The sequence below is a fragment of the Lytechinus pictus genome, chromosome 13 (genome assembly GCF_037042905.1).
Source record: "Lytechinus pictus isolate F3 Inbred chromosome 13, Lp3.0, whole genome shotgun sequence".
NCBI lineage: Eukaryota > Metazoa > Echinodermata > Echinoidea > Temnopleuroida > Toxopneustidae > Lytechinus > Lytechinus pictus.
This window is the reverse complement of record NC_087257.1, coordinates 13,090,786-13,162,874: the sequence shown is the minus strand read 5'-3', so window position 1 is coordinate 13,162,874 and position 72,089 is coordinate 13,090,786. Positions and strand designations below refer to the sequence as shown.

Sequence of the window (72,089 nt, the reverse complement as noted above, 5' to 3'; positions counted from 1 at the left end):
GTATACAAAGTTGCCCATATGATGACGTCATTGTAAAATGGGTTGAATGATCAACATCAAACAACCAATCAAATGACAAGGATCTATCTAGATGTCATATAAAAGCATATAAGTGATGGAGTTTAAGCGATGTGTCTGATAAAATACTACCCCATAAATAAAGTCTCTTTCATTTTTTGAGAAAATTGCTGGGTCTCTTAATATGGCTAAGATGATTGATGGTATATTTGAGAGTGATTTGACTAATTTTCTACTCTTGTCGAATACTGTGTTATGCACGGCAGATACCACGAGATAATTTTCTTTAATTTAATATTTTCTCAAGTTGGTCTACTCAGGGCCCTGGGAACGTTTCTTTTACTGGGGTGCTAATACAAAGAAAGAAAAGGGGTTTCACTAAAAAAATCCTGTTATTTCAGTCCCGAACAATTTGAAAAGCAAACAAAAGGGGGTACTATAAAATGAAAGTTATTCTGGCTTATATTTCTCCAGTTTTAACACCTATCAGAATTCCTGGGGTGCGGCCTATGGAGAATAAAGGCCACCGCACACCTTACGACTGATCGCGATCCGATTTTGGAACGAATTGCACTTTGCTCGTTTTCTGAAAATGTGAATGGATCATATCATTTTATTTGAGGTTAATATTAATTGAAATAATACTAGTATAACCATTTTGAAAGATTGCAAACCTTTATTTTGGAGTAAAGGCCAAATTAGTTTCAAATCGTAGCCAATCGTACGACTGCTATGACGTCATTAAGACTAGATATTAAATTCGTTTTTATTCTAAGAAGGATGAAAGCATATTCACAGATTTGAACATAGGTATTTGTACGATGATTACGAACATTACACCGTAAGATATTCCAAGTCTTAATATTAGCATCAAATTCTACAACATTTATTCTGAAATCGGGTCGAAGACCAATCGTAAGGTGTGCGGTCGCCTTAATACACGCAGCACCCCCAAATAAAATCTTGGTGGTGCTTCTTTAGCACCCCCGCTTCCCAGGGACAGGGATGTATCATGATCAAGGAACTGTATACCGAACCTCTTGATTTAGCTTCTGCGGGAATTCTTACCTCCCTATCTGAAGTAATGCCTTATGACAATCTCCTTGACTAGGCCACAGTCAGCCCTTGTTCAAACCTATATGAGCCTTCCTCTCACCAAAGGAAATGGTATAGGTAAGGAGAAGGCTGATTGCTATCCCGATGTGGAGTAGAGTATCAGAGGCATATCAATGCATGGAAGGTCTGGAAAAGATTTGGGGTCCGTTGCAGAAAGAGTTGCGTTTGATTGCAACTCTTTCTGCAACGGGCCCCTGGCCGGCCCCCGGAGAAGACAATAACAGTCCAACCGGTGAGTTATCTGCTAATCTGAAGAAAGCCTGATGAGCGAAACTTAGGTAGGCAAGATCTGCCTGCTTGAATGGTCTCCTATCAAGAATTGAGTAAGCCCATGAGCAGAACGATCAGCTAGAACGGGATTCTAGCATTAGAGTGCACCTACTCATTTTTGGAGCTCTCTTCTTTTCTGGGTCCGATATCACCCATGACTGGACTAAATACTTCGAGGGATCTCGCCACACCCCTAATTATGGATCTGCGCAAGCTCTGAATCCAGCTCATCCTGAGAACCTGCTCCCCCATGAGAAATACTATCCACAAGGTCTTGAACATCTCTTTACCTCGAAGAATATTTCTTCAGCCATTTCTGCTTTGCAAAGCTAGTGGTACAGACAATATCTCTCCAGAACATCTTAAAATACACTTGGAATACTACCAGGATTCCCATCCTTATTGTGAAGAAGTGGCTGGTACATCTGAAGTACATTCCGCCCAGTCTCAAAGATGGTCTCATCATGCCTCTTTTCAAAGTTGGGAACATGGATCAAACAGACCAAGGAAATTATAGAGGCATCACTCTGACTCTGCCTTAGGGAAGATGTTAGAGTTACTGGTCAAGTCCAAACTTGTTCAACACCTGTAAGATCACCAAATTCCAGACCCTCTGCAATTCGGATTCCAACAAGGAAAATCCTGCACTCTTACAGGCAAATCACTAGACCTTTCCATCTAAGTGTACAAGCCAACCAGCCTCTTTACATAGCTCTGCTGGATGCCCGGAAAGCATTCGACAGGGTTTGGCAAGAGAGTCTCCTGTCCAAGATAGCATTTCCAGTGCTGTTACAGACCATTGCAGAGTTCTAAAAAACTTGCTCATGCATGGTGCTCTGGGAGCATGAAGTAGGTTCCTCCTTCCCCATTAATTATTTAACGAGTTCGGTAAGGAGGAGTACATATATACTTTCCCCATGCTGTATATCGAAAGTCTAAGGGAGCATCATCTTGGTTGTAAGGCAACCTGTATCTCGGGGTCCTAGCATTTGCCGATGATATTGCACTTCCTTGCAACAAGCCCATGGAGCTCGGTAGCTAAGATCACTCGCCTAATATTGACACAAAATACATGTTTTTAGCAGGGGGCAGGGGAGACGGGAAGATAATTCCCAGCTGCATGGTCAGTATAGTACCCCCCCTTGGTGCCTAAGATATAGGTCATTCCCATTGTATTGATATGACCAACGTAGAAAATTCTAAAGCCCCATGCAGAAGCCCCCACCCCCCCCCCCCCCCAACAACAAAAAATCTGATCTAAAACCACGCTTAGAGCTTTGCAGTTTTTAGGGAGTTAATTTCCTGATGGTGACGAAGATCATTTTTTTCTCTCTTTCTTTCGGTTTTGCTATTGCCATTTTGAAAGACCCTCTCCCTCCCAAAACTAGATATACAAATTCCCTTGTGCTCTTCCTCCCCCGACCCTTCCCCCTCAACCAACCCCTCAAAAAACCACACCCCATCCCACCAACCATTAGCCCCTTTCTGCATCTGCATGCAGAAGTTTTGGGTGCATCAGAGTTTCAGAAACAAACAATATATTAAGGGTCTGAAGTGTGAGAGTAAACATATGGAGATGATACATTTCTATTACTCAGTATATGTCAGACTCCTTAAGATTTATGAATTATTTTGTTGCGTCTGGCGGCTACTCCCCACCACCAAAAATGTCTGGCACTATTTTTTTAATGACCCTGATAATAAGCAAGAAAATATCCCACCGATTTCAAGAGATTTCTTTTTTAGCTAGGCTAGCCTAGTTTTGTGGGTCCTGTTCAAGGCCCTCCTGACCACACCCACGACCAGCCAGACGCCCATTTCCTTATTAGGGGGCATGAAGATGAACATTTGTAACCTTTTTAGCTTGGCAGATGCCGCTGGCTCCCGAACTAATTAAGACTCGAGTAAGTGATTTTTCAGAAGTAACAAAGGTCATCGTCTTTTCATGATGGTGACTTCAATGATTTTTCCGAAGGAACATGGGCGGAAATCCCAGGGGGGACGCGTCCCCCCCCCCTACCCAAAATAAAAGGGGGACAAGTAATATCAAATGTCCCCCTACTATTTTTGGTCTTTTATGATGGCGAAAAATACATCACTTAACAATCGAAATAATACATGTATTATGGCCTAACGTTTTGGGTGAAACCCTTTTTTGGGTTGAAATTACCTTAAAATTACCTTCATTTTCTCATGCGCAAATTTCAAATGAAATTTTTAAATGAACAGTGAAAGTTTTCCCACATTTGATTTTCTGATGCAGGAGATTGGAGTTATGCATTCTATGATATAACCAGCTGGTTAACCGATGTAGATTAGCGCATACGTTATCGGCGGTGTCGAGCACGGAGTCAAAGGGAAGTAGCTTGATCTCGCCCCTTCCTTACACATCCCTGTACTAACCAAGTTAAAATTTATGTCTCTATTTGCGACACAAGAAGAGCAGTAGACAATCATGATTGAAGAGCGCCATCATATTCAAGTTGGCCACAATACAGAGCGTTGAAATAAGAAACCCTAAAATGTGTGTTATTTCTCACTTATTAGCTGGTGCATAATGAGCTATTCAGTCAGTTGGTGCAATTTCGTAATACAAATCGGACAAAATAAGTATTCATTTGATCTTTGGATCGAAATTTAGAATCCTCTTTGTAAAGAGAAGGCATTTAAGGAAATATCCCATCTAAAGTTAACACGTTTCTGGTTACTAGTAGCATTTTGCGAATCGTCTTCGATTTCTCCAGAACACTTCCACGAAAACCCACGGGTGATTTAATATGTCTCGAAGATGCAAGCGGGTCCTCTTCTACACATTTGCTTTCTTGAGCGTTTTAATTGCAGTTAAACTTCATTCTGTTGTTTTTCCACATTGTTTGGCGAGATCGTAGGAATAAAAGAACAAAAAGGAGTAATTATTTCAAACATTTCTTCCGTTGGAATGAATGATCAGTTACCAGATTTATGGAGAAAACACAACGGAAATGAAACCGGTAATTTCAATAACGCGACAACTGGACACAACTACAGATACATCCACAACCCATCTTATACCTGCTACGAAAAAGATGGATCGAAAATGAAGGTCCACGTGCTTTTTTATTCTCCTACAGCAACATATCATTTTAAGAGACGGCAAGCGATTCGAGAGACTTATGGTAATTCAAGCCACTGGGAGTCTTTGGGTGAACATGGAACGATGCGCACCGTCTTCCTTCTTGGGTCCACGCCAAATGATACACTACAAAGTTATATTGATTACGAAGCCATTCGCCATGGGGACATTGTCCAGGAGAACTTTCTTGACAACTACCTTAACCTGACGTTAAAGACAACGATGGGTTTGAAATGGGTTACCAATTTCTGCAAACATGCTCAATATGCCATTAAAATAGATGATGATACCATGATGAACCAACTGCGTTTCCTTAGCAAAGTGTTGATCAAACCACCATTGACCAACTATGCAGCTGGGAAAACCTGGGTTGGGGCAGTGGTAAAACGGGACAGAAAAAATAAATTCTACTTATCGAAGGAGGAATATCCTTTTCCTCATTATCCCCCATATTTGGATGGACCGGTCTATATCTTGTCTACGGATGTGGTCCAGAGGGTCTTCAATGTTTCCTTAACCACGCCCACCTTCAAGTGGGAGGATGTCTACCTTGGGATGTGCCTCAAGAAAGTTGGAGTTCCACTTCGGGACATTTTCGGTTATTGCACTTTACCGGAGGGAGTATGAAACGTCGTGTGCAAGAAGTGAACTCCTATGCTTTTATATCAGGCTTGAACGTTACCGAAATGATATGGGTTTGGAACCAAGGTCGTTTAGGCAATTAACCACCGATTAAACTGCAGTCAAGGACTGCATATCTCTGCTAATGAGTACGAAATACTATAATTAAAAACTAGAAAATATCAAACCTCATTATTTTCTTCAAGCCATTTCGATAAGTTTTCGAATGCCAGTCTGTTGAAGTCCATTCTTGCGAAATTCAACTTATTATTTCAGGGTGGAGTACAGTAGGCATATCACTTTCAATGTTGCAATTGGTCTTGTAAGCGATTATTTAGAACTAACAAGGGTCATCGTCTTTTTATGAAGGTGACTTGGCCGTATTTTCCGAAAGGATCATTGTTATTTAAAGAGAGTGCTGCCAAATCGATTTTTATGAATCAATAAGCCATTATATATTATATATATATATATGTATGTATGTACATTATATAAAGTGTTATGTATGCTTGCCTGCATGGTATAGCATTTTTTGCGATATTCAACTCTTATAAATGTACCACTACATAGACCAGGTGACGCGACTTGTAGGTTACGTCCGTTAATTTTCAATTCAATTCAGTTTTATTCAATCATAAAAATATGTATATACAAATCATACAGTGTACATAATTATGTAATAAATGGTACAAAATATGGGTAGGACCTTAAAAAAGCAAACTGCTTGTAGAGAATGGCCCCCAAAACAATAACATTGACAAAATTTACAATTAGAAACATAAAACAAAACACAAACTTTATCAGCAGATATAAATGCAAATATATAAACATACACACACACACACCCCCACGTACACACACACACACAAACCCTGGTAATTTTAAAGGTTTTCCATTAAGTAGGCCCTACACATTTTGTTAAAACAGGATACAGTTGAGCAATCTTTTAGGGAAGTTGGGAGTTGATTCCATTTTTTTATACCGACTAAAGCTAGTGAATTTAAAGAAGTCTCACTTTCGGAACATGGAAATTATCTTTTTGTCGATTAGCGTATGAATGAACATTTGAATTGAGTGAAAACATATTGCAATATGTCAATGGAAAAATCTGATTTTTAACAAGGTACATAATGATAAGAGTATTTAAAGTAATTAGTTCATGTAGAGGTAAAATATTATTCTTTTTGAAAAGGGGTTTACTAGCACTTTGCATATGGGACTTTGTAATTAATCAGATTGATTTTTTCTGTAGGATACATAGTTTTAGAAGGCGTGATTTGTATGTATTACCCCATATAAAGTTACAATAATTCAGATGTGGCAAGATAAGGCTACTATAAAGGATATTTAAAACAGAAGGTAATATGAATTTCAATTTATATAAGATATAAACATATTTAGATAAAGATTTACAAATTTCTGATATGTGTGTGCTCCAATCCATGATCTCATTAAAAGTGACTCCAAGAAATTTTATATTCTTGAATTTAGAAATTAAAAGATTATCAATTATGATATGTGATAGGTCATGGGGCACCCTCTTGTTCCTTGATCTAAATATAATATAGTTTGTTTTGGCTATATTCAGAGATAATTTATTTGCTTTGAACCAGGTAGAGACTTTTGCTATTTCCCTGTTTACCGACAAGACAAGTGTTTTAATGTTACTGCTACTCATGAGTGCACAAGTATCGTCGGCAAACAGGGAAAACTTGAGAAGAGAAGAAGATTTGATAATATCATTGACATATATAAGGAACAAGAGAGGGCCCAAGACAGATCCTTGAGGGACACCACAGTTGAGATGCTGTATTGAGGATTTGACACCATTGACCATCACATATTGACTTCTGTGAGATAGATAATCTTCAAACCATTTGAGGGCAAGACCTCTGCGCCAGTTGATTTGTATCTTGGTATAGCGCCATCTGCGTCAGTTATGCGGCTACACGTTCGTCCGACTCTTGACTTGATTACGGTTAAATAAAGTATTGATCACAACTACAAAGTTGCTTCCGATTCCTCATTTATTGTCGTGGTGGCCGCTTATGGGATTCACTCACGCCTGAATTTTTTCTTATTCCACATTTGAAGGACTTTGCTGAGAAGGAAAACAGCCGGTTGCACCGTAAAAGTAAGTTTACCGTGAACGAGTAGTTGGTTAGATCTAGCCGAAATTAGAGTCGGTCCCACAGCCTTACAATGGCGTGCAGTATGCCTAAAGTACCAAAGCAATGGTGCTTGGGTAAAGTCGAATCAATTACATCCTTTGAAGGATGGAGACAGAATCTTTTGTACACCTTGAATCTTGATCCTAACTTCGCTTTCTTCCTTTCTGAGTCGGTAACATGGGGTAAGAAAACAAAAGCTAACCCCACAAGGGGTTTCATAGATGACAATCCCTCTGTTCCTTCAGAGTTGCGCAAAACTGCTCAACAGAAAGCGAACCTACTTGATCTTATGCTCGGTCAGATTGCTAATTTTTGTCCCGTCATCGCTAGAAATTCTATTGTTCGCAATTCCACTTCTTTGAATGACATTTGGGCCACTATTAGACTTCACTATGGCTTCCAGGCAACAGGTGCCCATTTTTTTGGATTTTTGCGAGATAAAGCTGGAATCTGATGAGCGACCAGAAGATTTATATCAGAGATTACTTGCCTTTGTCGAGGACAATTTGTTGACGGCTGGTGGTGGTATTACCCATCACGGTGATCCCATCCTGGATGATGAAGAACTTTCGCCTACAATTGAGAATTTCATTGTTCTGCAGTGGCTTCGCCTTTTGCACCCTGACCTTCCCCAGGTGGTGAAGCAGAGGTACGGCACAGAACTCCGTTCACGCACACTTGCATCCCTCAAACCTGAAATTTCTCAGGCCCTTACTAGTCTTTTGGAGTCAGTTGAATGTTCCAGGGCAATGCGTACAGCGGCTTTTCCGCCTCGTGGTCGTAGTCAGACTGCTCCCCGGCGTACTCAGTCTCGAACCCCAGCGAAGTTCCGTCCTAGGTCTTCCAAATCTTGTCCACTGTGCGTTCAGGCTGGCCGTCCTAGTGACCATTTTTTGAATGTCTGTCCTTACCTTCCAGACTCCGATCGGCAGTACATGGCAAAGGCCAGGCAGGTTGCCAAGATTTTTGATGATGGAGGTTCTGATGATTTTGACTTTGATGTTGACCCCCAGGAGTCATGTGACGAGGCTTGTTTGTCACCAGACCCTGGCCGTGGAGGTACCTCTTCCACACTGCGTGTCCAAGTTCGCCAGTCTCCTTATTTCGATGCATTTTATAATCATCATGCTGTTCGTATCACCCTCGACAGCGGTGCTACTGGGAACATGATGCGTGCTTCTACGGCCCGAGTATTAGGTTGTAACGTGTCCTCCACCACCCAGTCAGCTCATCAGGCTGATGGGTCCTCTCCGCTGCAGGTTTGTGGTGAAACTCGTTTCACCGTCTGTCGTGGCAGTCATGAGTTCCACTTTGAAGGATTGGTCATTGAGAACCTTGATGTTGACGTTTTGGCTGGTACTCCATTTATGGAAAGGAATGATGTGGCCATCAGGCCAGCAAGGAGGGAGATTTCCTTGGCTGATGGTACTGTGATTAGTTACGGTTCCTGTAATAAGCCTAAGGCTGGTCATGCAGTGCGTCGCGCATTTGTCCTTCGTGCCCCTTCTCAAACTACCACCATTTGGCCAGGTGAATTTCTTGAGTTTTCCCTACCTCCTGAGTTTTCTGCTGATGAGACACTTGTCTTGGAGCCTCGCTCGGATTCCCCTCCTACACCAATGATCACAGAATTCTTTCCGGCTCCAGGTGTTGTCTCGAGTGTTGCTGGTAGGATCCGCATCCCAAATCTCTCTCGCGGTCCTTGTGTTATCCGTCGCAATGAACATCTTTGTCAGGTTTGTCCAGTGGTTGTCTCAGATGGCAGTCAGGTTGCGCAAATTCCTCCTAGTCAGACTGCCCTTCCCTCAGTGGTGCAGGGAGGGCCGACCTTATCACAGCCTTCTCAGTCTGTTATTGTGGATCCTGATAGTATCCTCCCCCCAAAGGCAAGGGGAGATTTTCAGTCTCTTCATGCAGAACATGATTGTGTGTTTAGCCCTTCATTCAAGGGTTACAATGGTGCATCTGGTCCATTCAAGGCCGTTGTGAACATGGGTCCTGTGCAGCCCCCACAACGCAAGGGTCGCCTTCCCTTGTATTCCCAGGAGAAGCTTGTTGAATTGCAGGGAAAGTTTGATGACCTGGAGAAACTTGGCGTCTTTGCACGCCCTGAGGATATTGGTGTTACGGTTGAATATGTCAACCCGTCGTTTCTTGTGAAGAAGCCAAATGGCGGCTCTCGTCTTGTCACAGCCTTTGCTGATGTTGGGCGCTACTCTAAGCCACAGCCCTCAGTTTTGCCTGATGTTGATTCCACTCTGAGAAAGATAGGTCAGTGGAAGTACATTATTGCATCTGACCTTGCAAGTGCCTTTTATCAAATACCTCTCTCTCGGGATTCGATGAAGTATTGTGGTGTTGCTACCCCTTTCCGCGGCATTAGAGTTTACACCCGTTGTGCTATGGGTATGCCGGGATCAGAGACGGCATTGGAGGAGTTGATGTGTCGAGTGCTGGGAGATCTATTGTTTGAAGGTGTTGTTGTCAAACTTGCAGACGACTTGTACTGTGGTGCTGACACCTGGCAGGCCCTTTTGCATAACTGGTCCAGGGTGTTACATGCACTAGCCTCCAATGGTCTTCACCTTTCTCCATCTAAGACTACCGTCTGTCCAAAAACCACCACTATTTTAGGGTGGGTTTGGTCTGAAGGGAACCTCAAAGCAAGTCCTCATAGGATAACAACTTTGTCAACGTGCTCATGCCCTTCAACCGTGAAGGGAATGCGGTCTTTCATTGGAGCCTATAAGATGCTTGCTCGCGTTCTCCCGAATTGCGCATCCTATCTGGGCCCCCTGGATGAATCGATTGCAGGTATGAAATCTCAAGACCGCATCTGCTGGACAGATGAGCTTCATGATGCCTTCAACAAAGCCCAGTCCGGCATCAAGTCTACTCGTACGGTTACTTTACCCCGGCCATCTGATCAGCTATGGATTGTCACTGATGGATCCGTGAAGAACCATGGTCTCGGTGCTACCATGTACGTCACAAGAGACCGGACGCGTTTCGTCGCAGGTTTCTTCAGCGCGAAGCTCCGTGGTCGTCAAATCACATGGTTACCTTGTGAAGTAGAAGCACTGTCCATTGCTGCTGCCACCAAGCATTTCAGCCCGTACATCATCCAGTCTCACCACCCTGTCTGCATTCTTACTGACAGCAAACCTTGTGTTCAGGCTTATGAGAAATTGTGTCGTGGTGAGTTTTCTGCCAGTCCACGGGTTTCTACCTTTTTGGCAACCATTAGCAGATACCAGGTTTCCTTACGTCACCTGGCGGGCTCCGCTAATGTCCCATCTGACTTCGCGAGTAGGAATGCTCCCCCATGCCATGATGTTCGATGCCAGATCTGTACTTTCATTTCACGGATGGAAGACTCTGTTGTCCATCTTACGTCTGTTGCTGACATCCTCTCAGAGAAGATACGCCTCCCTTTCACATCTCGTCACGCGTGGGGTAAGAATCAGGCTGATTGTCCGGCCCTCCGCCGTGCCCATGCCCACCTTACTCAGGGTACTCGCCCATCGAAGAAGTTGACAGGTATCCGTGATGTGAAGCGATATCTCCAGGTTGCCACCATCGCCCGTGATGGCTTACTGGTCGTCCGCCGGGATCATGCATTCTTGCCACAGCAGGAGTGTATCGTCATTCCTCGCAATGTGCTACAGGGGATTCTCACTGCCCTACATCTTCAACTTGGTCACCCCACATCACACCAACTCAAGCAGGTTGTCTCACGGTATTTCTATGCCCTGGATCTTGATGCAGCAATTCAACAGGTGACTGTCGGTTGTCACAGCTGTCTTTCCCTCCAGAATGTTCCTCGTGTTGCTACTCCCCAGTCTACAGGTGACCCTCCATGTGTCATTGGGGTGTCTTTTGCTGCGGATGTCATCAAGCGTTCCCGCCAACTCGTTTTCATCCTCAGGGAGAGTGTCACTTCTTATACTGTAAGCGCTTTGATTCCAGATGAACGCAAGGAGACTCTCCGCACAGCCCTCCTTCAGCTATGCGCACCTCTCAGGCCACTTGATGGCCCTCCATCTGTCGTCCGCACTGACCCTGCGCCAGGATTTTCTGCTCTCCAACACGATGAGTCTTTACGCAGTCAGGGCATCACTTTGGAGATTGGCCGTGCCAAGAACATCAACAAGAATCCTGTCGCTGAGAAGGCTGTCCGTGAGCTGGAAGATGAGCTGCTTCGTGATGATCCCCGTGGTGGTCCTGTTACTCCACTTGCGCTTGCTCTGGCTACCGCACGTCTTAACAGCCGTATCCGTGGCGTTGGTCTTTCTGCTCGTGAGCTTTGGACCCAGCGTGACCAATTCACAAGTGAACAGATTCCGTTGCGTGACATGGACGTTATTACCAATCAACATGAGAAACGGCTCTCCAACCATGGCCCCAGTATGGAATCGAAGGCACCCAAACGCCTATCTTCGATGGGAGAGTCTCTTGTTCACGTTGGTGACCTTGTCTACCTGCGCTCGGACCGGACTAAGACCCAGGCCAGACCTCGCTACCTTGTCTGCAGTGTCGACAACGATTGGTGCAACATTCGCAAGTTTGTTGGGAGCCAACTACGTTCTACGTCATACCGTGTCCGGCGCTCGGATTGCTTGAAGGTCCCCCCAGGGATTCCTACCTCTCATCCTTCTCGACCGAGGGTTTCTGATGACGACGACGACCACCGTGATGAGGAGTTAGCCAGTCCCACTCCAGCGGATGACTCACAATGCTTGCCTAATGCCTCTGACGTTACTGATGTGCCGGGTGTCCCTTGCCCCCCTCCTGACCCCCCTGATATTCCTCACGAACTTTCTCACCCTGATGTTAGTCCTCCCCTTTCACTTTCTGGTCAGTCAGATCCCCCAGGGCCTTTTGACGTCACTGCCCCCAATAATGGCCGGCGGTATCCCTTACGCCGTCGTGTCCCCCCTTCGTATTTTAGCGACTACGTTTGTGATTGACTTTGGCCTGCATTTATGCCCCCCCCCCCAATTGCCTGTGCCTTGTCCAGCTTGCCCTTTACTGATGGACTCTCGCTGATGGACACTGTTTTTTCATGTATATCTTTTGTTTTTTTTATGCATTTTTGTACGCTTTACCTTTATGAGTGTATCTATGTGTGCTAATGGGTTCCTTAATGCGTCTAGTTTTTTTTTCGGCGAACAAACAGACAAAAACAACAAGCCAGCTCGATTTAAATGTTTTGATTCTAATTTGATAGTTTATTGCTTTCAGGATCCACACCTTACCAAACGAATACCTCTTCTTACTCCAGCTAGTTTGCCTTTTACCAATTGCTGCGCATTTTTGCCATATCGAAAACTTGCATACAGTGTACCGGACATGTAAAAACATAGCAGACGACGTTTGCAGACCTCGCGATCATCGTATGACCAGTGGTGTAGAATGTTCCATTGTGGCTTTATGGGGGAGATAGCATTACAGAGGGATAAAATGTATACACAAATAATGTTTCAGCGTTGATTCGCAATATTTTGTGTCCATTTCATAAATTATCGTTGTTTGAACGTTTAAAACATCACTATGAAGTGAAAGGATTAAGCAAAACTTTATTTTCAGACTCACCTATGCAGTGGTAAGCTAGGATGCACCCCTCGTATACATAATGGACCCGTCACGAGTGTAGGTTTGCTCTTCGGATATCACTATCACAACGAAAATCTCCTCTGATTTGATGATAAAAGTGCACTATTTCCTTATTAACCAATCTCCATGGTTCTTTCATTAGTATTTGCCTTACAATGTGCCCTTTATTATAATCTGGGCGGAAATTCTTGATACCATCACCTGCCGATGTGACGACGGATATAATCCAACCGGGTACTATAAAAATGCCCCCCAAACCCATTATCCCAATACATATTCCTGACTATAGATGGTTTTGAGTGATTTTAATGTAATAAAGTGCCATATTTCCCACCAGTTGAATTACAAAAAAATTATAATCATCTGATAGAAAAAGTTGTTAACATTCATTTCAGGGGGGCGGAAATTCTATATGAATCAACGCTTGTCCTTGATATACATTTGTTTGTGAAAAAAGGGTATGATACAAGGGAATTCTGCGTGTTATAAGGGTGCGCGCGTGCAGCGAGGACCTTCTGTCCGCTAGTTTTCCATATGCTTGTGATAAATTATGCTGCGCATTTAATTTTTTTTGTTATTATTTTGGGTTTTGTTTGAAGTCCCATTAGTGGGTATGTCTTCGCGTTAATGTTTGCGCATTTGCTTTGCAGTTGTTTGCGAGTTTACACCTTTATAATATGACAATACTTTTACAAAGCTTTTCGCTTTGGATCTTTGCAAAATTCTTTTCATTTACATAAGGAAAAAGTGATTACGCCAGTTGATTTGTATCTTGGTATAGCGCCATCTGCGTCAGTTATGCGGCTACACGTTCGTCCGACTCTTGACTTGATTACGGTTAAATAAAGTATTGATCACAACTACAAAGTTGCTTCCGATTCCTCATTTATTGTCGCTGACACCAAAGAGTCAAGTTTTTTTTTGCAGTATGTGATGGTCAATGGTGTCAAATGCCTTTGACAAGTCAATAAAAAGTCCAATGCAAAAATCATCCTTTTCAAGTTCATTTTGAATATAAGTACATAAATTAGAGACAGCTAATGAAGTCGAGAATTTTTTCCTGAAGCCAAATTTAGCATCAGTTAAAAATTATTCATCTGTAAAAATGTATATAAACGTTCATGAATTATTTTTTCAAGAATCTTTAAAAATAGAGGAAGGATAGCAACTGGTCTATAATTATTTAAATCGTTTGCATTTCCTTTTTTGAAAACTGGTACTACCTTGGCAAATTTCAGATGATTAGGCACAATTCCTGTAGAAATTGATGTATTAAATATAAAACATAGTGGTTCAATGAAATAATGAATAGATTTCTATATAACTTTAGGATCTATACCATCGGGGCCGCTTGATTTCGAAGAATTTAAGGAAAGGACAAGTTTTAATATTTCATTTGGAGAAGTAGGTCTAAAGAACAAAGAGTTCGGTGATTTGTTTCCGGTTAAGAATAAATCATATGACACACCCACAGGAGGAATTCTGTCAGCAATATTCTTACCGATATTCAAAAAATTAGAATTAAAATGCTCTACTATATCTTTTGATGAATTCAACTTTGAATCATTCAATACATAACTGAAGGTAACTTATTAAAGCGTTTATTACCCAGTATATTATTTATGTTATTCCAAATCTATTGTGTGTTTCCTCTAATTTGATTAAAGAGTTTAGAATGATATTCAGATTTAGCACTGCGTAATAAGTTTATCAATTTGTTTTTTTACTTAATGTAACTTTTCTTTTGCTTGTCAGAATAATTGTTTAGTAACTTTTTATACATTTTTTTCTTCTTATTTATGGATTTCATGAGGCTATTTGATAGCCAAGGTTTCCTAAAAGTAACTTTCGCTTTTGATTTTGACTTCATTTCTGGAAAAAATTTATTATAAATTGACTGGAAGATTGACATAAAAATATCGTAACAATTATTAGCATCATCAGTACTATATACATGACTCCAATCAACTTCACACAGTTTTCTATTGAATTAAATTACATTATCATCATTTATCTGTCTTTTTGGTAATTGTGACTGCCATTGATTAAAAATCCTTTTGTGTTTCTTTACACAAAATATAAGTAAGTGGTCTGATATGTCAGCTACATGAACAAACCAGAGTCAATATTATTATCTAGTGTATTACAAAAAATGTTATCTATTAACTTTACACATGTTTTTGATATCCTTGTTGGTTTCGTTATCAATGGGTACAGGTTGTGAGAAAACATATTTTCCAAAAAATACATTTGTTTTATCATGAGTACTTGCATTCAATAAATTAATGTTGTAATCACCCAAAATGTAGACCTCTGTATTATTCTTATTAACAATATCTAAACAATTACCTAATTGATCCTGAAAAATAACCATATTTGTGTTGGGGACTCTATAAACACATCCAATCATAGTTGGTTTATAATTCTTACATCTTAATTCTAAAAACAGCATATCACATTCAGGCATGTTACAATTCAGATCTGATCGTATTTTAAAATCGTACCTTTCATCTATATAAATGGCAACACCACCTCCTAATTTATGTTGTCTGTTTATGTATACAAGATTGTAACCATCTATATTATACATCTCAGTTTTTGTACTTGACTGAAACCAGGTCTCTGTCACACCAATGGCTGTAAATTTATGATTTATGCAAGCTTACATTGAACAAAATGCATCGAAATTCTGGCATAAACTCCTACAATTGACATGGAGTAGTGAAAAACTATTATAATTTTTTCTATAATTGGCACTGAATTCTTCGCAAAAAGTATATGAGCATTTCCTTGGGTCGATATCAAAAGGAGACTCAAAGTCAATATTCAAATGCAAATTTTCATTTATGCATGTAACATCATCATCAGTTTCACATAATAAAAATGGATTGATTTTCATATTTTAAAAGTGGTTAGAATCAATGTAAATATTCAAATTGAAAAAAGCATGCATATTCAATATGGAATCTTAATCACATTTGTATTGAAAGTAAAAATGTCTATACAAGTTCCGCATATCATATGTAACATATCTTGTGTAGGGTTTGCACATCTCATACATTCACCACAGATTGCACACACCTCATACATTCTGATTTATAGCATCAACAAAAAATTGTGACAAAAGAGAAAATACAGAGTAATAAGTCACGGTAATTACATAAATGTCTAGAGACTACATTGAGTAAATTAATTTAAAAAGTTTATACAAACATGATATATAAGTATAGGGAGCATTTGTGATTTCTTTATATGTCTTTTATCTATTTTAGTATTACTATCGGTTTTTTTTTTAGATGAAAGAATTCAGAGAGAAGAGGAAAAAAATCACGAATGCTCTACAATATTTTCAATACGTATTAAAAATCAAACAGGGGTCTCCTAAAGAGGAATATAATCTTTAAGATAAATCTCTTCATAAAATAATATTTAATCATCCCCTCTCATTTCATATTCAGGTAAATTAAATATAGAGTTGAGTACATGTAAATATAAAAAGTTTGTAGTATACAAATACTGTATGACATACAAGAGAGCATCCACGAAATAAGAATCAATCAACCCCTCTCATTTAACTTCCAGGTAGGTGAAGAAGAGTCAAGTATCCATCATAGTCCATCAAGTTCATTTTTGTTGTTTATTTGTTTCCTCACGGTCCTACCATCTGTTGCATTCAGGGAAATGAGAATGCGTCCGTCAGATGACCATGCTGCCAAAATCTTACTGTTTTTTTTTTGTTTACTGGCCATGTACGCACTGTTCAGAAGATTGCGATTTGTTCTTGTAAGATCCTCGCTTATACCGATTCCACTATTCTTCAGTTTCCTTCTATTTAGAATGAGTGACTGTCGATGTTGACAAACGGAAGCAGTACACGTCGCTGTAGTTTCATTTGGGGGTTCTTTAACACCGAAGATCCTGACACAGTTCCTTCTCGAGTACTGCTCCTGGTCATTTAGGGCCATTTGCAACTTTTTTATGCATTCATTTTGACATTCTGTCTGCGCTGTGAGATTTTTTATTTCATGCTCTACTCTACCACTTGATTTTCAAGTTAATGAATCTTTCCTTCTTGCTGTTCTACTCTGTCTATAAGCTTCTCAAAGTTCTTGAATTTATAATTCATTGTCTGTATGACTGCTTCTTTCACAGCAGCTAGAAAATCTGCATCTCTTATAATTTCCTTTACAGGAACCTGGGACTGGGTCTGAGGCTTTGTACTTCTAGTATCAGGCATTGTTAGTACTACACTTCAGTCTTTGTCAATAACAATAAGCAGATTAGTTGTAAGCTCGATGAATAGAGATTACTGGACAGGTAATGAGGGGGGGCACTCGACCAAAAAAGTGGTAGGGGTGTGCCGCGGGCGAGGCAAAAAACGGGGGCCTTGGAGCGGGCTTATTGTAAAAAGGAGGGTCCTCGGAACGGGCTTCGGAACTACAAATGTTTGTGAAAACGGGGGTCCTCGGAACGGATCTCCGTATCTCTGTGAGTGCGTATGCATCCCTATGGAACGGGCAATCGTGCATGACGCAGCTAGCGCGGCCTCTGCCGGGTGCGCTCGCGCTTAGGCGATGGTCGAAAAGCGCTCTACGGCCGCTTATCAATGCGACCGGAACGGCGTAACGAAAAATATGCGAAGCTTTGGAGCGGATTTCTTTCTTCTTTTTTCTCGATAAGAAGGAAATGCTATGCCTTGGAGCGGCTTTCTTTGTTCTTTTTCTCAAAAAGACAGAAATGCTATGCCTTGGAACGGAAATTTGAGTGTAAAAATGGGGGTCCCCTCCGCGGCACATACCCACTATGCATTATATACTGAGTGCCCCCCCCCCCGGGGTATAAGCTAAGTCAAATCAGCATACCACAACTGTGCAAAATCGGAGATGAACTTACGTAGGAAGCAAGGCTGTGGGACTGTAGACAGAAAAAGCTTCAAGTCTCATAGTGCAGCATGTCATAATATGTCATTAAATATACAGTTTTAAAAGCAGCATGGTGATCCAAATGTTCCTCTAGACACGTAGAAAGTACACGAAGAAAGTTATAGCATGTTCAGGTGATGTAAAACGGAGATAAAATCTCAAAATAACAAGAAGATTCAGAGCAAGTTCATGGGAACTGATACAGTATACTATGCACTATTTCAGGCCACAATAAGGCTTTGATTGATAGTAAAATATCCATGCTTTGTGATCAAATAATGCAAAAAGAAAATATTCCCAAGAAATCTAGGATCTACCAACATGATTACATCATGGACTTGCACGCTGTGACGATATCATTTCTAAATATTACCAATTACCAATTACCAATCGTGGAGGTGATCATTCCAATTTCTCCTTCGAATAAAGGAAACGTTCCGTTTATACTTAAAGAGTATATGTAAAAGTTTCACCGAAATACTATTATTCAAAAGTGGAAAATACCAAACCTCAATATTTCTTCAAGTCATTTCGATAAGTTTTCGAATGCCTGTTAAACTCCATTCTTGCGAAATTTAACTTATTATATCAGGATAGAGTAGCCTACAGTAGGCATATCTCATAATGTTGCAACTGACGGGAGAGATATAGTCTAGGAGATAAGGGGCTTTATTTAGACTTTTTGGTGGGGAAGGTTTGACAAGCTAATCCGGGGTAAAATTGTGCATTGATTCCAAAAATGTCACTCTTATTGACCGTACTCACGCCATTTCGTCCATTTTGGCAAATTTTTGACCAAAAATGACAATTTTGACCACTCGTTGGAAAATGGTCCCCTAACAGAGTGCTTTTGTGGCCACATGCAATTAAAAGGGTCTATCTTAAGTGAAAATGCACCCAGATTCCAGATAAAGTGGTTTCATTTGACAAATCACAATAGCAGTGGTCATTTTGGCCATGATTTGCCATGATTTGGCCAAAAATGAAAATTGTCATGATTTTTTTGTCCAAAATGTGTTACAAATATTGATCAGAGCTACGATTTGATGTTTTTAGAAATCCACATTTATTTTCAAAATATGCGCTGGATCATAACAATCAACCTTATGTAATTTATTCCGTCAGTTTTGACCTATGAGGGTCATTTTGGGTACTTTAGACATAACTGACCATTCGCGCAGTTTGCATTATTAACTGTTCAAATTAGGCAGGAAATTGAGGTCTTCATGTTTCATCTTCTTCCCTTATTCCCTGATTCTAAATATATCAGTCTTAATGACCCTATTTAACACCTTATGGTCATTTTGGCCACTTATGGCCTTAAAAATGACCAATAACATCAGTTCAATTTATCAAAAAATACTTCAATGTTACCAGAATCGTTACAAGGGTGTGCTGTGACATTTAACATTGATGTATTAATCCTTTAAAATGAATATTTCACAAGTATTTTGACCTCATGTAATTTATGTCATTAGTTTTGACTTTTGACCTATGAGGGTCATTTTGGGTATTGACCATTCGTGCAATTTGCATAATAACTGTGCAAACCGGCAGGAATTTGAGGTATTCAGTGTGCTTTATCTTCCTCCTTTATAAAATTGGAATGATGCATAGGTCGTTTTTGTGTAGAATTTCATGCTGATTTCCAATATGTCTTAATAACCCCATTTAACAGATTATGGTCATTTTGGCCACTTTTTTGCCCCCAAATGACCAATACCATCTGTTCAATACTTCAATTTATCCAAAAATACTTTGAATGTTACTATAATCGTTACAAGGGTGTGATGTGACACGTAACACTGGTGTATTAATCATTTAAATTGAGTGTCCTAAAAATATTTTGACCACCTTGGTCATTTTGGCCACATTGTCTCCTGCCCAATGTGTATATTAAATCAGCCTATAGCGAACATGGTGAGGAGACAATTCATGATTGTGTTAATATTAGCATCAATTATTGTTAATTGGGAAAAGTTTAAAAGCTTTTGGGTGAAAATCAATGCAATAATTCCATATAAACCAGTGTTATTTGCCGAATTATTGGACCTTGTGGTCATTTTGATCACTTTTCCTCAATAATGTTTAGTGACCACACATTGTTTGATTTAAAAAAGGGCTCAAACATGTCAAATGTTGCTTAATATTATTATCAGCGTGAGCTACCACACCAATAATCAAGAGTTTAATGAATGTGATAAAAACATTCACATCAAGTATACATAAGGTTGTTTGACCATGCACTTGGGTCATTTTTCATGATTTTAGGCACATTGACCATTTTGTAAATATTCATGAAAACGAATTCAGGAATGAGATATTATTAGCATCATTTAATGTTAGATAGGACATATTACAAAAACTTTCTGAATCAGATTAATACAATGATTTCAAATATATCAGTCTTAATGACTATTTAGTGGTCATTTTGGTCACTTTTGGTTCCTACAATTAGCAATGACAATTGCATGTATCAAAGTATTCCAATGTTGTTGCTTTGTATTTTTGTAAGATTTGTTGTATCAGTCATAATAAGTGACAAATCATTTAATTCAATATGATATTACTAATAGTACATAATCAAAATGTGACCATTTTGGCTACTTTGACCGTTTATCCAATGTGTGAATTTTGAAATAATCATGACTGAGCAGCAATTGTAGGTCTATGAACATGATGAAATGCGTTCAATCCCTTTTGATGGGAAATATTAAAGGCTCACCTTGGGTAAAATTGTGCCAAATATCTGACTGTCTACTGTGGCCCCTTTGGTCACTGTATGGTCCTAAATAGCCAGCATTATTTTCCTTCTTTAAAGTCAAATTATACTGAGAATCATTACAAAGCAAAATAGGTCACAATGAAGTTCACTAAGAGTTTTGACTATCATTCATTTTTACCATTTTTTTTTGTACAATGCTTCACAAACCTCATGACTGGTGAGCAGCAAATTTACCCTTAATTCTTTTGAAGACGTACTGGGTAATAAAACACATTCTCTATATGAAATTATTCTCTGTGCCGATTTTTGGTCACTCTTTAACAATTTAGGGCAAGTTTTCCACTTTCAACTTTACCAATCATGCCAATGTGAGGTTTTTGAAACATTATACAAAATGGCAAAGGTAATAAAAATGCATCATTGTCAAATCTATTCGTGAAATTCACTTTGACCAAGTGCTTTGTAATGACGCACCTTTGAATTGAGGATTAGCGCCTTCCTCTAGAACATAGTTCTCTGTATAATTTAAATAAAAAAAGGAGGGAATGATGTTATGGCTATTCAAGGACCATACAATGACCAATTGGGCCACATTAGACAGTGGTGAGGTATTTGGCACAATTTTTTTTACTCAAGGTGAGCTTGTAATATGTCCAATCGAAAGGGACTGAACGCATTTCCACGATTGCTCCTGTCATGTTTATTGACAAAAGTCATACATGCGATAAATGGTCAAAATGGCCAAAATGGTTACAACATTTTGATTATGTACTATTAGCCATATCATATTGAAATCAATAATTGATATATTTATATAATACATCTTATTAACAATACGGAGCGACAACATTTGAAACCTTTTTGATAAATGCAAATGTGATTGGTCATTGTCGGGACCAAAATGACCACTAGCTCATTAATGGTCATTAATCTACATTAATCTAGAAAAAATGTCCTAACATTACATGTAAATGATGCTAAAATGTCTCTTTCATGAATTTGCTGCCCCATATATGTGAGGTTTCGATAAACATTTACTGTGTGGTCAAGGTGGCTAAAATCATGTTATGACCACAGTGCATGATCAAACAACCTTATGTATGCTCGATGTAAAGGATTTTATCACAATTATCAACACTCTTCACCGATTATTCGTAGCTCGTGCTGATAATGATACTGACCAACATTTGAGCCCTTTTTTAATCATCAAAGCATGTGTGGTTTCTCTCTTAGCTGATCCCTCCACTATTTTAAGATTCCTAGGGTCCATGGTCACTGGTCAAAATTGAGGGAAACGTGGTCAAAATGACCACAGGGTCCAATAGTTAGGCAAATAACACTGGTCTGTGTGGAATCATTTCATTGATATCCACCAAGAAGCTTTCAAACTTTCCTTAGTTAACAATAATTGATGCTAATATTAACGCAATCCCAAATTTCTCCTCACCATGTTCGATATAGCCTGAATTAACATACACAATGAGCAGGGCTGGCCGGGGGATCAAGGTGGCCAAAATGACCAAGGTAGTCAACTTTGGGGATGCTCAATTTTAAGGATTCATTCACCAGTGTTGGGTCTCACAGCAAAACCTTGTTACGATTCTGGTAACATTCGAAGTATTTTTGGATAAATTGAACTGATGTTATTCGCCATTTTAAGGGCCATAAGTGGCCAAAATGACCTTAAGCTGTTGAATAGGGTCATTAAGACTGATATATTTGGAATCAGCATCAAATTTTACACAAGATGGACTTTAGAATGCATTTCCATTTTATATGGGAAGAAGATAAAACACACTGAAGACCTCAAATTCCTGCCTATGTGCAGTTTATTATGCAAAACTGGGTGAATGGTCAGTTATGTCTATATTACGCCAAATGACCCTCATAGGTCAAAACAGATGGAATAAATTGCATGATGTCAAAATACGTTTGAGATGTTCAATTTAAAGGATTAATTCACCAGTGTTGGGTCTCACAGCACAACCTTGTAACGATTCTGGTAACATTCGAAGTATTTTTGGATAAATTGAACTGATGTCATTGGTCATTTTTAGGGCCATAAGTGGCCGAAATGACCTTAAGCTGTTGAATAGGGTCATTAAGACTGATATATTTGGAATCAGCATCACATTTTACACAAGATGGACTTTTGAATGCATTTCCATTTTATATGGGAAGAAGATAAAACACGCTAAAGACTTCAAATTCCTGCCTATGTGCAGTTTCATTATGCAAAACTGCTTGAATGGTCAGTTATGTCTAAAGTACCCCAAATGACCCTCATAGGTAAAAACTGATGGAATTAATTACGTAAGGTCAAAATACTTTTGAAATGTTCAATTTAAAGGATTAATACACCAATCTTAGGTGTCACAGCATGCCCTTGTAACGATTCTGGTGACATTCAAAGTATTTTTGGATAAATTGAATTATGTCATTGGTCATTTTGAGGGCCATAAGTGGCCAAAATGACCATAATCTATTAAATAGGGTCATTAAGACTGGTATATTTGGAATCAGCATAAAATTCTGCACAAGAAGGACCTTGAAATGCATTCTCATTTTATAAGGGAAGAAGATAAAACATGCTGAAGACCTCAATTTCCTGCCTGTTTCATCAGTTAATAATGCAAAACTGCGCGAATGGTCAGTTATGTCTAAAGTACCCAAAATGACCTTCACAGGTCAAAACTTACGGAATAAATAACGTGAGGTTGATCGTTATGATCCATGATCCAGCGCACATTTTGAAAATAAATGTGGATTTTTAAAGACATCCAATAGTAGCTCTGATAAATATTTGTAACACATTTCGGACAAAAAAAATCATGACCACTTCTTTTATGATTTGTCAAATGAAACCACTTTATCTGGAATCTGGGTGTATTTTTACTTATTATAGACCCTTTTAATTGCATGTGGCTACAAAAGCATTCTGATAAGGGACAATTTTCCAAAGAGTGTTAAAAATTGTCATTTTTGGTCAAAAATTGGCCAAAATGGCGTGAGTATGGTCAATAAGAGTGACACTTTGGAATCAGCGCACAATTTTACCCCGGATAAGCTTTTCAAATCTTCCCCACCAAAAATTCTGAATAAAGCCCCCTTTCTCCTAGACTGAGCCAGCGGCATCTGCCAAGCTAAAAAAGTTATAAATTTTCACCTTCATAGCACTATAGTATGAATGTCCCTTAGTAAGGAATGTGCGTCTTGCTGGTCGTCAGTGGTGGGTGTGGTCATGAGGGCCTTGAACAGGACAAGCAAAATATTTTGTTTGTGCTGAAACCCTGATGCGCCCAAACTTCTGCATGCGATCAGAATAGGGCTAAAGTTTGGTGGTTGGGTCGGATTGAGAAGGGGTGGTTGAGGGGGAAGGGTCGGGGAGGAAGAAATATCTAGCTTGGGGGAGGGGCCCTTACAAATTACAAAGCAACCCCCCCCCCCAAAAAAAGGGGGGGAGAAACAAGTAGGCAATTAATCAACTTAAAAATGCAAAACCATAAGTGTGGTTCGAGACTCGAACTTTTTGTTGGGTGGGGGCTTCTGCCGGGGGCTTCAGTATTTTCTACATTGGTCATTATCAATACAATGACCTATATCTTAGGCAGAAAGGGGGGGGTACTATACTGACCATTCAGCTGGGAATTATCTTCCCGTCTCCCCTGCCCAATGCTAAAACATGTATTTTGTGTCAATATTATGCGAGTGATCGTAGCGACCGAGCGAAAAACACATGTGCAAACTACTTGGAAATCTTTTTCAGTACCTTTTTTCAGAATTTCGTGTGCTAATTAAGTCTCTAAATCCAAAACCCTTCTCAGCAGATATTTCTTTTGCGCTGAAACCTTAATCTCACTGCAGATCTCATAAACATTGATAAAGGGGGAAAGGGTGGTGGATTGAGGTGGATGTACTTTTGAAGAGGGGAAAGGGTGAGGTAAGGAGGTTTTTATTATATATATATATGACGCCGGATATGACGTCATTTGCGAGTAGCTCCCAAATATAAACATGTAATATAAATTCGAAAGATTTATTTTTGGAGCATGAATGTTAATCAAATAATGAATGTTTATGAATTCAATGGACAGAATAGCCGATTTGAATGGATCATTAATTTTATCTATCACCGAATGAAATATTCTGTCCATTTCGCGAATGAGAAACATTCATTATTTGGTTTATATTCCACCTAAAAATAGATCCTTTTCATTTGAAGCTGATAAATTTTAATGCAAAATAAATTATGCCCCTGCAGTGGAAGCTCGGTCTGCTAATTGTCGAGTACATACATGCAACATGTGCGCTGCAAAGACGAGTGGTTTTACTTGTGGTGCCTCGGGCATGGCCTGGGGTCTCGGTGCGCGCGTTTAATGGACAAGGATCTATCTAGATGTCATATGAAAGCATATAAGTAATGGAGTTTAAGCGATGTGTCTGATAACATAATATCCCATAAATAAAGTCTCTTTCATTTTTTGAAAAAATTGCTGGGTCCCTTAATATGGCTTAGATTATTGATGATATATTTGAGAGTGATTTGACTAATTTTCTACTTTTGTAGAATACTGTGTTATGCATGGCAGATACCACGAGATAATTTTCTTTAATTTAATATTTTCTTAAGTTGGTCTACTCAGGGCCCTGGGAACGTTTTCTTTTTACTGGGGTGCTAATACAAAGAAAGAAAAAGGGGTTTCCACTAAAAAATAATGTTATTTCAGTCCCGAACAATTTGAAAAAAAAAAAAGGGGGGGTACTATAAAATGAAAATTATTCTGGCTTACATTTCTCCAGTTTTAACACCTACCAGAATTCCTGGGGTGCGGCTTATGGAGAATAATACACGCAGCACCCCCAAATAAAATCTTGGTGGTGCTTCTTTAGCACCCCCGCTTCCCAGGGACAGGGATGTATCATGATCAAGAAACTGTATACCGAACCTCTTGATTGAGCTTCTGCGGGAATTCTTACCTCCCTATTTGAGGTAATGCCTGATGATAATCTCCTTGACTAGGCCACAGTCAGCCTTTGTTCAAACCTATATGAGCCTTCCTCACACCAAAGGAAATGGTATAGGTAAGGAGAAGGCTGATTGCGATCCCGATGTGGAGTAGAGTATCAGAGGCATATCAATGCATGGAAGGTCTGGAAAAGATCTGGAGAAGACAGGAACAGTTCAACCGGTGAGTTATCGGCTAATCTGAAGAAAGCCTGATGGGCCAAACTTAGGTAAGCAAGATCTGCCTGCATTAATGGTCTCCTATCGAGAATTGAGTAAGCCCATGAGCATGATGGTCAGCTGTTTTATTCACAAGTGAAAGAACGGGATTCTAGTACTAGAGTGCACTAACTCAATTTTGGAGATCTCTTCTATTCTGGGCCCGATGTCATCCAGGACTGGACTAAACACTTAGAGGATCTCGCCACACCTCTGATTGTGGATCTGCGCATGCTCTGAATCTAGCTCATCCTAAAACCTGCTCTCCCATGAGAAATGCCATCCACAAGGCCTTGAACATTTCTTTACCTCGAAGAATCTGTCTTCAGCCATTTCTATTTTGCAAAGCTAGTGGTACAGACAATATCTCTCCAGAACATCTAAAAATACACTTGGAGTACTACTAGGATTCCCATCCTTATTGTGAAGAAGTGGCTGGTACATCTGAAGTACATTCCGCCCAGTCTCAAAGATGGTCTCATCATGCCTCTTTTCAAAGTTGGGAACATGGATCAAACAGACCAAGGAAATTATAGAGGCATCACTCTGACTCTGCCTTGGGGAAGATGTTAGAGTTACTGGTCAAGTCCAAACTTGTTCAAGACCTGTAAGATCACCAAATTCCAGACCCTCTGCAATTCGGATTCCAACAAGGAAAATCCTGCACTCTTACAGGCAAATCACTAGACCTTTCCATCTAAGTGTACAAGCCAACCAGCCTCTTTACATAGCTCTGCTGGATGCCCGGAAAGCATTCGACAGGGTTTGGCAAGATAGTCTCCTGTCCAAGATAGCATTTCCAGTGCTGTTACAGACCATTGCAGAGTTCTAAAAAAACTTGCTCATGCATGGTGCTCCGGGAGCATGAAGTATGTTCCTCCTTCCCCATTAATTATTTAAGGAGTTCGGTAAGGAGGAGTACATATATACTTTCCCCATGCTGTATATCGAAAGTCGAAGGGAGCATCATCTTGGTTGTAAGGCAACCTGTATCTCGGGGTCCTAGCATTTGCCGATGATATTGCACTTAATTCCTTGCAACAAGCCCATGGAGCTCGGTAGCTAAGATCACTCGCATAATATTGACACAAAAAACATGTTTTTAGCAGTGGGCAAGGGAGACGGGAAGATAATTCCCAGCTGAATGGTCAGTTTAGTACCCCCCCCCCCTTGGTGCCTAAGATATAGGTAGTTTCCATTGTATTGATATGACCAACGTAGAAAATTCTAAAGCCCCCTGCAGAAGGCCCCCCCCCCCCAAAAAAAAATAATAATAATAATAAATAAAATAAAAATCTGATTTAAAACCACGCTAAGAGCTTTGCAGTTTTTAGGGAGTTAATTTCCTGATGGTGACGAGGATCAGCTTTTTCTCTCTTTCTTTCGGTTTTGCTATTGTCATTTTGAAAGACACTCTCCCTCCCAAAACTAGATATACAAATTCCCTTGTGCTCTTCCTCCCCCGACCCTTCCCCCTCAACCAACCCCTCAAAAATCCACACCCCATCCCACCAACCATAAGCCCCTTTCTGCATCTGCATGCAGAAGTTTTGGGTGCATCAGAGTTTCAGAAACAAACAATATATTAAGGGTCTGAAGTGTGAGAGTAAACATATGGAGATGATACATTTCTATTACTCAGTATATGTCAGACTCCTTAAGATTTATGAATTATTTTGTTGCGTCTGGCGGCTACTCCCCACCACCAAAAATGTCTGGCACTATTTTTTTAATGACCCTGATAATAAGCAAGAAAATATCCCACCGATTTCATGAGATTTCTTTTTTAGCTAGGCTAGCCTAGTTTTGTGGGTCCTGTTCAAGGCCCTCCTGACCACACCCACGACCAGCCAGACGCCCATTTCCTTATTAGGGGGCATGAAGATGAACATTTGTAACCTTTTTAGCTTGGCAGATGCCGCTGGCTCCCGAACTAATTAAGACTCGAGTAAGTGATTTTTCAGAAGTAACAAAGGTCATCGTCTTTTCATGATGGTGACTTCAATGAATTTTCCGAAGGAACATGGGCGGAAATCCCAGGGGGGACGCGTCCCCCCCCTACCCAAAATAATAGGGGGACACAATATCACATGTCCCCCTACTATTTTTGGTCTTTTATGATGGCGAAAAATACATCACTTAACAATCGAAATAATACATGTATTATGACCTAACGTTTTGGGTGAAACCCTTTTTTGGGTTGAAATTACCTTAAAATGACCTTCATTTTCTCATGCGCAAATTTCAAATGAAATTTTTAAATGAACAGCGAAAGTTTTCCCAGATTCGTTTTACTGATGCAGGAGATTGGAGTTATGCATTCTATGATATAACCAGCTGGTTAACCGATGTAGATTAGCGCATACGTTATCGGCGGTGTCGAGCACGGAGTCAAAGGGAAGTAGCTTGATCTCGCCCCTTCCTTACACATCCCTGTACTAACCAAGTTAAAATTTATGTCTCTATTTGCGACACAAGAAGAGCAGTAGACAATCATGACAAAAGAGCGCCATCTCATTCAAGTTGGCCACAATACAGAGCGTTGAAATAAGAAACCATAAAATGTGTGTTATTTCTCACTTATTAGCTGGTGCATAATGAGCTATTCAGTCAGTTGGTGCAATTTCGTAATACAAATCGGACAAAATAAGTATTCATTTGATCATTATTTTGATCCAGATTTTTAAGGATATATCCTATCTAAAGTTAACACGTTTCTGGTTACTAGTAGCATTTTGCGAATCATCTTCGATTTCTCCAAAACACTTCCACGAAAACCCACGGGTGATTTAATATGTCTCGAAGATGCAAGCGGGTCCTGTTCTACACATTTGCTTTCTTAAGCATTTTAATTGTAGTTAAACTTCATTCTGTTGTTTCTTCCACATTGTTTGGCGAGATCGTAGGAATAAAAGAACAAAAAAGAGTAATTATTTCGAACATTTCTTCCGTTGGAATGAATGATCAGTTACCAGATTTAAGGAGAAAACACAACGGAAGTGAAACCGGTAATTTCAAGAACGCGACAACTGGACACAACTACAAATACATCCACAACCCATCTTATACCTGCTACGAAGAAGATGGATCGAAAATGAAGGTCCATGTGCTTTTTTTATTCTCCTACAGCAACATATCATTTTAAGAGACGGCAAGCGATTCGAGAGACTTACGGTAATTCAAGCCACTGGGAGTCTTTGGGTGAACATGGAACGATGCGCACTGTCTTCCTTCTTGGGTCCACGCCAAATGATACGCTACAAAGTTATATTGATTACGAAGCCATTCGCCATGGGGACATTGTCCAGGAGAACTTTCTTGACAGCTACCTTAACCTGACGTTAAAGACAACGATGGGTTTGAAATGGGTTACCAATTTCTGCAAACATGCTCAATATGCCATTAAAATAGATGATGATACCATGATGAACCAACGGCGTTTCCTTAGCAAAGTGTCGACCAAACCACCATTGACCAACTATGCAGCTGGGAAAACCTGGGTTGGGGCAGTGGTAAAACGGGACAGAAAAAATAAATTCTACTTATCGAAGGAGGAATATCCTTTTCCTCATTATCCCCCATATTTGGATGGACCGGTCTATATCTTGTCTACGGATGTGGTCCAGAGAGCCTTCAATGTTTCCTTAACCACGCCCACCTTCAAGTGGGAGGATGTCTACCTTGGGATGTGCCTCAAGAAAGTTGGAGTTCCACTTCGGGACATTAAGAATTTTCGGTTATTGCACTTTACCGGAGGGAGTATGAAACATCGTGTGCAAGAAGTGAACTCCTATGATTTTATATCAGGCTTGAACGTTACCGAAATGATATGGGTTTGGAACCAAGGTCGTTTAGGCAATTAACCACCGATTAAACTGCAGTCAAGGACTGCATATCTCTGCTAATGAGTACGAAATACTATAATTAAAAACTAGAAAATATCAAACCTCATTATTTTCTTCAAGCCATTTCGATAAGTTTTCGAATGCCAGTCTGTTGAAGTCCATTCTTGCGAAATTCAACTTATTATTTCAGGGTGGAGTACAGTAGGCATATCACTTTCAATGTTGCATTTGGTCTTGTAAGCAATTATTCAGAACTAACAAGGGTCATCGTCTTTTTATGAAGGTGACTTGGCCGTATTTTCCGAAAGGATCATTGTTATTTAAAGAGAGTGCTGCCAAATCGATTTTTATAAATCAATAAGCCATTTCGTAATTATAAGGTTTAATTTATATATATATATATATATATATATAAACGGATTTTGAATTCTCTTTTTTGTCACATCATGGGCACTGACGAAGAGTGTGACTTTACCTTTCATTTTTGATAGCTATGCTCCTTTTAAAATCTACGAATTTATTTCTACGGCATTTACTAAACCTTTTGTGATTATATATATATATATATATATATTTATGTATATTATATAAAGTGTTATGTATGCTTGCCTGGTATAGCATTTTTTGCGATATTCAACTCTGATAAATGTACCACTACATAGACCAGGTGACGCGACTTGTAGGTTTCGTCCGTTAATTTTGTTGTATTTTTCTTTACATTGCCCGCCTTAAAGTAATTGGTTGATTTCAAATTTGTCAAATATCAAGGTTTTTTTTTCTCATTCTAATACAGTATACTATGCACTTTTTCAGGCCGCAATAAGGCTTTGATTGATAGTAAAATATCCGTGCTTTGTGATCAAATAAAATGCAAAAAGAAAATATTCCCAAGTAATCTAGGATCTACCAACATGATTACATCATGGACTTGCACGCTGTGACGATATCATTTCTAAATATTCTGGATTACCAATCGAGGAGGTGATCATTCCAATTTCTACTCACAACTTCTCCTTCGAATAGTGGAAACCTTCCCTTTATACTTAAAGATTATATTATATGTAAAAGTTTCACCGAAATACTATTATTCAAAACTGGAAAATACCAAACCTCAATATTTCTTCAAGTCATTTCGATAAGTTTTCGAATGCCTGTTAAACTCCATTCTTGCGAAATTCAACTTATTATATCAGGACGGAGTAGCCTACAGTAGGCATATCTCATAATGTTGCAACTGGTCTCGGACGGCAGAGATAGTCCGGGAGCCAGCGGCATCTGCCGAGCTAAAAAAGTTATACATTTTCACCTTCATAGCAATATAGTATGAATGTCCCTTAGTAAGGAAATGTGCTTCTTGCTGGTCGTCAGTGGTGGGTGTGGTCATGAGGGCCTTGAACAGGACATGCAAAATATTTTGTTTGAGCTGAAACCCTGATGCGCCCAAACTTCTGCATGCGATCAGAATAGGGCTAAAGTTTGGTGGTTGGGTGGGATTGAGGAAGGGGTGGTTGAGGGGGAAGGGTCGGGGACACTAGGGTACCTACGGGGGGGGGGGCAGGGGGGGGCAGTCTGCCCCCCCCCCTGACGAGCCACAACCCATGCAAAGGACGTATCCCTGCCCCCCTGACGAGCTTGAAAGACCTTTTTTGCCCCCCTGACGAGCTTGAGCTTTTTGTGATTGAAGACCTTTTTTTTTGCTTGTCAATTTTTTTCTGGTACGAAATCCTTTATTTGTGATTGTTTTTGGCGGACGGTTTTGCCCCCCCCCCCCCCGTGGAAAATCCTAGGTACGCCACTGGTCGGGGAGGAAGAACACAAGGAAAATTGTATATCTAGCTTGGGGGAGGAGCCCTTACAAATTACAAAGCACCCCCCCCCCCCAAAAAAAAAAAAAAAAAAAAAAGGGGAGAAATTAGGCAATTAATCAACTAAAAAATGCAAAACCATAAGTGTGGTTCGAGACTCGAACTTTTTGTGGGGTGGGGGCTTCTGCCGGGGGCTTCAGTATTTTCTACATTGGTCATTATCAATACAATGACCTATATCTTGGGCAGAAAGGGGGGGTACTATACTGACCATGCAGCTGGGAATTATCTTCCCGTCTCCCCTGCCCAATGCTAAAAACATGTATTTTGTGTCAATATTATGCGAGTGATCGTAGCGACCGAGCGAAAAACACATGTGCAAACTACTTGGAAATCTTTTTCAGTACCTTTTTTCAGAATTTCGTGTGCTAATTAAGTCCCTAAATCCAAAACCCTTCTCAGCAGATATTTATTTTGCGCTGAAACCTTAATCTCACTGCAGATCTCATAAACATTGATAAAGGGGGAAAGGGTGGTGGAGTGAGGTGGATGTACTTTTGAAGAGGGGAAAGGGTGAGGTAAGGAGTTTTTTATTATATATATATATATGACGCCGGATATGACGTCATTTGCGAGTAGCTCCCAAATATAAACATGTAATATAAATTCGAAAGATTTATTTTTGGAGCATGAATGTTAAACAAATAATGAATGTTTATGAATTCAATGGACAGAATAGCCGATTTGAATGGATCATTAATTTTATCTATCACCGAATGAAATATTCTGTCCATTTCGCGAATGAGAAACATTCATTATTTGGTTTATATTCCACCTAAAAATAGATCCTTTTCATTTGAAACTGATAAATTTTAATGCAAAATAAATTATGCCCCTGCAGTGGAAGCTCGGTCTATTAATTGTCGAGTACATACATGCAACATGTGCGCTGCAAAGACGAGTGGTTTTTACTTGTGGTGCCTCGGGCATGGCCTGGGGTCTCGGTGCGCGCGTTTAATGGACAAGGATCTATCTAGATGTCATATAAAAGCATATAAGTAATGGAGTTTAAGCGATGTGTCTGATAACATACTATCCCATAAATAAAGTCTCTTTCATTTTTTGAAAAAAATTGCTGGGTCCCTTAATATGGCTTAGAATATTGATGATATATTTGAGAGTGATTTAACAAATTTTCTACTTTTGTAGAATACTGTGTTATGTATGGCAGATACCACGAGATAATTTTCTTTAATTTAATATTTTCTTAAGTTGGTCTACTCAGGGCCCTGGGAACGTTTTTTTTTACTGGGGTGCTAATACAAAGAAAGAAAAAGGGGTTTCACTAAAAAATAATGTTATTTCAGTCCCGAACAATTTGAAAAGAAAAAAAAAAATGGGGTACTATAAAATGAAAATTATTCTGGCTTACATTTCTCCAGTTTTAACACCTACCAGAATTCCTGGGGTGCGGCTTATGGAGAATAATACACGCAGCACCCCCAAATAACATCTTGGTGGTGCTTCTTTAACACCCCCGCTTCCCAGGGACAGGGATGTATCATGATCAAGAAACTGTATACCGAACCTCTTGATTTAGCTTCTGCGGGAATTCTTACCTCCCTATTTGAGGTAATGCCTGATGATAATCTCCTTGACTAGGCCACAGTCAGCCTTTGTTCAAACCTATATGAGCCTTCCTCACACCAAAGGAAATGGTATAGGTAAGGAGAAGGCTGATTGCGATCCCGATGTGGAGTAGAGTATCAGAGGCATATCAATGCATGGAAGGTCTTGAAAAGATCTGGAGAAGACAGGAACAGTCCAACCGGTGAGTTATCGGCTAATCTGAAGAAAGCCTGATGGGCCAAACTTAGGTAAGCAAGATCTGCCTGCATTAATGGTCTCCTATCGAGAATTGAGTAAGCCCATGAGCATGATGGTCAGCTGTTTTATTCACAAGTGAAAGAACGGGATTCTAGTACTAGAGTGCACTAACTCAATTTTGGAGATCTCTTCTATTCTGGGCCCGATGTCATCCAGGACTGGACTAAACACTTAGAGGATCTCGCCACACCCCTGATAGTGGATCTGCGCATGCTCTGAATCCAGCTTATCCTGAAACCTGCTCTCCCATGAGAAATGCCATCCACAAGGCCTTGAACATTTCTTTACCTCGAAGAATCTGTCTTCAGCCATTTCTATTTTGCAAAGCTAGTGTTACAGACAATATCTCTCCAGAACATCTAAAAATACACTTGGAATACTACTAGGATTCCCATCCTTATTGTGAGGAAGTGGCTGGTACATCTGAAGTACATTCCGCCCAGTCTCAAAGTTGGTCTCATCATGCCTCTTTTCAAAGTTGGGAACAAGGATCAAACAGACCAAGGAAATTATAGAGGCATCACTCTGACTCTGCCTTGGGGAAGATGTTAGAGTTACTGGTCAAGTCCAAACTTGTTCAACACCTGTAAGATCACCAAATTCCAGACCCTCTGCAATTCGGATTCCAACAAGGAAAATCCTGCACTCTTACAGGCAAATCACTAGACCTTTCCATCTAAGTGTACAAGCCAACCAGCCTCTTTACATAGCTCTGCTGGATGCCCGGAAAGCATTCGACAGGGATTGGCAAGATAGTCTCCTGTCCAAGATAGCATTTCAGTGCTGTTACAGACCATTGCAGAGTTCTAAAAAAACTTGCTCATGCATGGTGCTCCGGGAGCATGAAGTAGGTTCCTCCTTCCCCATTAATTATTTAAGGAGTTCGGTAAGGAGGAGTACATATATACTTTCCCCATGCTGTATATCGAAAGTCTAAGGGAGCATCATCTTGGTTGTAAGGCAACCTGTATCTCGGGGTCCTAGCATTTGCCGATGATATTGCACTTAATTCCTTGCAACAAGCCCATGGAGCTCGGTAGCTAAGATCACTCGCATAATATTGACACAAAAAACATGTTTTTAGCAGTGGGCAAGGGAGACGGGAAGATAATTCCCAGCTGAATGGTCAGTTTAGTACCCCCCCCCCCCTTGGTGCCTAAGATATAGGTAATTTCCATTGTATTGATATGACCAACGTAGACAATTCTAAAGCCCCCTGCAGAAGGCCCCCCCAAAAAAAAATAAAAATAAAAAAAAATAAAATAAAAATCTGATTTAAAACCACGCTAAGAGCTTTGCAGTTTTTAGGGAGTTAATTTCCTGATGGTGACGAGGATCAGCTTTTTTCTCTCTTTCTTTCGGTTTTGCTATTGTCATTTTGAAAGACCCTCTCCCTCCCAAAACTAGATATACAAATTCCCGTGTGCTCTTCCTCCCCCGACCCTTCCCCCTCAACCAACCCCTCAAAAAACCACACCCCCATCCCACCAACCATTAGCCCCTTTCTGCATCTGCATACAGAAGTTTTGGGTGCATCAGAGTTTCAGAAACAAACAATATATTAAGGGTCTGAAGTGTGAGAGTAAACATATGGAGATGATACATTTCTATTACTCAGTATATGTCAGACTCCTTAAGATTTATGAATTATTTTGTTGCGTCTGGCGGCTACTCCCCACCACCAAAAATGTCTGGCACTATTTTTTTAATGACCCTGATAATAAGCAAGAAAATATCCCACCGATTTCATGAGATTTCTTTTTTAGCTAGGCTAGCCTAGTTTTGTGGGTCCTGTTCAAGGCCCTCCTGACCACACCCACGACAAGCCAAAAGCCCATTTCCTTATTAGGGGGCATGAAGATGAACATTTGTAACCTTTTTAGCTTGGCAGATGCCGCTGGCTCCCGAACTAATTAAGACTCGAGTAAGTGATTTTTCAGAAGTAACAAAGGTCATCGTCTTTTCATGATGGTGACTTCAATGAATTTTCCGAAGGAACATGGGCGGAAATCCCAGGGGGGACGCGTTCCCCCCCCCCCTACCCAAAATAATAGGGGGACAAGTAATATCAAATGTCCCCCTACTATTTTTGGTCTTTTATGATGGCGAAAAATACATCACTTAACAATCGAAATAATACATGTATTATGACCTAACGTTTTGGGTGAAACCCTTTTTTGGGTTGAGATTACCTTAAAATTACCTTCATTTTCTCATGCGCAAATTTCAAATGAAATTTTTAAATGAACAGCGAAAGTTTTCCCACATTTGATTTTCTGATGCAGGAGATTGGAGTTATGCATTCTATGATATAACCAGCTGGTTAACCGATGTAGATTAGCGCATACGTTATCGGCGGTGTCGAGCACGGAGTCAAAGGGAAGTAGCTTGATCTCGCCCCTTCCTTACACATCCCTGTACTAACCAAGTTAAAATTTATGTCTCTATTTGCGACACAAGAAGAGCAGTAGACAATCATGATTGAAGAGCGCCATCATATTCAAGTTGGCCACAATACAGAGCGTTGAAATAAGAAACCCTAAAATGTGTGTTATTTCTCACTTATTAGCTGGTGCATAATGAGCTATTCAGTCAGTTGGTGCAATTTCGTAATACAAATCGGACAAAATAAGTATTCATTTGATCTTTGGATCGAAATTTAGAATCCTCTTTGTAAAGAGAAGGCATTTAAGGAAATATCCCATCTAAAGTTAACACGTTTCTGGTTACTAGTAGCATTTTGCGAATCGTCTTCGATTTCTCCAGAACACTTCCACGAAAACCCACGGGTGATTTAATATGTCTCGAAGATGCAAGCGGGTCCTGTTCTACACATTTGCTTTCTTGAGCATTTTAATTGCAGTTAAACTTCATTCTGTTGTTTTTTCCACATTGTTTGGCGAGATCGTAGGAATAAAAGAACAAAAAGGAGTAATTATTTCAAACATTTCTTCCGTTGGAATGAATGATCAGTTACCAGATTTATGGAGAAAACACAACGGAAATGAAACCGGTAATTTCAATAACGCGACAACTGGACACAACTACAGATACATCCACAACCCATCTTATACCTGCTACGAAAAAGATGGATCGAAAATGAAGGTCCACGTGCTTTTTTATTCTCCTACAGCAACATATCATTTTAAGAGACGGCAAGCGATTCGAGAGACTTATGGTAATTCAAGCCACTGGGAGTCTTTGGGTGAACATGGAACGATGCGCACTGTCTTCCTTCTTGGGTCCACGCCAAATGATACACTACAAAGTTATATTGATTACGAAGCCATTCGCCATGGGGACATTGTCCAGGAGAACTTTCTTGACAGCTACCTTAACCTGACGTTAAAGACAACGATGGGTTTGAAATGGGTTACCAATTTCTGCAAACATGCTCAATATGCCATTAAAATAGATGATGATACCATGATGAACCAACTGCGTTTCCTTAGCAAAGTGTTGATCAAACCACCATTGACCAACTATGCAGCTGGGAAAACCTGGGTTGGGGCAGTGGTAAAACGGGACAGAAAAAATAAATTCTACTTATCGAAGGAGGAATATCCTTTTCCTCATTATATCCCATATTTGGATGGACCGGTCTATATCTTGTCTACGGATGTGGTCCAGAGGGTCTTCAATGTTTCCTTAACCACGCCCAGCTTCAAGTGGGAGGATGTCTACCTTGGGATGTGCCTCAAGAAAGTTGGAGTTCCACTTCGGGACATTAAGAATTTTCGGTTATTGCACTTTACCGGAGGGAGTATGAAACGTCGTGTGCAAGAAGTGAACTCCTATGCTTTTATATCAGGCCTGAACGTTACCGAAATGATATGGGTTTGGAACCAAGGTCGTTTAGGCAATTAACCACCGATTAAACTGCAGTCAAGGACTGCATATCTCTGCTAATGAGTACGAAATACTATAATTCAAAACTAGAAAATATCAAACCTCATTATTTTCTTCAAGCCATTTCGATAAGTTTTCGAATGCCAGTCTGTTGAAGTCCATTCTTGCGAAATTCAACTTATTATTTCAGGGTGGAGTACAGTAGGCATATCACTTTCAATGTTGCAATTGGACTGTAAGCGATTATTCAGAACTAACAAGGGTCATCGTCTTTTTATGAAGGCGACTTGGCGGTATTTTCCGAAAGGATCATTGTTATTTAAAGAGAGTGCTGCCAAATCGATTTTTATGAATAAATAAGCCATTTTGTAATTATAAGGTTAAGTTTATATATTATATATATATATATATATGTGTGTGTATGTATGTATATTATATAAAGTGTTATGTATGCTTGCCTGCATGGTATAGCATTTTTTGCGATATTCAACTCTTATAAATGTACCACTACATAGACCAGGTGACGCGACTTGTAGGTTACGTCCGTTAATTTTCAATTCAATTCAATTTTATTCAACCATAAAAATATGTATATTCAAATCATACAGTGTACATAATTATGTAATAAATGGTACAAATATGGCTAGGACCATAAAAAAAGCAAACTGCTTGCAGAGAATGGCCCCCAAAGCAATAACATTGACAAAATTTACAATTAGAAACATAAAACTAACAAAACACAAACTTTATCAGCAGATATAAATGCAAATATATAAACATACACACACACACGCACCCTCACGTACACACACACACACACACACACACAAACCCTGGTAATTTTAAAGTTTTTCCATTAAGTAGGCCCTACACATTTTTTTAAAACAGGATACAGTTGAGCAATCTTTTAGGGAAGTTGGGAGTTGATTCCATTTTTGATACCGACTAAAGCTAGTGAATTTAAAGAAGAAGAGGAAATTATCTTTTTGTCGAGTAGCGTGTGAATGAACATTTGAATTGAGTGAAAACATATTGCAATATTTCAATGGGAAAATCTGATTTTTAACAGAGTACATAATGATTAGAGTATTTAAAGTAATTAGTTCATGTAGAGGTAAAATATTATTCTTTTTGAAAAGGGGTTTACTAGCACTTTGCATATGGGACTTTGTAATTAATCGGATTGATTTTTTCTGTAGGATACATAGTTTTAGAAGGCGTGATTTGTATGTATTACCCCATATATAGTTACAATAATTCAGATGTGGCAAGATAAGGCTACTATAAAGGATATTTAAAACATTAGAAGATAATATGAATTTCAATTTATATAAGATACCAACATATTTAGATAAAGATTTACAAATTTCTGATATGTGTGTGCTCCAATCCATGATCTCATTAAAAGTGACTCCAATAAACTTTATATTCTTCAATTTAGAAATTAAAAGATTATCAATTATAATATGTGATAGGTCATGGGGCACCCTCTTGTTCCTTGATCTAAATATAATATAGTTTGTTTTGGCTATATTCAGAGATAATTTATTTGCTTTGAACCAGGTAGAGACTTTTGCTATTTCCCTGTTTACCGACAAGACAAGTGTTTTAATGTTACTGCTACTCATGAGTGCACAAGTATCGTCGGCAAACAGGGAAAACTTGAGAAGAGAAGAAGATTTGATAATATTATTGACATATATAAGGAACAAGAGAGGGCCCAAGACAGATCCTTGAGGGACACCACAGTTGAGATGCTGTATTGAGGATTTGACACCATGGACCATCACATATTGACTTCTGTGAGATAGATAATCTTCAAACCATTTGAGGGCAAGACCTCTGACACCAAAAGAGTCAAGTTTTTTTAGCAGTATGTGATGGTCAATGGTGTCAAATGCCTTTGACAAGTCCATAAAAAGTCCAATGCAAAAATCATCCTTTTCAAGTTCATTTTGAATATAAGTACATAAATTAGAGACAGCTAATGAAGTCGAGAATTTTTTCCTGAAGCCAAATTGAGAATCAGATAAAAAATTATTCATCTGTAAAAATGTATATAAACGTTCATGAATTATTTTTTCAAGAATCTTTAAAAATAGAGGAAGGATGGCAACTGGTCTATAATTATTTAAATCGTTTGCATTTCCTTTTTTGAAAACTGGTACTACCTTGGCAAATTTCAGATGATTAGGCACAATTCCTGTAGAAATTGATGTATTAAATATAAAACATAGTGGTTCAATAAAATAATGAATAGATTTATGTATAACTTTAGGATCTATACCATCGGGGCCGCTTGATTTCGAAGAATTTAAGGAAAGGACAATTTTTAATATTTCATTTGGAGAAGTAGGTCTGAATAACAAAGAGTTCGGTGATTTGTTTCCGGTTAAGAATGAATCATATGACACACCCACAGGAGGAATTCTGTCAGCAATATTCTTACCGATATTCAAAAAATAAGAATTAAAATGCTGTACTATATCATTTGATGAATTTAACTTTGAATCATTGCAATACATAACTGAAGGTAACTTATTAAAGCGTTTATTACCCAGTATATTATTTTTGTTATTCTAAATCTTTTGTGTGTTTCCTCTAATTTGATTAAAGAGTTTAGAATAATATTCAGATTTAGCACTGCGTAATAAGTTCATCAATTTGTTTTTGTACTTAATGTAACTTTTCTTTTGCTTGTCAGAATAATTGTTTAGTAACTTTTTATACATTTTATTCTTATTTATGGATTTCATGAGGCCATTTGATAGCCAAGGTTTCCTAAAAGTAAATTTCGCTTTTGATTTTGACTTCATTTCTGGAAAACATTTATTATAAATTTAGTGGAAGATTGACATAAAAATATCGTAACAATTATTAGCATCATCAGTACTATATACATGACTCCAATCAACTTCACACAGTTTTCTATTAAATTTAATTATATTATCATCATTTATCTGTCTTTTTGGTAATTGTGACTGCCATTGATTAAAAATCCTTTTGTGTTTCTTTACACAAAATATAGGTAAGTGGTCTGATATATCAGCTATGAACAAACCAGAGTCAATATTATTATCTAGTGTATTACAAAAAAAATGTTATCTATTAACGTTGCACATGTTTTTGATATCCTTGTTGGTTTCGTTATCAATGGCTACAGGTTGTGAGAAAACATATTTTCCAAAAATACATTTGTTTTATCATGTGTACTTGCATTCAATAAATTAATGTTGTAATCACCGAAAATGTAGACCTCTGTATTATTCTTATTAACAATATCTAAACAATTACCTAATTGATCCTGAAAAATATCCATATTTGTGTTGGGGACTCTATAAACACATCCAATCACAGTTGGTTTATAATTCTTACATCTTCATTCTAAAAACAGCATAAATCACATTCAGGCATGTTACAATTCAGATCTGATCGTATTATAAAATCGTACCTTTCATCTATGTAAATGGCAACACCACCTCCTAATTTATGTTGTCTGTTTATGTATACAAGATTATAACCATCTATATTATACATCTCAGTTTTTGTACTTGACTGAAACCAGGTCTCTGTCACACCAATGGCTGTAAATTTATGATTTATGCAAGCTAACATTGAACAAAATGCATCGAAATTCTGGCATAAACTCCTACAATTGACATGGAGTAGTGAAAAACTATTATCATATTTTCTATAATTAGCACTGAATTCTTCGCAAAAAGTATATGAGCATTTCCTTGGTTCGATATCAAAAGGAGACTCAAAGTCAATATTCAAATGCAAATTTTCATTTATACATGTAACATTATCATCAGATTCACATAATAAAAATGGATTGATTTTCATATTTTCAAAATGGTTAGAATCAATGTCAATATTTAAGTTGAAAAAAGCGCGGCCATGCATATTCAATATGTAATCATCATCACATTTGTAATGATTAAAAGGAAAAATGTCAATACAAGTTCCGAATATCATATGTAACATATCTTGTGTAGGGTTTGCACATCTCATACATTCACCATAGATTGCACACACCTCATACATTCTGATTTATAGCATCAACAAAAAATTGTGACAAAAGAGAAAATACAGAGTAATAAGTCACGGTAATTACATAAATGTCTAGAGACTACATTGAGTAAATTAATTTAAAAAGTTTATACGAACATGATATATAAGTATAGGGAGCATTCGTGATTTCTTTATATGTCTTTTATCTATTATTACTATCGGTTTTTTTTTTTAGATGAAAGAATTCAGAGAGAAGAGGGGAAAAAATCACGAATGCTCTACAATATTTTCAATACGTATTAAAAATCAAACAGGGGTCTCCTAAAGAGGAGTATAATCTTTAAGAGAAATCTCTTCATAAAATAATATTTAATCATCCTCTCTCATTTCATATTCAGGTAAATTAATATAGAGTTGAGTACATGTAGATATAAAAAGTTTGTAGTATACAAATATGACATACAAGAGAGCATCCACGAAATAAGAATCAATCAACCCCTCTCATTTAACTTCCAGGTAGGTGAAGAAGAGTCAAGTATCCATCATAGTCCATCAAGTTCATTTTGTTGTTTATTTGTTTCCTCACTGTCCTACCATCTGTTGCTTTCAGAGAAATGAGAATGCGTCCGTCAGATGACCATGCTGCCAAAATATTACTGTTTTTTGTTTACTGGCCATGTACGCACTGTTCAGAAGATTGCGATTTGTTCTTGTAAGATCCTCACTTATACCGATTCCACTATTCTTCAGTTTCCTTCCAAAAATCCAAGATGGTTTGCAAAAATGGTGTATGAAATGTCTGTCGTTAATTACAAACCGACACAGTTTGTTTAATAACCGCCCGGAGAATATGATTTATTAGTATAACCCATGGTTTAAAGGGTCAAGTATTACATTGGAACAAGTTACTAGGACATTTACAGGTTCCAGTAGGTCCAAAAATCCACAATGGCTTCCAAAAATGGAGTCTATATAATAGCCGTTCTTACCGAAAAACTGACACAGTTTGTCTAATATCAGCCTGAGGTAATGATTTTGATGTTTAACCCATGGTTTAAAGGGTCAAGTAATATAATAGGACTAGTTACAGGGACAGTCAGAGGTCCAGCATGTCCAAGAATAAAAAAGGCTTCCAAAATTAGAGTCTAAAACGGCCATTGCTACCTAAAAACTGACATACATGACATAGTTTGTTTAATATCTGCCTGGGGTATATGATTATGTTGTCTAACCCTTGGTTTAAATGGTCAAGTAATGCATTATGATAAGTTACAAGGGCAATCAATGGTCCTGTATGTCTAAAAACCCAAGATGGCTTCCAATAAAGGAGTCTAAAATGGCTGTTAATACTAAAAAATTGACATAATCCATTTAAAATCCATCTGGGAGATATAATAATAATAATATTCCGCATTTATATAGCGCTTAATACATCGGAACGACGTCTCTAAGCGCTTTACAGACATATTATTACCCCGGTCATCGGATCCTTGCATGCCCGCATACAATGTATGCACCTTCTCCACTCCCTGGGGAGCATTCCAACAAGAGTTCCAAGACTCAATTGCTAGGCATACTACATATAGGCTTTCACATCCTACCGGGTACCCATTTAACACCTGGGTGGAGAGTGGCAAAGTATGGATTAACGCCTTGCCAAAGGACGCTAGGCCATGGTGGGATTCGAACACACGACCCTCTGATTACAAGGCGAGAATCAGAACCGCTACACCACGACGCTTCCACGCTTCCGAGATATGGTTTTGGTGTCTACACTATGGGTTAAATAATACTTTTGGATTAGTTATACAATGGTATGAAGCTGTCTATTTTGCCTATTAATCAAATATGGCTTTCAAAATTAGTCTAAAAAGACTTCCATCACCTAAACATAGTCATAATTAGATTAACAAAATCTACACTATTGTGGTTTGAAGGATAAAATAATAAATCTGGACAAATAACAAGGATGGTCAGTTTTTCTTTTCGTCGTTAAAAAGTCCGAAGCGACTTTTAAAATTGCGTAAAAATGACTGCTGTCCCCTAATCATGAAACTATAGGATAGTCCTAAGCACTAAAATGACGTGTCTTGAAATACTTGAAATCAGTGAAATACTTGATATCAGTGAATTATGGAACTTTTTAGGTGAAAGTGTACCTTGTTTTTTAAAGTTTGTTTTTACTTATTGTTGCACCACCATCTAATTATGTCACGAACTCCTGCAAATCTGTACATCAATTTTTTTACATCTTTATCAACATGTACATCAATAACTACATCTATAAACATCAATTTTTATTGCATACTGTATGTTTGACCTTGATCCAATACACCTTTGCAGTGTTTGCTTGTACTCATCATTGACTGTATTGTATTTACATTAATCCACATCAACAGCTACATGTATATCAACATCAATAACCATGTACCTCAACATTCTACATCTATCAATATCAATAGTTTGCATGTAAAGGCTGTTTGGCCTTGATCAAGTACATCCTTGTATTGTTTGTTTGTTCTTGATTGCATTGTACCTACATTTATCTACATCAACACCAATATTTATGTACATCAATATCTATATCTTCATCAATATTTTCTTCATATGTTAAAAGGCTGTTTTACAGTGTACCTTGAACCAGTACATCCTTGTAATGTTTGATTGTACTCATATGCCTTTGAGGTATTATATTTTATTGATTGTATGGTATATTTACATTTATCTACATCAACATGTATTTCAATACCATCTGTACATCAATATCCACATCTATCTATATCAATATTTTTGCATCCAGCACATATTATATTGGTTATTTGTGCTTTATGCCTTTGGGATATGATATTTATTGATAGTAGTGTGTTTACATTTATCTACATCAATATTTACATGTATTTCAGCACTAATATCCATCCACATCAATATCCACATATAGATATCAATATTTTTTGCATTTAATGCATTTTTGACCTTGATGAGGTACAATGTATTATTTGTTTGTACTTACATGGATACATGCCTTTTGAGTTATGATATTTATTTATAGTATTGCATTTACATTTATCTACATTAATATCTCTGCATACTATGTGAGACCTGGCTACGTGATGATGATACAGTAGTGACTGGAGAACTGACACTTCCAGGTTACTCTTTCATTAGCATCCCGCGTGCTGATGGAAGGCAGGGTGGTGGACTTGGTGTACTCTTCAAGTCACATCTAAAACTACGTCACCTTTCTGAGCATACACTAAACATTCAGTCATTTGAGTATGCGCTTATATCAGATGTGTCACGGACTGTCAACTATGCTGTCGTTTACAGGCCTCCACCATCGAATGTGAATAATTTGACTACAGCAGGTTTCTTGTCTGATTTTGAAGATTTCGTAGACCATTTGAATTTGAATCCTGGTAAGCCTGTTTTACTGGGCGACTTTAACGTTCATTTTGACTGCCCAGACAAACAGGATGTAGCAAGTTTCATACGGATTCTCTCATCATCTGGACTATCCCAGCATGTATCTGGACCAACACACAGACGAGGTCACACATTGGATCTTGTTATCTCAAGATCATCTGAAGGAACTGTCCACGCAACACGGGTAATAGACAATCGTATGTCTGACCATGCAGTCATATCTGTAGATGTAAACCTCCCTAAACCTCCCCCACTTAGGACGTCATTGCAACGCAGGAAGTTTGGAACACTTGATCATGACATATTTGAAGCTGATCTACTCAACAGGCTATCCGATGTACATTTTGAAGGGAACATTGATCTATTGGTTCAACAAATCGATATGGTAACAACAGAGGTGCTTGATCGGCATGCACCATTATCTACATGCTCATCTCGTGTTCGTCATCGCCCAAAGTGGTACAATGCTGCTGTAGATGATGCTCGTCGTCAGCGAAGACGTTCAGAAAGGAAGTGGCGAAAGTCTAAAACCAATGATGACCTTGTTCAATATGAAATGGCTCAAGATATGGTCAGGTCCACTGTATGTGAAGCCAAAAAGGACTATCTCAAAGAGTCTCTGTCCTCGAACTCTCCACGTGAAGTCTTTTCATCCATTAATATGCTCCTAAACAGGAATGAACATGTCCTACCAGACACATCATCTTCTTGTAAATTGGCCAATGCATTTTGCAGATACTTCACTTCGAAGATCAAAAACATTCGTCGTCTTATTGATGATCAGAATGCGGCACCTTTGGACAATTTTGCATCAGGACCAGATCCCCCTTGTGAACTATCACAGTTTTGCACTTTAACTGATGAAGAAGTCTTAAAATTAATAAAGAGATTGTCATCCAAATCGAGCCCTGCAGATCCTCTACCGACATGGCTTTTGAAACGTCACATTTCATCATTCCTCCCCACTCTGACTGAACTCATTAATGCTTCGCTGTCAACAGGGACATTTCCAGCAGCTCTTGGCTCAGCTGTCATTACGCCAGTTTTAAAAAAACCATCACTTGACAAAGATAAATTACAAAACTACCGGCCAGTGTCAAACATTCGCTACTATGGGAAGCTGATCGAGTCTGCTGTTTCGGCCCAACTCACTAAGCACATTGAATCAAATGGACTATCTGATCCAATGCAGTCAGCGTATCGAGCTGGTTATAGTACAGAAACTGCTCTTCTTCGTCTCCAGAACTACATATGTACTTCACTTGATCATCAAAATTCAGTTGCTCTCATAAGTCTTGACCTATCAGCTGCATTCGATACGGTTGATAAGGGAATCCTCCTAAAGCGCTTAGAGGAGTCATTTGGCATCACAGGTTGTGCACTACACTGGTTCTCATCCTATCTCCAAAGTAGAAAGTACCATGTTAGAGTAAATGGTGCTCAGTCAAATGTTGAGGACTTGAAATTTGATTAGATTATTGTAATTCTCTTTATAATGGTGTCACCTCTCAGAACCTAGATCGTCTTCAGAAATTACAAAATAAAGCAGCTAGGGTCATTTACTGTCAACCATCATATACACAGACAACCCCCCTGATAAGAGAATTACACTGGTTGAAAGTAAAAAATCGAATTGAGCATAAGTCTCTGACTATCACATTCAAATGTCTTAATGATCAAGCTCCATCATACCTGTCAGACCTCCTAACAGTTCGCCAATCAATGTATAACACTCGGTCATCATCACAAATCCCTCTTCAAATCCCCCGAACATTAAAATCAGTAGGTGATAGGTCATTTTCTGTGTTTGCCCCCAAATATTGGAATAGATTACCCCATAAACTTAGACAATGTTCTTCTATTGATGTGTTTAAGAAGATGCTTAAATCTCATTTGTTTTAACATGTTTAATATATTGCAAGTAGTGTTTCATTTTGTGTAGTTTTGTTTTAAGTTTTCACCGATTGTATTTGTTTTGTCATTTGTACAGCGCTTTGTAACTTTTGAAAAAGCGCTTAATAAGAAGTAATTATTATTATTATTTATTATTACTATATCAACACCAATATCCATGTACATCAATATCTCTATCAATATTCTTGCACAATATATTAAAAGGCTGTTTGACCTTCATCCAGTACATTCTTGTATTTGATTGTACAATATATGCCTTATATATCAGTGTATCTCAAAACTGTATACATGCAAGAATATTATTGCGTTATTGCAAGCTGTGTATGTTATTTCCAGAAGAAAGGACAGTCTTACTGATAGTTCCTTTTTTTTATATATATTTTGCAGATTCTAGTCTTATATTTGAAAAGACACGTTGTTATAATTCCTATTTTCCATGTTCTGCATTTCTTTTTTTATATTTTTTTTATACAAGATTGTTATCCTCAACGGTTGTTGCCCCCTCTTAAGCCCCTTTCACAATTGACGTACGACCTGTTTACGACCACCTGCAACAGTTTTTTCTTGTTGTTGCACGATCGATCTCTTGGTGTCTTGCGAGCACTCGCAGTCGTTGTAGACGATCGCACAAACTCGAGGTGGTCGGAGGTGATCGTGACTGGTCGCATCTGAACTTTGAACATGTTCAAAATCCAAACGCGATCAAATACGATTGATTCACTCGCAACAGGTCGTACCATCGGTCGGGCGATCATCGTGTGAGTGTTGTTCAACGTTGTACGACTTGGTGCGACAGGTGGCACAACTAAGTATAGTCGCATTTAGTCGACTGGAGGTCGTACAACACTTGCACATGTGCTGGAGACCCACAGAGACCAGTCTTGCGACTAGGTGCGATAATATGAGACTGTTGCAAGACCGATCGAAATTACGGCTTACTACATTCCACTACCGTTGCATTCGCATGTATGCGACCGTTCAGCCCCTTTCACAATTGACGTCCGACCAGTTTACGACCGCCTGCAACAGTTTTTTCTTGTTGTTGCACGATCGATCTCTTGGTGTCTTGCGAGCACTCGCAGTCGTTGTAGACGGTCGCACGAACTCGAGGTGGTCGTGACTGGTCACATCTGAACTTTGAACATGTTCAAAATCCGAACGCGATCAAATACGATCGATTCACTCGCATCAGGCCGTACCCGGGGTCGTACCATCGGTCGGGCGATCATCGTGCGAGTGTTGTTCAACGTTGTACGACTTGGTGCGAGAGGTGGCACAACTAAGTAGTCGCATTTACTTGACTGGAGGTCGTGCAACACTTGCACATGTGCAAGCGACCTTCATGTACAGAGATCTGTCTTGCGACTGGTTGCGATAATAAAATGGGCCATAAGACTGTTGCAAGACCAATCGCAACGGCTTACAACATTGCACTACCGTTTCATTCGCATGTATGCGACCGATCCACTCGCAATCCCTCGTGCAACACTCGCATGTGATCGCACGAGCACAATAAGAGTATATGCGACTTACTCGTGCAACGGGGTTTACTGGTTGTTTTTGTTGTACGACAACTGTTGCAACTGTGAAAGCCTCTGTGCGATCTTATGAGATGACTAGCGATTGATGCCTGTTGCAGCCTGTCGCACGACCAAAAGGTCGCAAATGGTCGTACGTCAATTGTGAAAGGGGCTTTAGTTAGGTGTTATTTTTTTTTTCTTCTTCTTCCTTTCTTTGATTTCTGTTTATATACGTACCTACATTTACATGTCTAGCCGTACACCATGTTGTACTTGTGAAGTTATATGTGACCGAAACCATAGTCAAGCTGATTCATCTGATTTTATATGTTCCATTTGCAATGGAAAAATCTTTCCTTTTAACCATATTATTGAAGATGATGAGTTTTTATGGGCACTACGACAGTTCTTTCATACGAATAAGAGTATTACATATGCTAATGTTCAAAATCTTAAAATTAATCCTTTTGTAATGCATAACAACCTTGAAGACGTTCATTATTCCCTCAATCTACATGCACTATCTTCTGTGGAAGATATTTCAAAGGATGAGACATTTCATTTTCCTACAAATCCATGTTCATATTATCTTCCTGATGATTTTTGTACTAAATATTATAACTCTGATGATAGACTATCTCTATCACACTTAAATGCTAGGAGTCTCTGCTCAAATTTAGTAAACTTGGAGGAGTTACTGATTTCCCTTGATTTTTCTTTTTCTGTGATAGGGATATCAGAAACTTGGCTGAATTCTTTCATGTTAACGTCTATTTATAATATATCTAATTACTCATTTGTGCACACATGTCGTGATTCCAGGACTGGTGGGGGTGTTGCCTTGTATATTTCCGAAAACATTGAATTCCTTGAAAGACCAGACCTGACTGTACATAATTCATTCCTTCAAACTATTTTTATTGGAATTGTCAATGTTAACTCTAAGAATATAATTGTTGGGAATGTCTATAGACCTCCCAATACTGAAATTGACTTGTTTTTACATGATATGGATTCTCTGCTTTCTAAAATACACAATGAAAAAAAAATACTTTACTTAATGGGAGATTACAATATCAATTTGTTAAATACTGATAGCCACACTAAAAGCAAAGAGTTTGCTGATACTACGTATTCATACAATTATTCCCAGTAATCACCAAGCCTACACGCATATCATATAAATCTGCTACCGTAATAGATAATATTTTCACAAATGCAATCCAATTTGAATATGAAAGTGGGCTACTATATTCTGACATTTCAGATCATTTCCCAATATTTTATGTTGCAAAAAAGTTTAATAATAATTCAATTTCAAGGGAACCCCGCCTGAAGAGAATGATAAATGATGCTGGGATCGATTGCTTAAAAAAAAAATTGAGCTGTCTAGACTGGAAACCAATCTATGCATCCAACGATGTCAACCATGCCTATGATCTGTTTTACTCATTTTTTTATGATGCCTATAATGAATGTCTTCCTACTGTTAACAGTAAAAAAAAAAAAACATGATTCCACAAACCATGGATTTCTTCTGGCATCATTAAATCTATAAACAAAAAAAATATCCTTTATAGAATTTTTCATAGATACTCTGGACCAGAAAAGATTATAAAAAGGAAAGAAGAAAAATACAAAAGCTATAAAAACTGTTTGGTAAAACTAATTCGGTTTGCTAAAAGAGAATATTATAATAAAAAAATTAACACCTTAAGAGGTAACATGAAGAAAACATGGCAAGAAACTTATAACATATTGGGGGAAAAAGCTCAAATTTATCTGCCAACCAAAATGTTTTATGATAATGAATCTTTTGATACCAATCAAATGAAATCTAATTATTTCAACAGATATTTCGCAAATTTGGGCAAAAATCTTGCTCAAGTCATCCCCGACTCCGACACAGAGGTCAGCATGTCCTTTTTAGGAGACAACAATATTCATTCAATGTTTTTTTAACCAACCAATATAAATGAAATACTAAAGATCTGCTCCTCCTTGAAATCAACGTTTTCCTGTGGCTCTGATGATATTATCCCATCTATTGTGAAAAAAAAATTATTTATCAATGTGTCCATCCACTGTGTCATATATATATGTCTCTTGAATATGGTGAAGTTCCTAATGCATTTAAAATAGCAAAAATTGTTACAATTTTCAAAAAGGGTGATCGTAAAGACATTGTTAATTATATACCAATTTCTGTTTTACCCATCTTCTCAAAGATACTAGAAAAAAATTGTTTTTGAACGTTTGTACAGCTTCTTGAATCATAACAATATATTAATCTCACAACGATTTGGTTTTCGTAAAAGATATTCAACGTATATGCCAATATTTCACATGTATGATCGCATTTTTTTTTTTTTGGCAAATCGAGACTAGAATTTAATTCATCAGCAGCAGTAATGTAAGTACATCATTATGCTGTATCCTCCAATTCCAAAATGATAAATATATACAATCAGCATCATGTCAAAGGGTACACTTGCTTCTGAAACTCCTCAAATATTTTGACAAATAAATGTGTGTTAAAACACATAGGTTAACACTCTGAATGTTACATACACAAAATATTGATCAGGTATTTGAAAATGAAATTTCATTTAAGAGTTGAGCAATTTCGAAAGTAAAATATTATTGGTAACCAAAACATTCAACCAATTATTAATAAAAGTACTATGATTTATTAAGGGTATTTATAAGATGAACTATTAAGGGAATTGACTACCCACAAAAAATAACAATGAAATTGAAATGAACTTTTTAATTACATATATGTAAAAGTATTCAAACAAAAAAAATCAGACATATTTACTCACAGATAGTCCCATACCAAATGAAACCCCCCAAAATATTTGATCATACGATCCTTAAAATCCAAAAGAATATAATTAAGATGCAACCATTGTTGCTGACTCCACAATCCTCCTGTTGTAAAAAAAATATCACACCCCATACATTTACCAAAATAAATTACATTCTTGGACCAATGAATACCCCCAAACATTGGTGGTAACTTGAATTGGATTCTTTCAATTGGCCGTTGACTGTGCAGTGTTGCGTTATTTTATTGTGGTAGTAAAGACTGATTAAAATGTAAGCATCAATGTTTTCAATGCAAGCTTTTTTCAACGGTTGACAAGAGAACTTAAATTTGTGCAATTAAACAGCACCTCATAATTCAATACAAATGATTACAACATTACAAATTATCAACTACGATTTCATCGGAAGAAAAATATCAATAACTTACACTTTTGATACCCTACAGAAATGTGTTGGACTCTTTTAAATAATCTTACTTAAAGCAACATTAAATTCAAATTCTGTGGCACATTTGTGCTTAGCCAATCGGATCTCATTATTTCAGTAGTTTATGACAGCAGCTTGCACATGTCAGAAGGGGGAGGTGCTAGAGATAAATGGAAATGGAATGCATATTTTGACACAAGCAAAAATCTCAAAATAAATTAATAACTACAGTACCTCGAAAAATATAAAGCTAATTATTACTTGGAAAAATGATTGCATGATTCAAATCATTCTTTTTATCACAACAGAATTGCCCCAATACTATGATAGATCTTGCATTTTTGTTGAAAGGAAAGTCTTGTCATAAGGTAACAGATGGTTTTGTATCTTTTAATTGAAGTACAGAATGACATGACTGAATTCAAATAAAATAAAAGTTTGAGTACATGCTCTACTAGGCAATGAAATGGACAGAGGCATCACATATGTCTCTTTAAGTTGACCTGCCATATATTATAAGTCAAATGTTAGATGAAGTTGGGCAAGGTATTTGACCAGATATGGTAAGCATGTTTTATTGCTCACTTTGCTATGAAAGTAATGATATACACAAAGCAAAATCTCAAAGTATGGGTAATCTGGACTGACTTAAATTGACTGCACACTTTTTATCACCCATGTAAAGATACACATACAAATATAGGGCTCCTTGGAAAGAGGGGGGTGGGGTGCCTCACCCCAAAAAAAATTTGATCGTATAATGCAAGAAATAGATAAGGGTAATCTCACCATTATATATTTTTGGATCTCTCGAAAGCATTTGACACCGTTGACCATGACATACTTCTTTAAAATGAAACATTATGGGATAAGAGGTCTCGCTCTTGATTGGTTTGGTAATTATTTATCGAATCGCATGCAGTTTCAGTCATGTATCACACGGCGTTCCGCAAGGGTCCGTCCTCGGCCCCTTGCTTTTCGTTTTGTATATCAATGACCTTGTAAATTGTTCCTCAATTCTTAATTCTGTACTCTTTGCTGATGATACCAGTATTACTCTTTCTCAAAAAATATTATTCCTCTCATTAACACCATAAATATTTAACTTCGTAAAGTCGTTGTCTGGCTTTAATGCAATAAACTGTCACTGAACCTTGATAAAACTAAATTTGTACTATTTAAAACACAAACTAAAAAAAATGGTTCTGACATTCCTCCAGTTATTATGGATGGCAAGATTATTTCCCAGGTATCAAATATCTATAGTTTAGGTATCAAGATAAATGAATTTATATCCTGGAAACCTCATATTGATGATTTATGGACTCGTTTATCAAAAAGTACTGGTGTCATCCGCAAACTGAAGTTTATTTTACCCAGACATGTATTAATTTCACTTTATAATAATTTGGTTTTACCCCATCTCACGTATTGATGTATGCAATAGGGGAACGGATTCAAATCTCATTTACATAGATTATTTCTTATTCAAAAAAGGTTAATCAGAACAGTTTGTAATGCACATTTCAATAGTCACACAAACAAGTTATTTCTTGATTGTAAAATATTAAAAATTTGTGACTTGGCTCTTATGTATACTTATATATTTATGTACAATTACCATTCAAATCTCTTGCCAAATATTTTTAATAATCTCTTCAACACAAATGCCTCTTTCCATCCATACTTTACGCGTCATTCAGCAGATCTTCACCAATATCTTCCAAAAACTAAAATTACCAAAAATTCTCTACGTTGTAGAGGAATTAAGCTGTGGAATGATTTAAATAATGATATTAAACAAAGTAAAACCCCTCAATAAGTTTTAAAAACTTTTGAAAGTTGATTTTTTTTGCTCAGTATAAAAACTCCTGCCAATAGCACACTGTAGGTCACTATGATTTATAATTATTACTTTTAGTTTGTTTGTTTGTTTATTTCCCCTATATTAGCCCATTGTTCTTTTTTTCTCTCTTTTTTTAAAATTGTATTTCAATGTTATTTGTTGTTCACTCTTTATGTATGTGATATATTAATTTGTATTTAATTGTATCATGGTGGTGCCCCACCCACAAGTTTTTGTAAATGAAAACTTTTAGGGGCTCCCAATCCCATGTTTTTATCTAATTTGTATATACCTGTATTTTTATGATTGATTGATTGAAATAGTGGCGTTAGATGGGATATGAAGTATTGTCATTTTTGTATTAATGGTTATAAAAATGGGGTACTATAAAATGAAAGTTATTCTGGCTTACATTTCTCCAGTTTTAACACCTACCAGAATTCCTGGGGTGCGGCCTATGGAGATTAATACACGCAGCACCCCCAAATAAAATCTTGGTGGTGCTTCTTTAGCACCCCCGCTTCCCAGGGACAGGGATGTATCATGATCAAGGAACCTCTTGATTTAGCTTCTGCGGGAATTCTTACCTCCCTATCTGAAGTAATGCCTGATGACAATATCCTTGACTAGGCCACAGTCAGCCCTTGTTCAAACCTATATGAGCCTTCCCCACACCAAAGGAAATGGTAGAGGAAAGAAGAGGGCAGATTGCTTTCCTGATGTGAAGGAGAGTTATCAGATGCATATCAATGCATGGAATGTCTGGAAAAGATTTGCGGTCCGTTGCAGAAGGAGTTGCGTTTGATTGCAACTCTTTCTGCAACGGGTCCCTGGCCGGCCCCTGGAGAAGACAATAACAGTCCAACCGGTGAGTTATCTGCTAATCTGAAGAAAGCCTGGTGAGCGAAACATAGGTAGGCAAGGTCTGCCTGCTTGAATGGTCTCCTATCAAGAATTGAGTAAGCCTATGAGCAGAACGATCAGCTAGAACGGGATTCTAGCATTAGAGTGCACCTACTCAATTTTGGAGCTCTCTTCTTTTCTGGGTCCGATATCACCCATGACTGGACTAAATACTTCGAGGGATCTCGCCACACCCCTAATTATGGATCTGCGCAAGCTCTGAATCCAGCTCATCCCGAGAACATGCTCTCCCCATGAGAAATACCATCCACAAGGTCTTGAACATCTCTTTACCTCGAAAAATCTGTTTATATCCACTTCCTCTTTGCAAAGCTAGTGGTACAGACAATATCTCTGCAGAACATCCGAAAATACACTAGGAACACTACTAGCATTTCCATCCTTATCATGAAGAACTGGCTGATACATCTGAAGTACATTCCGCCCAGTCTCAAAGATGGTCTCATCATGCCTCTTGACCATTGCACAGTTCTAAAAAAAAACCTGCACAAGCATGGTGCTCTGGGAGCATGAAGTAGTAAAGTTCCTTCTTCCCCATTTTCAAGGAGTTCGGCAAGGATGGTGTACATATATACTTTACCCATGCTCTATACCTAAAGTCTAAAGAAGCATCATCTTGGCTGTAAGACCGACAGCCAGTATCTTGGGGTCCTAGCATATGCCAATGATATTGCACTCCCTTGCAACAAGCACATGGAGCTCGGTAGCTAAGATCACTCGCATAATATTGACACAAAACACATGTTTTTAGCAGGGGGCAGGGGAGACGGGAAGATAATTCCCAGCTGCATGGTCAGTATAGAACCTCCCCCTTGCTGCCCAAGATATAGGTCATTCCCATTGTATTGATATATAATAGTTGGTTTGAATAAAAAATGAATAAAACGGCTGGTTTCGACTCGCCGTACGTTCGCCGTAGAGCAAATGTGACCGAGGTATAAGAGGCATAGATACTATATTGCTATGAAGATGAAAATTGGTAACCTTTTTAGTTAGGCAGATGCCGCTTGCTCCCGAACTAAGACTCGACTGATTTTTCAGAAGTAACAAGGGTCATCGTCTTTCCATGATGGTGACTTGGCCGTATTTTCCGGAGGGATCATTGTTATTTAAATAGAATGCGGCTAAGTCGATTTTTTTAGTTTTTGTTTATGAATTAATAAGCCATTTCGTAATTATAAGCTTTATTTTTTTTTAAGTGTGTAGTGGTTTTCTTTTCATCAAACACTGATTTCAACATGATCAGAGCTTGATCACTACTTTGTTTACATTGATCATGCAAAGACAGCTGATTTACAACTTAATTAATTCTTTTGATGGAGCACTTCTCAGTTAGCCTATTCAACTCGATTCTTTTGTGCACCTACTGGCCCAGTCATCCTTTATTCAAGATGTTCACACAACAGCCAGGAATTCTTTCATGTTCATTTTCTAAGCCATGGAATGCTCCTGTCTATTTCTAAGTGGATGTTTTTCTCACTTAGCAACTACTAGCCAGTCAGATTTAAGCTGAGAGCAACCTCATGGTTAATTTTGACACTCCAACACACTCAGTAGAAAGTCTTCACCTAGATTTCAAGTTCTTCATTTTCATCCTTTTGATTTCGACATATGTAAATATATATCCATCGCTTGTGTTATCCAAGTGGGAGTGTGCAATATCTCTAGGAGAACATCTCGTGTCACCCTATTCGCGACGCGTTTCGCTGAGGCCTCACGGGCGCGGTCGTTCTTCATCGCGACATCGTTCTTCTCCATCTGTTGTATATGTATATATATTTCGCATTTATCTTGTTCATGGACATCGCATTAAAGGATCCAGATGAATTTATAGTCATTTGATTTTCTACATTTTCGCCTTGGCATAAAGGAACCCAGTGCTGGTGAGTCAATCAGATATATTTATTTTAAGTAAGACCTCATTTCTTACAAGTGTTATGTAAGCTTGCCTGGCATAGCATTTTGAGATATTCAACTCTAATATATTAATGTACCACTACCATGACTACATAGACCAGGTGATACAACTTGTACAGGTTACGTTCATTTTTTTTTTTTTTTTTTTTACATTGCCCGCCTTAAAGTAATTGGTTATCATTTGACCCGTTGCCAAATACCAAACATGACTGAATACTTCGGTATTATTATTAAGTGATATCAAGCATATCTCAAAAATAACATGCATGATCATGTTTATGTCAGTGTTTTAGGAAACACTTTTCCGATGTACGGTCAATGACCTTCATCTGCTCATGCGCAACTTTCCATTATGAAATTGCTTTAAACATTTGACATTTTGATGAGAAATTATTAAAATGAACAGCGAAAGTTTTCCAAGATTCGTTTTTCTGATGCAGGAGATTGGAGTTATGCATTCTATGATATAACCAGCTGGTTAACCGATGTAGATTAGCGCATACGTTATCGGCGGTGTCGAGCACGGAGTCAAAGGGAAGTAGCTTGATCTCGCCCCTTCCTTACACATTCCTGTACTAACCAAGTTAAAATTGCTGTCTCTATTTGCGACACAAGAAGAGCAGTAGACAATCATGATTGAAGAGCGCCATCACATTCAAGTTGGCCACAATACAGAGCGTTGAAATAAGAAACCCTAAAATGTGTGTTATTTCTCACTTATTAGCTGGTGCATAATGAGCTATTCAGTCAGTTGGTGCAATTTCGTAATACAAATCAGACGAAATAAGTATTTATTGGATCTTTGGATCCAAATTTAGAATCCTCTTTGTAAAGAGAAGGCATTTAAGGAAATATCCCATCTAAAGTTAACACGTTTCTGGTTACTAGTATTTTGCAAATCGTCTTCGATTTCTCCAGAACACTTCGACGAAAACCCACGGGTGATTTAATATGTCTCGAAGATGCAAGCGGATCCTGTTCTACACTTTTGTTTTCTTGGGCATTTTAATTGTAGTTCAGCTTCATTCTGTTGCTTTTTCCATATTGTTTGGCGAGATCGTGGGAATAAAAGAACAAAAAGGAGTAATTATTTCAAACATTTCTTCCGTTGGAATGAATGATCAGTTACCAGATTTAAGGAGAAAACACAACGGAAGTGAAACCGGTAATTTCAAGAACGCGACAACTGGACACAACTTCAGATACATCCACAACCCATCTTATACCTGCTATGAAAGAGATGGATCGAAAATGAAGGTCCATGTGCTTTTTTATTCTCCTACAGCAACATATCATTTTAAGAGACGGCAAGCGATTCGAGAGACTTACGGTAATTCAAGCCAATGGGAGTCTTTGGGTGAACATGGAACGATGCGCACTGTCTTCCTTCTTGGTTCCACGCCAAATGATACACTACAAAGTTATATTGATTACGAAGCCATTCGCCATGGGGACATTGTCCAGGAGAACTTTCTTGATAGCTACCTTAACCTGACGTTAAAGACAACGATGGGTTTGAAATGGGTTAACTATTTCTGCAAACATGCTCAATATGCGGTGAAGATTGATGATGACACAATGATGAACCAGCGACGTTTTCTCGACAAAGTGCTGGGAAATTCTTCATTGACCAACTATGCTGCTGGGAAAACTTGGATCGGGGCAGTTTCGTCGCGGAATAAAACACAAAAATTCTACGTTTCGAAGGAGGAATATCCTTTTCCTACTTATCCCCCATATTTGGATGGGCCGGTCTATATCTTGTCTACGGATGTGGTCCAGAAAGTTTACAAAGCTGCCTTAACCACGCCTACCTTCAAATGGGAGGACGTCTTCCTTGGGATGTGCCTGAAGAAGGTTGGAGTTCCACTTAGAAACATTGAAGGCTTTCAGCTCTTACAGCTCAGCGAAGACGATTTGAAACGTGTCGAAGAAGTGAATTCGTATGTTCTTATATCAAGCTTGAACGTAACTGAAATGATCTGGGTGTGGAAAACGGGCCGTATTTAGAACCACAGATGGCGTATACATGCAGTGATGCTAGAGGACCAATGCCCACAATCTATTCATCCCTTAAAAAGGGGAAAGGGATGGGGAAAAGGGGGAGGAGAAAAGGAAGGAAAATAGAATTTTAAAAATGGGAAGAAAACGAGGGGTGGGAATAATTGGAAAGTAAAAAAAAACTGTCTGGTCCTTACATTGTATGTATTATAGTTGTATAAATGATCGCAGGGATCTATTTCGGGTCCGCTTCTAATTCTAAAGATGTGTAGATGATATGTTAAATGCCCTGAATTTATAGGAAAATTATTTTAGACGAAACGACTTTATATGTATTTAGTTCCACGCTTTTTTATTCATTAAACAGAAATAAACCAAGATAATTTGATGCGTTATGTAAACATTGATAGAAATGAATTAATATATATTGACACTAAAAGAAGGTGTTGGTTTAGTGTGTTTTTGTATTGTTTTAATTATTGTCCTTAAACTAAGTATGTATTGATGTATATATCGAACAATGTATATCTATTGATGGAGAGTTAAACAGAAATGATCATATTGACTTTTTTTCGGCTTGCCTTGCTCAAAAAGGATCAAAGCAAAGTAGCAATTCTAATTTGGGATAACAAACTTATCGAACATATTAATTGTAGATAATAATAATATGCAACATTTATACAGTGCGTATCAAAAAAGTTTACACTTAGAAAAAATCCTGTAAGATTATACATTTGTGATATCCTGAAGATTTTTCCACATTTTAACATTGGTACAGATCCATTTAACCAATTGACGATATAAATGTCGAAAAATATTTCCGCTTGAGTAAGCACCACTTACTTTAGAAAAGTTAGTGAAAAATGATTTGCGCAGAACTTTGAAATAGTTATGCGAATAAAAGTAGACCTTAATCATGAAGAACATGTGGAATTTAGCTAGTAAAATTGATTTGAAGATATCTTTTACCTTTTTTAACTTGTTTCCCTGCCCAAAACACTTCGAAAAGTGCATTGCGCCCCACCCCACTCCCCCACACACCGCGGCCATTGTGACGATATTTGCTTTACACTGAGCTGTGATTTACATGAAATGGCTTAGGCTTGATTTTTATTTTGTTAATCATTGTCAAGCTTGGAAAAAGTGAGGAGAAACAAGTATTAAATGAAAAATGAATTGTAAACTCATTTTAAATGATAAAAACTTAGTGAAAAAAATGCTGGAGATGTCTGATATAAACTTTTGTTCAGATTCAGTTATGTCCTCAGATCCAGCTGGCTCAAAAAGGGTAAAGGTTGTGCTTACTAAGCGTTGAAATTTCAGTTTGGGTGGTAAGATTGTTACAAAATGCTTGAATGTATCCGTTTTAATTCAATTGACTAAAAGTGCAGGAAAAATGTATGAGAAACGTTTCGCAGGGTAAGTTTGATATCGCCCGTTTCCCCTTGACACAGCGTGAAAACGAGCATATCTGCGCAAACAGATTTCTGCGAGCTATACAAAAATGCACAGTGCTCACTCAAGTGTAACATTCTGTCGAAACTTTTACTTTCATTAGATAGATGAGACCCAAACCCAAGAATATATGTGAAAAAATTACCCACATGTTGTATATTTTTTAATTCCCAGGGCTTTTTCAAAGTGTAATTTTTTTTATACGTACTGTATAGCGATTAATACAATGTTTCTCAGCGCAACATACTTACATCAGCTTTAGCACGGCTACTCTTATCGGGCCGGGAACCCATTTACTACACCTGGGTGGAGAGTGTCATGTGTAGATAAATGCCTTGACAAAGGACGTGAGTGCTGCGAAGAGATTCGAACCCCGGACCTTGTGGTTCAAAGTCCGGAGACTTATCCACAGAGCTACAATACCCCTACATATTGAGATAAGATACTCAAAACTACGAAAGAAGGCTGCTTGATTGAATTTAGATTGTAATAAGAATTGAAATGATACTTTTTAATTAGAGCGTGCACTGTTTTAGATGCCTGTTGTTTTTATGTTCATAAAGTGCCTATTTTTAGATTATAACTTCTCTCCGTGGTTTCAAAATGCCCCAATGTGCTAATCACAATCTCATTGTGCGTACAGGAATAGTATATACTGTATGCAGGTGCAAATTATTTGAATAACTAATACCTTTATACTCGGAAAATATATATATTACCTTAACAAGTTGAACGCCTCTGGCAGTCTCGCCTGCATTACACGATTCGATATAGCAGCAGTGCTGACTTTGAAAACAGATATTGAATAATATTATTACTCACAAAAGAAAGCACTCATATGATAATGAAAATGTTCATTGACTAAAAATGACATTTGACCATGATCTTGTGACCTAAGATGTGTGCAAAATAATCATTCATACTTGATTGCCCTTATTTCTATGTTTCATGAACTACATGTGTAGATCCACAACCTTTCTAAGTTATGATGCCAATTCAACGAAAAACCCGAACATGGCCAAAGTTCATTGACCTTAAATGACCTTTGATCTTGGTCATGTGACCTGAAATGCGTACAGGATGTTCAGGGCAACATGGCTACTCTGTTTGTTGTAACTCCCGTAGGAACTCGGCAGGACAGCATTTTTTGCTGGTAAACGCCAAGCTGGTATATAACCAATTACCTTGGAATCATTTTACGTCTAGGTTAATCAGTCATAGTGGCTGACGTAATAGACGACAGATATCACTCTTGGGCCTTTTTATCAAAGTGGAGACAATGGCAGAGTTGGGATTCGAACTCACAACCTTGCGATTATGAGTCCAATGCTCTAACCACTGGACCACACGACTCTAATGTCCAAGTTTCATGAACTAGATCCATAAACCTTTAAAGTTATGCTGACAATTCCACACATACCCCAAACATTATCAAGTTCATTGACCCAAAATGACATTTGACCTTGGTAATGTGACCTGAAACTCAGGCAGGATCTTCAGTGATACACTATTACCCTTATGTCTAATTTTCATGACGACATTTCAAAAACTTGACCTTGGTTAAGGTTTAGATATTGATTCCCCCAATATGGTCTAAGTTCGTTGACCCTAAATGCCCTTTGACCTTGACATTCGGTTTAGTAGTTTCTTGAGGAAGTCTTGCGAGCTGTTCTTCCAGGCCTCTTGGAGGATTTCCCGAAGATGCTCAGCTGAAGTTGGCTGCTTTGCCTTTACGATTCTGTCAAGTTCATCCCAAATCATCTCGATAGGATTCAGATCGGGTGACCTCCAGACTTCCTCAAGAAACTCCTCAACAGAATACCACGTGTTTGCCATGCCATCCTAAAAGCCAGAGGTGGCTTCTTTGAGATATCAAATATTTAAGGAAGGTGTATCCTTGGAACTTGTCAAGAAAGTCAGATAGTGCAGATACAGAAATAGCATTTTCTGTTTACAAGGTACTGTGCTTGTACTCTATCACAATTGTTTTCTCGTTTATTATTTTGTATTCACCGAAAAGATATTCCTAACTTCAGGAACATTTTAAATGGTATAATTGAATTATTAAAGATAGAATGTAAGAAGAAAAACGTAAAAATTGACATTAAACCTTGGACCGGTCAGTTTTGAAAATATGAAATTGCTCAATTATTTCACAACTAGGGTATCTTACTTTGCTTTAGAAGTGATTTTTGAAAATATGATATTGCTCAATTATTTCACAACTAGGGTATCTTACTTTGCTTCAGAAGTGATGTTTGAAAATATGAAATTGCTCAATTATTTCACAACTAGGGTATCTTACTTTGCTTCAGAAGTGATGTTTGAAAATATGAAATTGCTCAATTATTTCACAACTAGGGTATCTTACTTTGCTTCAGAAGTGATGTTTGAAAATATGAAATTACTCAATTATTTCACAACTAGGGTATCTTACTTTGCTTCAGAAGTGATGTTTGAAAATATGAAATTACTCAATTATTTCACAACTAGGGTATCTTACTTTGCTTCAGATGTGATGTTTGAAAATATGAAATTGCTCTATTATTTCACAACTAGGGTATCTTACTTTGCTTCAGAAGTGATGTTTGAAAATATGAAATTGCTCAATTATTTCACAACTAAGGTATCCTAGTTTGCTTCAGAAGTGATGTTTGAAAATATGAAATTGCTCAATTATTTCACAACTAGGGTATCTTACTTTGCTCCAGAAGTGATGTTTGAAAATATGAAATTGCTCAATTATTTCACAACTAGGGTATCTTACTTTGCTCCAGAAGTGATGTTTGAAAATATGAAATTGCTCAATTATTTCACAACTAGGGTATTTTACTTTGCTTCAAAAGTGATGTTTGAAAATATGAAATGGCTCAATTATTTCACAACTATTTTAGGGTATCTTAGTTTGCTTCAGAAGTGATGTTTGAAAATACGAAATTGCTCAATTATTTCACAACTAGGGTATCTTAGTTTACTTCAGAAGTGATGTTTGTGGTTTACTGATCAATTAATATTGAAAGAGCATGAGTGAATAAATTGTAAATGATTGTAAAATATTAGTTCTGATTACAGGTGTACCCAAACTTTTGACTGGTAATGTATATATATTTATTTATTCGTATATATAATATAAATAAATATATATATATATATATATATATATATATATATATATATATATATATATATTTACATCATTGTCAAAATGACATAACATTAAATAACATTGGTATCTCCTTAAACCTTTCGACAATAATTAACGATGTCGTCATCTGGCAAATAGCCTGTTCGATAATGTGATGGATTACAGCAACATAATTTTTCAATATCATTCTTCGCAACCATAACCGTTGAATCATCCACAAGGATATTCTTAATATGAGAGGGAAACAAATTAACAATGAAACCATCTGGCAAAGATACTGTCATTCATTCATTCATTCATTCATTCATTCATTTATTTATTCATTTTTCCAACAAAATTTATAATGCAATAATTACAATAAATAAAACATAACAGCAGAAAATATAAATGACATAAATATTCAAATAAACCAAATATAAAGAATATACACCTGGTACAGAAGATAATTTTTCCAATTTGATAATAACAATATGCAAGATATGTTGGAAAAATGGAGTGGCCCACTGAAAAGCAAAGCTTGTAAAGTATGGATATATGTATATATATATATATGCAGCCAGTGGCGTAACTACGGGGGGGCATGGGGGGCACGTGCCCCCCCCCCCAATCGGCTGACCAAAAAAAAAAAAAAAAAAAAAAACGGGGAAAAGGAGAAAAAAGAGGGAGAAAGGAAGAAGAACGTAGTGGGAAAGAAGAAATTATTATTCGTTATAATGGTATATTATATTATAATCATATTATGTTATATTACATAGAAAACATTTTTTATCCTAACTTTATGAAACATTAATTGCTCAGGGCCTATGTTGTCATTGTTCCTGGTGCTCGCATTGTCTTTTAAAGAGATACATGTATATAAACCTGTTGTACGAAAAACTCCCGTTTCAAGTCAATATGCACCAAATATATTATTGTTTTATGCAGTGACATATGCTTCTTTTTCATGACTACTTAAAGTGATTGCCCCATGTTAAGGTCTTAATATAAAATATTTCCTGTCCGTGATTACGTTCGCATCAGTGGATTGGTGATATATGTCTGCTCTTCGTGAATTCCTAAAATCAGTCCTTAAAATGTCCCTTTTCTGATCTGAATATCAAAAATTTTCAGCTCGCGCTTCGCGCTCGCATCATTTGGTTAGTTAAATACGTATGGTCTTAGTGAATTCCTACAAACAAGCTATATAGAATGCCCCTCTTCAGGTCTGAATTTCCTAAATTTTCAGCTCGCGCTTCGCGCTCGCAATATTTGATTAGTGAGATGCGTATATTATTCATGATTACAATGAGTACAAGTGCTTCATAAGTGTTTAAATGTAATTCTATCAAAATCAGCAAGCGCTTGACATTGGCATTAGATGACAATGGTGAGATATGTATACTATTAAGGGATTATTCCTATAATATAGTCATTAAGATCTCCCTGTTTGGGGTCAATGTATAAAAAAAATTCGGCTCGCGCTTCGCGCTCGCATTGTTTAGCGAGACAGGTACGTATCATGATTACAAAGTCGATTATAATGTCCCTTTTTAGGTCTGAATATCAAAAATTTTAAGCTCGCGCTTCGCGCTCGCATTATTTGACCAGTAAGAGACATATCCGTTTAATGGCACTGTCCTTAAAATGTCTCTATTAGTTCAGTATACCTGGCATCTGAGCGCGCTTCGCGCGCTCACTAAGTGACTCAAAATTTTGCTGGTGCCCCCCCCAATGCCGTGACTCACGGTACGCCACTGTATGCAGCAATGGAGATACACACCTGAAAGTTGACCCTGAGTCAACCGACTTGAAGTCAATTTACTCAGGGTCATGTTCAGAACTTACGGGCGGCAATGGAGTGCTTTCACGATGGGAAACACAGTTGGGGGTGTGATCGCTTATTAGAACAGCCACTACGTACATTCATAGACCTGCTGTGTGTTCTGCGGAGCGAGAGCTGATTTTGTGAAATAGTGTAGTCTTATTCCAGGAACGAATAAATAACTATAAAAAAAAAAGAGTAAAATTTTGATTTTTTTTTTTTTGTAGTTGAATAATATGGTTCCAAGATTAATCACCAAAATATTTGTTCATTCAATTCAATTTGGATTACATCCAATTAAGTGTACTGAGGCCTAGATTAGTAGGGTTTCCAGGGCTGCAGTTGGGGGGGGGGCAGTTGATATTTGAATTAACAATAAAAATGAAAACAAAGGTAGATCGACTTGATTTCGATGTATACATAACATATCATAGATCCTGTCCATGTCTCAAATTTCTTTTTTGGGGGGGGTGCAGTTGATATATTAATATAGCATAATACTCAGTATTATGATTATATTTCTTGATATAATGGACTAAAAGTGATGGAATGTTTTTGTACGGTGACTGGAGGTCACTGTCTGTAGTATTCACTTAACTTGATGTTGTTATGCCTCACTTCATGGATTTTCATGTTGAGATAACATTACCTCATCCCATATCCCTGTCTGTGTCTAATTATATTTTTTTCAGGGGGGGGGGCAGTCAATGATTTTGCATAAAACTGAAAATAAAACAACCCCAGAAGTGTCCTTCATATAATCGACTGAAAGTGATGACATGGTTTTGTAAGATGACTTATTGACTTTACTTGATGTTATGGCTCGCTATAATGGGTTTCCATTTATACTAGATAGTTAAATTATCGGAGATCCGTGTATCATACGGCCTCAGGTCATTTGTTTTGTCTCCCTTTATCTATTCATTCATTTGGGGTGGGGGGGTGGGGCGGTTGATATTTAAATTCACCCTAAAAATGAAAACCAAAGTGGGTTGACTATCAGTCAGGACGTGCTATTGTTAATAACTTGAGGTTAGTATTACTGGTGTTTAGTTTACTTGAAGTTGTTCTGGTTCACTTGATGGTTTTCCATAGAAATAGATAACATAATCTTATCCCATATCCTGACCATGTCTTAATTTTTATTTCTGGGGGGGGGGGCAGTTGATATGTTAATTTAACATGAAACTAAAAATAAAACAGCAGTGATAATATTCATTCATATAATCGACTAAAAGTGATATGCTTGGTGACTTGAGGTCACTGTGAGATGTACTTATTGTCATGCTTTTAATGATAACTTGATGGATTTTCATGTTTAGATAACATTACCTCACCCCATACCCTGTCTATGACTTTTTTTTTCCAGCGGGGGGGGGGGGGGATTGATTTCATGATTTTGCATAAAACTGTTAATAAAACAACCTCAGTCGTGTGATTATATTCCTTCATGTAACTGACTAAAAGTGATGACATGTTTTTTTATTAGATGACTTGAGGGTTTTGTGGGTAGTATTAACTTTACTTGAAGATTTGGGTCACTTTATGGTTTTCATGTTTGTACATTGTCTAGAGACTTAATTTATCCCGGCATGTCCGACATCCACGTATCATACCTACTCATAATATTTTTTCCCATTTATTCATTTATTTATTTATTTATTTTTATTGGGGGGGGTTGATATTTAAAGACGCACATTCCTCGCCAGTAGTTCTGCATCATGGAGACTTAACGCAGCAATGCCCACGCGATTTCGTGCGAATGGGACTGTGTGTTGTTACGACTCTCTTTGTGGATTTTCAGGACTAGATAACATTACCTTATATCCCTTAATATAATCAACTCAAAGAGAATATATGTTTTAGTTTGCTGACTTGAGGTCAATAATGGTGGTATTCATCTTACCTGAAGTTGTTATTACTCTATTTGTGGATTTTCAGGAATAGATAACATTTCCTTATATCCCTTAATATAATCGACTCAAAGTGATGATATATTTTACTTAGCTGACTTGAGGTCAATAATGGTGGTATTCATCTTACCTGAAGTTGTTATGACTCTCTTTGTGGATTTTCAGGAATAGATGACATTACGTTATTCCCATATCCTGTCCATATCTTAATATAATAGTTTTTTTTTGGGGGGGGGGTGGAGCAGTTGGTATCTTACTTTAGCGTGAAACTGACCTAAAATATATGAAGTATATAAAGTAATATATCCCTCATTAAAATCGACTCAAAGTGATGATATGTTTTAGTTTGCTGACTTCAGGTCAATAATGGTGGTATTCATCTTACCTCAAGTTGTTATGACTCTATTTGTGGATTTTTTTAGCGTTGCGGGGTGATATGTATCTAAATCTGACATAGTTACCATATAGATCTAGATCTAGTATTTTAATTATGTTGAAAAAAGTACAATTCAATGTCAATAGATCTACCAAGAATTGCCTCATCCGGCCTAGATCTACATTTTCAACTTGACAAATCAAATCAAATCAAATTAATCGACATTTTCATACATGCGCGCGCACACACACACACATACACACACAAACCTTCTGAAGAAAATATGGGGGATGGGCGGGGGGGGGGATGGGGGAACAGCAGCGCGCCCCACAAAGACACAAACCCTACCAGAAGTAGGCCTACGCCACTGTCAGTACACTTTATTGGATGTCAAAATTGACGAATCTTGGAAAATAAGCGTCGAACCATAATATCACACCACAGTTTAAACAACAAAAACAAAACCAAACAATTTTAGAGCATTGTTATAATTATTATTTTACTTATTTATTTATTCCTGGAATAAGACTACACAATTACTCAAAATCGGCTCTCGCTCCGCAGAGTACGCAGTAGGTCTATGCACGTACGAATAGTGGTTGTTCTAATAAGCGACCACAACCCCACATTAATCGCTCTGCGTGGAACATTACAATGATAAATCTAGACTCATTATTTTGTTATTAAGGCATTATAATTAATACAGGAAACGCAAATAGAGATGAATAACCAAGCAATAACTCAAACCAGTTGAACAGTTATCAAGAAAACAGACAACATGTTAGAAAAATCAACTGAAAGAAACTAAACTGCAATCGTGATATAGCACTCCGTTGCCGCCCGCAGTACACTCTCTGAGCTCGAAAAAAATTCTAAGTCCTGAACATGACTCTGAGTAAATTGACTTCAAGTCGGTTGACTCAGGGTCAACTTTCAGGTGTGTATCTCCATTGCTGCATATATATATATAGAGAGCATGAGTAAATAAATTGTAAATGATTGTAAAATATTAGTTCTGATTACAGGTGTACCCAAACTTTTGACTGGTAATGTATATATATTTATTTATTCATATATATAATATAAATATATATATATATATAAGAAGTGATGTTTGAAAATATGAAAATGCTCAATTATTTCACAACTAGGGTATCTTACTTTGCTCCAGAAGTGATGTTTGAAAATATGAAATTGCTCAATTATTTCACAACTAGGGTATTTTACTTTGCTTCAAAAGTGATGTTTGAAAATATGAAATGGCTCAATTATTTCACAACTATTTTAGGGTATCTTAGTTTGCTTCAGAAGTGATGTTTGAAAATACGAAATTGCTCAATTATTTCACAACTAGGGTATCTTAGTTTACTTCAGAAGTGATGTTTGTGGTTTACTGATCAATTAATATTGAAAGAGCATGAGTGAATAAATTGTAAATGATTGTAAAATATTAGTTCTGATTACAGGTGTACCCAAACTTTTGACTGGTAATGTATATATATTTATTTATTCGTATATATAATATAAATATATATATATATATATATGTATATATATATATTTACATCATTGTCAAAATGACATAACATTAAATAACATTGGTATCTCCTTAAACCTTTCGACAATAATTAACGATGTCGTCATCTGGCAAATAGCCCGTTCGATAATGTGATGGATTACAACAACATAATTTTTCAATATCATTCTTCGCAACCATAACCGTTGAATCATCCACAAGGATATTCGTAATATGAGAGGGAAACAAATTAACAATGAAACCATCTGGCAAAGATACTGTCATTCATTCATTCATTCATTCATTTATTTATTCATTTTTCCAACAAAATTTATAATGCAATAATTACAATAAATAAAACATAACAGCAGAAAATATGAATGACATAAATATTCAAATAAACCAAATATAAAGAACATACACCTGGTACAGAAGATAATATTTCCCAATTTGATAATAACAATATGCAAGATATGTTGGAAAAATGGAGTGGCCCACTGAAAAGCAAAGCTTGTAAAGTGTGGACCACTCAAGAAGAAAAAAAAAGTATAACACTTAAATCTACATGGGCCAAAAAGCAAACAGCAATACAAAATAGATAATGAAATAAAGATATAAACAAAATAATTATAATAAAGGAAATTAAAATCAAAAGGTGAGCAGAGACAAAAAAGACATGAAGACACAACAAAACAAAACAACAGCAAAAAATAAGACACACAACACAACAGAGTAAAAATAAACAAACATTGCTGCACAAACTGCGAAAATCAGAAGGAGAAATGGAGAAAGAGAAAGGCAACGAGAGAAAGAGAGGGAGAGGGAGAGAGAGAATGAGAGAAGTGTAGTCAATCTAACACAATCATCGAGGGTAACCTGTAAACAGGTAAACAATAAATAAATAAAGAGGTAAAGGAATCAATGCGAGGTTCTGTAAGACTGCAACAAAATGAATTTTAATTTTCTTTTAAATGAATTAAGAGAAGGTGAAAACTGGATATCAGGGTGAAGAGAGTCCCAAAATTTTGGGCCCCTATATATAAATGTATTTTGGGCGAACAGCGTTCTAAGCATAAGCAAATGAAGAGCATCGCGACGTCTAGTAGGGTAATTGTGTGAGGAGCTATTTTTTAAGAACATGTCATGAAAAATAAAAGGAAGCATATTATTGATAACAATGATGTCTATAACAATGATGTCTATTTATTTTTAATATCTGTTTATTATGTTATTCATGGCACCCATAACAATTTTACTATTGGACTGGATTTGATTAATTGATAATTGTATATATTATTGGCAACACATTGGTGTCGATCGCTGTTCACAGGGGGGATGACTGACCCAAATATTGTTCTCTGTTTTCTCTTTAGTTTAAAGGGGCAGGCATGACGTTAATGGCAAAATACATTTTAAGAAAAGGAAAGCTGCGAGCGAGCAAAGCAAAAAATAACTTTCTAATAAAGAAAATCAAATTTTGTAATAGATTTTGATATAGTTTAAAACATTTATAATAATCTATCGTTTTCCTTTTTTCCTTTCTTGGTTGCAAAACTTTTTTGGGATGGGGGTACATGGCTCCAAGCCCCACGTCTTTACGCCAGTGGGGAGAGTCCTTAAGATTAAAGTTTTAAATATAATGTTAGCTTCATTTCTACAAAAGGGCTAGGTACTTTGTGAGGACTAGATAAATAATGCGAGCGCGAAGCGCAAGCTGATTTATTTTAATTGACCTAAAATGAGCCAATTTGAGGACTCTTACCTGTTTTCATCATTATATGCCTTTTAAATACACTATTTTGAATTTCAGTTTTCATTTCGTTTGTTTGTTCTCCACTTATTTTACATCATGAACCCGAATAAAAAAAAACTCACACAGCTTAAGTGATATTCAAAAGGGTGGTAAAACGAACGGGGAACACCCTATCCGCTTGGTTGCGGGAAGGGTAAATTTAAAAAAGATAGTGATTTGCATAGCAACATAAAAGTGAATATGTTCCTCTATTTCATCCTGAAATATTTTTCTTTATTTTTCTTCATAATTTTCTTTTCAACCATCTGTTTGTAACGGTTTCCGAAAGGAATGGTTTAATTCAGTAGCAATAAACATAATTAAATTACGATAAATAATATTATTAGTCATTAGGTGTGATATGATAAACATATCTGCCATCACCATGATAATCAGAATTCCTATTATTATCTATTATTTTATTATCATTATTATTCCTATGATTATTATAGTTATTATCATTACTATTATTTAATCATTATTATTATTACTTTAAATTATTGGAGGGATGATAACAAAGGTCATACTCGACATGAAATATTAAGAGATATCCCCCCCCCCCCCGATCGACACCCATTATCAGACAATTGGATTATTGGACAATTTGATTGTTGTTCAATTCATTATGAGAAAGACGAGAAGTATAAACCGCACAGTTAATTGTATTCAAATTTTGGAGACAATCAATTAGTCCTACATGTTAAATGTGAATGATACATGACATATTAAGAACAAAGACCGAAAAGGATGAAAAATAAGAAAATATGTAATTTTTTCAATTTATTAATTGTTATTGGCATTCAATGCATTGTGTCATCATTTATTTCTTTTATATTTCTTTTAAAATATACATTCGTCATATATTATCCAATTCTGAGCAGAAGTTCATCTTGTTACATTCATTTACAGTATAAAACAAAAAGAAAATATATACATGAATCAACATGCAGCAACGTGTTGACATACACATATGAATACATCCTTGTAAATTACAAGATCTGAGTATAGTATTCATTGCTTTCGTTATATATCAAAACATTAAACTACTTGTCCCACTATCTTCTATTAAAGGCACCCTTTTATATTAGATGCAAATATGAAATGAAGGAGAGGGAGAGAAAAGAAGAGAGACATCATTATTTATTGATGGGTATTTGGGAGAATCAATGAAGATCTATCCCCACCGTACAGAGACGTAAAAAGATTAAGGAGGCGCGATTGTAAAATAGGGAGGAGAGGGGAGAAAAATAGAGGGAGAAGAAAATAAACAGAGGGAGATGGGGAGAAAGGGATGAAGGGGAGGGGTAAGGGATTAAACAAAGAGGGGGAGGACAGATAAGAGAAGGGTACGAAGGGGGAGGAGAACAGATACAGAAAAACGAGGGAGCTAGAAAGAAGAATAATAGAAAGGATAAAATTGGGGGGGAGATAGCTATTGTTTAAAAGATAATTGACATTTTTTGTTACTTATGTCTGAATAATTAAAATAGAGCCAATAATTTGGTACTAAAGAAAAATAAATATTCTGAAATGTTATAGCTCCAGGATTCTAATCTACACTCATCCGCATCGCCATTATTAAAGCAGATACTAGTGTTACTAGCAGATACGAACCAATAGCGCCATCTCGATTCCTCAACTACTCATACCTGGCCAGTTTCCTGACCAATAATGATAGTGCAGTCTAGTGATACAGACCCACTTGAATGATAACATATTAATTACCTACTCAATACATTTATACCGAAATAATTATGTTACCAAGTAGCAAAACAATTACTTTTCCTATTTTTCCTAATTTTTCTATTCAAATACAGTTATAGATTAATTAATTCTCTGTAGTATTAGATATCTGAAAACGTACATTTTAAGCCTATGCATTTATAACACACAGTCAATGAGAGACCACACACAGTTCACTCCTCTTTAAGACAATACATTGGGTTAGGGCGACACATTTATTAGCCTTGGGGGATTGGGGTATGCCGGATTTCAATGGATCAGATTAAAAACGTACTTTAAGAATGTGATAATTAAGTCAATGGACCATACCTTTTCTTTTTTTTTAATTCTCCTTAGTCTCCCTTTCTTTC

The 72,089-nt window shown here is 37.5% G+C and overlaps 3 protein-coding genes and 2 pseudogenes across 3 annotated transcripts; all 5 read left to right on the top strand.

Moving 5' to 3' along the window:
• Window positions 1-3,608: 3,608 nt before the first annotated feature.
• Window positions 3,609-5,581, top strand: LOC129274020 (beta-1,3-galactosyltransferase 5-like; annotated as a pseudogene).
• Window positions 5,582-28,751: 23,170 nt separating this feature from the next.
• Window positions 28,752-30,012, top strand: LOC135156441 (beta-1,3-galactosyltransferase 5-like; annotated as a pseudogene).
• Window positions 30,013-35,636: 5,624 nt separating this feature from the next.
• Window positions 35,637-37,355, top strand: LOC129274530 (beta-1,3-galactosyltransferase 5-like). Its single transcript, XM_064108868.1, has one exon. It carries the CDS (start codon window positions 36,132-36,134, stop codon window positions 37,197-37,199), a length of 1,068 nt encoding a protein of 355 aa, XP_063964938.1. The 5' UTR covers window positions 35,637-36,131; the 3' UTR covers window positions 37,200-37,355.
• Window positions 37,356-43,275: 5,920 nt separating this feature from the next.
• Window positions 43,276-46,092, top strand: LOC135156440 (uncharacterized). Its single transcript, XM_064108938.1, has 2 exons — window positions 43,276-43,350; window positions 44,293-46,092. Exons 1-2 carry the CDS (start codon window positions 43,276-43,278, stop codon window positions 46,090-46,092), a joined length of 1,875 nt encoding a protein of 624 aa, XP_063965008.1.
• Window positions 46,093-57,110: 11,018 nt separating this feature from the next.
• Window positions 57,111-58,129, top strand: LOC129274022 (beta-1,3-galactosyltransferase 5-like). The gene has a single exon (XM_054910888.2). The coding sequence runs from the start codon at window positions 57,111-57,113 to the stop codon at window positions 58,005-58,007; it is 897 nt and encodes a 298-aa protein (XP_054766863.2). The 3' UTR covers window positions 58,008-58,129.
• The last annotated feature ends 13,960 nt before the right edge of the window (window positions 58,130-72,089 follow it).

What these genes read in the sequence shown, in the direction of transcription:
- LOC129274530 (XM_064108868.1), top strand. Translation starts at nt 36,132, where the DNA reads ATGTCTCGAAGATGCAAGCGGGTCCTGTTCTACACATTTGCTTTCTTG.
- LOC135156440 (XM_064108938.1), top strand. Translation starts at nt 43,276, where the DNA reads ATGACGTGTCTTGAAATACTTGAAATCAGTGAAATACTTGATATCAGT. An exon ending in GGAACTTTTTAGGTGAAAGT is followed by an intron (nt 43,351 to 44,292) that starts GTACCTTGTTTT and finishes ATACTATGTGAG; the next exon opens with ACCTGGCTACGTGATGATGA.
- LOC129274022 (XM_054910888.2), top strand. Translation starts at nt 57,111, where the DNA reads ATGAATGATCAGTTACCAGATTTAAGGAGAAAACACAACGGAAGTGAA.